This window comes from Lytechinus pictus, chromosome 12, assembly GCF_037042905.1.
Source record: "Lytechinus pictus isolate F3 Inbred chromosome 12, Lp3.0, whole genome shotgun sequence".
NCBI lineage: Eukaryota > Metazoa > Echinodermata > Echinoidea > Temnopleuroida > Toxopneustidae > Lytechinus > Lytechinus pictus.
The window spans coordinates 29,467,501-29,539,589 of record NC_087256.1 but is presented as its reverse complement, the minus strand read 5'-3'; the positions used below and the strand labels follow the sequence as shown (position 1 = coordinate 29,539,589).

General features: G+C 38.0%; 1 protein-coding gene and 1 non-coding gene across 6 annotated transcripts; both read right to left on the bottom strand.

Annotated features, from left to right (window-relative positions):
• Positions 1-11,931: 11,931 nt before the first annotated feature.
• LOC129272712 (ATP-dependent RNA helicase A-like) lies at positions 11,932-58,061 on the bottom strand. Of its 5 annotated transcripts, none has more exons than XM_064107310.1 (32): positions 57,900-58,049; positions 53,684-53,814; positions 52,054-52,194; positions 51,755-51,890; positions 49,764-49,840; positions 49,408-49,547; positions 44,254-44,300; positions 43,222-43,358; positions 40,055-40,156; positions 39,197-39,349; positions 36,101-36,175; positions 35,502-35,693; positions 34,487-34,628; positions 33,982-34,064; positions 33,329-33,485; positions 32,348-32,448; positions 31,004-31,102; positions 29,458-29,572; positions 28,601-28,695; positions 26,961-27,034; positions 26,386-26,538; positions 25,737-25,897; positions 25,148-25,259; positions 23,865-24,026; positions 23,035-23,119; positions 22,131-22,173; positions 21,470-21,693; positions 19,377-19,492; positions 16,735-16,941; positions 14,012-15,450; positions 12,354-13,397; positions 11,932-12,196 (listed from the first exon to the last, which is right to left on the bottom strand). In XM_064107310.1, the coding sequence occupies exons 2-30, from the start codon at positions 53,792-53,794 to the stop codon at positions 14,754-14,756; spliced, it is 4,137 nt and encodes a 1,378-aa protein (XP_063963380.1). In that variant the 5' UTR covers positions 53,795-53,814; positions 57,900-58,049; the 3' UTR covers positions 11,932-12,196; positions 12,354-13,397; positions 14,012-14,753. The 5 variants fall into 5 exon arrangements, with proteins under 5 accessions (XP_063963380.1, XP_063963381.1, XP_063963378.1 ...); XM_064107311.1 differs by having other exon boundaries at positions 57,909-58,049; XM_064107308.1 differs by having other exon boundaries at positions 11,932-13,397; positions 57,900-58,061.
• Positions 41,347-41,418, bottom strand: TRNAH-GUG (transfer RNA histidin (anticodon GUG)). The gene has a single exon. It is a non-coding gene; the product is annotated as a tRNA-His (tRNA).
• Positions 58,062-72,089: the final 14,028 nt, after the last annotated feature.

The window sequence follows — 72,089 nt, the reverse complement described above, 5'->3', positions numbered from 1 at the left end:
GCATATTTTCTTAGAGATATGTTTTTAATTTGGATGGAATAATGGAAGTGATAGTGAAAAGTATTCCTTCAGAGCTTAGAATTAGACAAAAGAGAGCGAGATTATCTATGGAAAATGGGAATGATGAATTGTATACACGCACATGAACTTTCCTTTGCAACCAATATACCTTTAATCACAAAATGTTGTAATGGTAGAACAATGGTCTTTTCTAACAACGTTTTTTTTTTATTTCTTTTGAAACATGGCCATAGTCTCCAGATCATTTGAGCTGCAAAATTACGTGTGCACCACTGAATCGTTTCTTTAAAATTCGCAGCAGGTGGTCCTTTATTCTACCCACGAGAGTTATTAATTACCCACAGAACTATTCAATCGCTAGACCGTACTACCGATATCTCTTCAACTTCATTCATCGTTTTCCGATAGAGTACGCGTTTACCAGATTTCTAATTCCACCACGGTTTGTGACTCACCGATGGGACGTCACGTGATTATAAACACTGGGTAATTTGCCCCAAAAGTGAGTCATTTCGTCACACTCCTATTGTTTGGTATGAAAATATATTTCCAACACACTGCCCTGGAAATTGGAAGAAAAGTGTGATCATATGAAATAATATTTAAATATTTTCATTGAATCACCATGATGACTTCAATATGCGAACTTTGAAAGCAACCTGCGAATTGGATCAAGCTAAATCTGCATCGCTGAAGTGGACTGATTATGTAAAAATAGCTCAAAGTTTTCTGACCTTATTAACTCAACTATCACACCTATGCATTTTTTATGGAGTAATGTACCCATTTCCAACCTTTCGATTTAAGAGTGTACTACTTTCCATGATCTCAGTATACAATAAAACAGTTTTATTGATAAAGATCTGAAATGTGAAAAAACAAACATTCATATTATCACATATTACTATTTACATAATCATCCCACAAGAATACATATTTACTGTCATTGTGAGTCAAACGGCTTTCGCCAAAGAATGTATATCTCTATCAGAGAACGGTCTTCCATTTTACCAGCTCCATTTCCTTAAAAAGAGGCCCCATATATAATCACCATACTTCAAATAGCATGCCGCCATTGTCACCGATTGTATTTTTTCTGATTGACCCCTCCCTTCTTTGACTGCAAGCAATCGTGATCGTACTATGCAGTATACAATCTATGCCCATGGTGATGAAGGGGTTAAATGCCCCAGCAATTTTCGAAAACCAAAATTTTCTTCAGGAAAGTGGTCTTGACAATTTCTTGGGGGGGGGGGGGGCTGAGGGGGGAGCAGGTTCCCTTGCTTTACGCGCAAACTTTCATTCAGAAAAAAAATGTGCACCATAGGAGCACTTCATGAAAGGACTTATCGGAAGTTTTATCCGACAGTTACCATAGTAACAGCGCTTCTTAGCCAATCAAATTCAAGGAAAGTTGTCCAGCTTGTCGGGCGACACAAATGTTGATGAAACGCTCGCCTGGTGGCTACATACGATCCGTATCAGCATGACGCTACTGCTGGACGGATGACGAAAGGGGGGGGGGGGATAAATGGGGAAGCTTTTTTCACTCTCTGTGGAGAGGAAAAATAATGAAAAAGTAGAATAAAATCCATTTATTGCTCATTATTGTACACTCTAAAAACAAATCAGTCAAAAATGACTAGTTAATAGGGTCAGCTGGGTGCAACTGTTATTCTAGTCATATTTGACTATTTTCTAGTCGTATTTTACTAGAACAGTGTTATTTCTAACTAGAATATATGCCAGAAATATGACTAGCAAATCAGTTGCACCCAGCGCTGACCACTTGTCTAGTCAATTTGACTGATTTGTTTTAAGAGTGTAGATGACCAAGCGAGGAGACGAGAAAGTAAATTTTGTTAAAAAATATGACCCCCCTCCATGCTTCTCCCCCCTCTGTTTTCAAATCAGAGAAAATTATGAAGCACCAAACCTCCATTTGTCGTTTACTTGCTAATAATACTAATTTTGTTTGTTTATACTCTTTCCTTAATTTATTGTCCTGAATATTCCTTTACTGCGCTACTTCGACTTAAACTGAACTTAATTATATTTTCAGGTTGCATTTTTGTTGATAACAAAAGGTTAAACTCTTCCATCCTCAAAATATGTTTCTCATGAAATAAAAGCGTTCAATTGTTTCTGGCCTGAAAATGTTCTGTACTTTGAAAGTTGATACCTACATTGAACATTAAAGGAAGCACGAAATGGGAACATTGTCGCTGGTATCACCCTATCATAAATAAACAATGACGCCCTTGAATTAGAAGTGTCTACAAGGGGTATAACAATGTTTATACCTCTCAACGATGAGAAAGAAGACTAAAAATATCAACGATAATAGCAAATAATGTTTGCCCTTTGCCACTTGAGATCGCCCCCATCATGCCATATGTTAGATAAAAAAGACGAAAGTATATTGTAAAACAATTAAACATTTGCCTCTACTTCAAATTACTGATTAACTCATAAGGCCATAATACGTAGGAGTATGTTGAATTATGTATACGTGAATACATATATTAATGAGAGCATATTACTTCAGCGTTCATGTCACAGACATTAATGATCCTTATAAACATAAATTGTTTATATAACGCGAATTTAGTATATTTCCGTTGACACATTTCCCCAAAGATGGGAACATAAAATGCCTATTTTGGTTTTATTTTTTGTTACAATCTGTGCATTCGACTATATAAAAATTTCAGGGAATATGGAAAGCAACTGATAAAACTCCATAAATACATCAAAGCCTAAATGTATATTGTTAGTTCAACTATGTAAAGCTTAACTAATACAATTCGTGCTTGGGAAATTTTGGGAAAAAATTAAGTGAATAAATGGAAAGTTGACATTCATTAATTTTTCGATTCATCAACACAATACCCGCAGTCTATTTGATTATCATTTACCACGAGTACGTACCTCAGTTTCTCATAACTCTATTTATTTTCAAGGACCTATTCTTTGGAATAATTTACCGTATTCTATTAAAACATGCCGAACCCTCAATTCTGTCAAACTTTATTACAAATTACATCTTTTAAGTTTGTATTCTTAATTTGCTTGTATAACTACGCTATATATTTTGAATGTATGTGTTAATATATGTTTTTATGTATGTTATCTGTGTTTGTAATATCTATCGATTTTGTTATATAGTTGTTGGGTCAACGCTCGATAAGGCTATCTGCTCTTTTTTGTTGGCCCCTCATTCTCATAAATATGTTTTTTGTTTGTTGTGATAATGTTTTACTTATGTACCTTATGTATGTTTTTCATGTTTTCATTGAGAGTGTAAATAAATTGAATTGAATTGAAGTAATTGGACAGCCAATAGAATAACTCGAGTGAGTGTAAAACAGATGACCACTATCTATATTTGATTAGGAACAATATAAATCATTTCAATCACTTCTTTATTCAATGTTTCATCTGTCCCTTTATAGCGTAATCCTTTTAGAAAATACTTTGAGTAGGTGATTGTCATAACAATCACCACCACAACAACCACCGTCATCCATTGAATTGAATTGAATTTATTGCAATAGAGAGTAACGAAAACATGCCAATTATAGGTTATCACAATAATTGAGGTGACGTAAAACCCCCATGATTACACTCCGTAATTTGTATCAATCCTCTTTCAGAAATTTAACAGATAAATTTGATTATCTTTAATAAACATATTCACACTTTCTATATACAAAAAATAATTAATTGATTATACGGTCATTTATATATAAAATCATGTTTACGTAAATCATCACCATCCGCCGACAACACCACCACCACTACCACCACCACTATCATCATCATCATCATCATCACCAATATCATCGCCAGTTCGTCACCAACCCCCGCGTCGTTTTCATTAATCAGTTCTCTAAATTTGACTGTCCATATAAATAATAAAATCCTTTAATCTTACAATGCAATTCACTTCGCATTAATCATTCTTGTTTGCCATTAGAATTATGCCGAACTAAAATAGCTCAGTTCAAACTTTCAATTTTTAAGATACTAAACTGCTATTGATACCCATATATTTACGACATCTGAGATTCGAGACAAAAAACAAACGCTTCAAAGTTCGTTCTTGCTCGGTACGACCAAACTAAAAACGTAGTTGACTGTCTCCTAGGGGTGACCATGACGCTTCGGCGCGAGTTCGATCTGTTAGGCTATCAAAATATTGAAAGGAAAAAAAACTTTCAAAACTGAAAAATACCTAAAAAGTTTCAAGGTTTGTTTTTCTCACCTGATCATGTCATCACGTGTCATCGAACTTTCCAAATCACATGTTATAGAGAGGAAATCATCGTCCGGTCCGTCGTCAATAGTCCGACGTCCGTCCATCCGTCGTTCGACCACCAGCTCACCCCAGCCAACCCGTCCACGACTCTATCAATGATGACAAAACTTAACAATGAAAGCTACTACACGTTACTTGTCTGGCCGAGCATACCACGCGTACAAAGTGCCTCATTGGAATTTTACCAGGGTACCATTCTTGTCATGTGTGAATTGTGAAGTTTTTTCCCCTGATACATTGTTATCTATATCTGACTCTTGCATATCGAAATTCTGATCTTGACATCGAGTGTTTTATTTGCAGTTTACTTATGACGCCATCTGTTGAAAAGAGACGCTAAGTATATCGAAGGGGATCACGTACTGAAACAATATATCTCTGGCTGTCGTAAAGTTTACAGAACCCCTCCCCCCATTACCCGGGTGGGAGAGGGAAGGGGCTCAAATATACTCCTGCACTTGAGCGCAACCACGGGAGTTAAAGCCTATATAAAATGGTTCATTTCAACGGTCAGTCTTAACGTATTTTTACATTATTTCTTCACATTCATGGCTCTGCCTGGAAAGCAGGAATGCTGACCAAAATCACCTTGATTTTGGAGCGAAAACCCTTAAGAAAGCGATAGAGAAAACAGCGCCCCTATTAAAAACTCGTTCCCAGTGCCCTATTTAGAATTACATCTACCTCTGAAGTATAACCTTTTTTGCGTTTCCTATAGGTTTGACCTGAATTACCTTCTTAATTCCTGCCTTCCTATTGGTTCAACCTTGATAACCTTCTTCATTCCTGCTTTCCTATTGGTTTAACCTTAATTGTCTTCTTCATTCCTGCTTTCCTATTGGTTCAACCTTAATTACCTTCTTAATTCCTGCCTTCCTATTGGTTCAACCTTAATTACCTTCTTCATTCCTACCTTCCTATTGGTTCAACATTAATTACCTTCTTCATTCCTGCCTTCCTATTGGTTCAAAGATAATTACCTTCTTCATTCCTGCTTTCCTATTGGTTCAACCTTGATAACATTCTTCATTCCTGCTTTCCTATTGGTTCAACATTAATTACCTTCTTCATTCCTGCCTTCCTATTGGTTCAACCTTAATTACCTTCTTCATTCCTACCTTCCTATTGGTTCAACATTAATTACCTTCTTCATTCCTGCCTTCATATTGGTTCAAAGATAATTACCTTCTTCATTCCTGCTTTCCTATTGGTTCAACCTTAATTACCTTCTTCATTCCTGCCTTCCTATTGGTTCAACATTAATTACCTTCTTCATTCCTGCCTTCCTATTGGTTCAACCTTAATTACCTTCTTCATTCCTGCCTTCCTATTGGTTCAACATTAATTACCTTCTTCATTCCTACCTTCATATTGGTTCAACCTTAATTACCTTCTTCATTCCTGCCTTCCTATTGGTTCAAAGATAATTACCTTCTTCATTCCTGCTTTCCTATTGGTTTAACCTTACTTACCTTCTTCATTCCTGCCTTCCTATTGGTTTAACATTAATTACCTTCTTCATTCCTGCTTTCCTATTGGTTTAACCTTAATTACCTTCTTCATTCATGCCTTCCTATTGGTTTAAACTTAATTATCTTCTTCATTCCTGCCTTCCTATTGGTTCAACCTTAATTACCTTCTTCATTCCTGCCTTCCTATTGGTTTAAACTTAATTATCTTCTTCATTCCTGCCTTCCTATTGGTTCAACCTTACTTACCTTCTTCATTCCTACCTTCATATTGGTTTGAACTTACTTACCTTCTTCATTCCTGCCTTCCTATTGGTTTAACATTAATTACCTTCTTCATTCCTGCTTTCCTATTGGTTTAACCTTAATTACCTTCTTCATTCCTGCCTTCCTATTGGTTTAAACTTAATTATCTTCTTCATTCCTGCCTTCCTATTGGTTCAACCTTAATTACCTTCTTAATTCCTGCCTTCCTATTGGTTTAAACTTACTTACCTTCTTCATTCCTGCCTTCCTATTGGTTCAACCTTAATTACCTTCTTCATTCCTGCCTTCCTATTGGTTCAACCTTAATTACCTTCTTCATTACCAACCTGCTTACATACCCATCAAGTATTCGAGTGGATCATAATTCCTGATGACGACTAGAACACGCTGGTCAAAATGTCGATAAGTTCTTTTAAGAGCTATCAAACAACCAAGAAAGATAAACGAACAGTCCTTTTCAGGACTACATACCTGGTGCTTAACGCAAAAACTTCCATTAAGTATAACTCCTTTGAGAAAAAGAGCTAATCAAATTTATATGTTTTACCTTCGTATTGAATTCCAGACCTATGGGGGGCATACCCTAAACACGAAGCGACAAACTCAGTCATAACCCTTTATACTAAAAAAAAAAAAATCTTTTCATGATTTATCTCAGAATCGCTTTATTTTACATGCTTAATGTTATACTGAAACATGTTGTACAGAAAACGGAAAAAACGGAAAGGAGAAAGGGGAAAGGTAAATGCACCGGGAAATGAAGCATTTGAAGATTTAAAAATACCTATGTTTTGCGGAGCTCGGCCGCCTTACCCCCTCACATGAATATTTGTCCTTATAGAATCCCATAAGATGTATCAGAATTTATTTATTCCCAATGCCATTGAAAACTAGGTCTCTCAATCTTTAAGGAAAAAAAAAATGAAAACAAACAAACCAACATGAAACAGTTGATCAATGTCAAATTCGCGCTTTACGGATTAAGATTTTAATAGAGTTCAACGCTTGGTCGCTTAGTCCTTCCGTACGCGATATTTGAGATTCGCTAAGGCCATATCAAACATTACGATTGGTCTGCGACCCGATATTGGAATAAAACATAGTAAATTTTGATGCTGATTTTGAGACATGGAATATCTAGATGTGTAAAGTTCTAAATCATCATACGAATCCCTATGTTCAAATATGTGACTATGCTATCATGCTTCTTAGAATAAAAGCTAATTTAATATCTAGCCATTGGCGGCGATCAGGCTGGGGGGGGGGGGGGGGGGCGGCGTAGCATCACGAAATCGCCGCCTATGCGCCACTGGCCATGCATACTGGTAGGTCTTGAGTCTATCAGTCGAAGCACGTTTAACGCAAAGAGGATAAGGTCTCCTGATTGACTCCTCGACTGGGAGTAGGAATAAGACAGGTGAGAAGAGTTGATGGTATAATGTCGACAGATGAATGTGACAGTTACATATACAGTGCGTCCCAAAAAAAACTATACACTTTTGAAATGGCTGCCAAATAAAAAATAAAGCACTTTGGGGGAAATAACTTATAGATATGGAAAGCCAATAAAGTCAACTTTCAAGTGACACCAAAAAGTTGGAAAACTATTCATGCTTGAGCGAGCACTGCCCACTGAAACAAAGGGTATGAAAATTAGGGTGGGCCGGAATTAGCCTTCCAATTTCTTTCGGGTTTTTTGTTTGGTACTTGCAAAGTTGAGGGTTATTTGGTGAATTAAAGATCAAAATGATCAGTTTGTTGTTTGTGAAAATTTAATGCGTTATTAAATTGATTTTATTACATTGAAATTTAATGCATGAGTGATCGTGAATTGCAATTTTTAGTGCAGCATTTTGTCTTTATCATGTGAATCTCAACAATGTGTTTATAAAAGTCAGAAGAGGGGGTAATATGACTTAAGTAGGTGAAGTACGTTGATGGGATAAAGGTCAACAGAACATTTAGCAACCCCTCCCTCCATCTCAACCCCCCCCCCCCCCCGCTTCTCTCCTCCTCAGACACTAAGCTCGGCTAGGCTGGGCAGGAATTAGCCTTACAGTTTTTTTGAGTGGTTAGTCCTTTGGAACTTGCTAAGCTAAATTAATGAGTGAGATAAGTTTTGGTTTCTTAGGCAAATTTCATGAGTTACTAAATTGAAATTTAATGCATGAGTGAACAGGAATTGAAATTTTAGTGTAGCATATTCATCTTGTGGACCTCAGAAGTGTGTTCGTGAGAGTCAGAGTAATGTGATGGTACCTGTTACAAGCAAGAGGGCGAGATATGCTAAGACTTGGTTAAAAGGGCGTTCCTCTTCTTTTTGTCCTTTTACAAATTAAAAATCATATGTACCCTCCCCTCTCCACCCCCATTTCCCAGCCCCCCTCTCTGTCTCACTTCCTGGATTGTAGCCTATTCAAAACTTAGCTGCCAAGTGACCGGTGGCTGATGATCACTTTTTTATTGAATTATTACCAAGAAATGTAATGATTATGATGATTAATGAAATAATTTATTGAAAAAAAACTGAACGTTTGATCACATTGCACATTGAATGAGTTGATTTACTGATAAATTGTTGATGAAATGATTGATAGGAAAAAGTTGATGCCCCAATTCAGAATTAATCATTAAATCAACATTCCGCTCTGGACTTCACGCGTACGTGACAATAGCCATCAGTCTCTCAACAGGAGGGGAGGGCGAGGAAAGAGGGAGGGGGCGGGGGCTGAATGTTCTGTTGACCCTTATTCCATCAACCTACTTCTCCCACTTAAGTCCTATCTCACCCCCTATTCTCCCGACTCCCATGAACACATTGCTGAGATCCACATGATAAAGTTGAAATGCTGCCCAAAAAGTGTAATTTGTGTTCACTCATGCATTAAAGTTCAATTTAATAATTTATAAAATTTGCATAAGCAACCAAAACTGGTCACGGTTGATCATTAATTTATCACAACGCCCTTAACTTTGCAAGTTCGAAAGGATTTGCCTCTTTAAAACTGACATAAATTGGAAGGCTAATTCCAGCCCACCCTAATTTTCATACCCTTTGTTTCAGTGGGCAGTGCTCGCTCAAGCATGAACAGTTTCCAACTTTTTGGTGTCATTTGAAAGTTGACTTTATTGGCTTTCCATATATGTAAGTTATTTCCCCCAAAATGCTATATTTTTTATTTGGCAGCCATTTCAAAAGTGTATAGTTTTTTTTGGGACGCACTGTATATATAGCAGCATGTATATCCAAGGGGCAGAATAGGTCAAGATATGGGGGAGGGCAGATCGTTGTATAAGCTTGCAGGACATAGATCATATTCTACCGTTTGATGGGGAAAATGGGGGGGGGGGGGTTCTTTCATAGTACCTTAACTTTCATGGGAAGAGGACGCTACTAATAAAAAATGATAAGACTAACAATGATGATGGTGATGGTGGTGGTGGTGGTGATGATGATGATGGTGATAATGATGTTGATGATACTGATGATGATATTGGTGATATAATAGCAAAAATTAGCATGGTGATGGTGATAATGATGTTGATGAGGATGATACTGATGATGATATTGGTGATATAATAGCAAAAATTAGCATTCCATTGGACGAGCAGATTGACTAATACAGTTTTAGTTTTGGTGGCGTTCTGCATTTTAATAGAGTTTTAGTGGAAGGATCTAGTGGGTACTTGGGGTGTAGGATTTTGGAAACTTTTTTGAAAATGCGTTTTGAGAATATCTAGGGGCAACTTTCCTTTGTGAAGGATCACAATCACAATCGCCATAATAAACGACTCAAAATAGGATTGCAACTTGTAATAAAAGTAAACATCTTTTCCCCCACAAGTTCTTCGTGGACCTCCCAGGCATCAAGTCACCTTCTTAGGTGAACAAACAGTCTTCAAACTTTTTACAGCCTTGACAGTTTTATTTTCAATAGTCATGATAATACAGATGAATTTAAAGAAGCACCGCCAAGAAACGCTTATGATATTATTGGATCAATTGTTTAATGCGGTTACCGGGAGTTAGTCAAGAGGTTAGGGGCAATTATGACTACTTCCATTGCTATTGACTAACAATCAAATAGGTCAATTAGGAGAGGGAATCTTCCATAAGAGTGGAGTTTGGTGACGGGCACTTTGGGCTGATAGCCTATTGTATTTTCAAACTCATATAACGAAATATGATCATTGCTTTCATTTCCTTTGAATAATAGAAGAAAATGTAGCTGTAAAATGTTTAGAAAGGGAAAGATTTGTCTATTTTGTTCATTGTAAAATTTTATTTCAGACACCTTTATAAATATGACGAGAATACTGTATTATAGCTCTTCCCATGTATTTTTGGTCATTTGAAAGATAGAAGGGTTGTGATTAGCGTTTCCCTCCACTCCAGACTGATGTGCCCCTTTCTCTCTCCGACATTCTTCTCATATAATTTTTATTCCTTTCAAAGAAATTAATTTCCCATCTCACCATTTCTTCTTCGATTTCTCCTCTTTCCTTTTCTTATTCATCCCTCTCATTCGTCCCTCCATCTCTCTCTTCTCCTTCATTCTTATTTTCTTTTTCCTCTTCTACTTCTCTTCCTTCTTCTCCTCCTCCTTCTCTCCTTCCTTCAATCGTTATCTACCCATTTAATATATCCCTTTATTTCTCTTGCCCACTGACTATCGCTGCCCCCCTTACAGCTTTTCCATCCATTACTCTTCTCCCTCGAAATCTTATTTTGTTTCCTCTCACTTCTCAAAGCATTATCGGGTCATACAGGTGCACAAAGTCATCTTTCTCGAAGATACGTTTCAATTTTCTCGCAAGTGCTACATTCATTTATAACAAAACAATCAATATTCTCATCGAAAATAACAAAAATATGATTCATCGTTGGTTGACAGGGCACTCGACCCAATTAAAACGCGTTGTTTGTCGTCTGTGCGGCGACATAGCACACATTAAAGTCGGTTTTTCAAGAGCGATGTCAACAAAACTCAGATAGTGAGCGAATCAACACACGATCGTATGCATTCACCATTTACACATTCATAATTCTGTCAAATTGATTGCCTTTGAGAAATAAGTTCAAATAGTGCATCAGAAGAAGGGGAGGGGGGGGGGGTAGCAAACATAAGGAAGAGAGGGGAACCGACAAAGATAACAAATAGTGAGGAAATAGAGATGAGGGGCGGGTAAAAGGGAGGTTGAAAGAAGAGCAGAGTGATATTATGAGGACAATGGGAGAAGAAAAAAAAAGATGATAGAGAAGAAAGAAAAAAGAAGAAATATGCAGGAAGAAGAGCAAGAGGAAGAAGGAGAAGAAGAGGAGGAAGAAGAAGAAATAGGAGAAGGAAGAAGAGGAGCACGAGAAGAAGAAGAGGAGGAAGAAGAAATAGAAGAATGAGAAGAAGGAAAAAGAGGAGCACGAGGGGGAGGAAGAGGAAGGAGTAAAGTTGCAGTAACTTACCAACGGGTTTATGAAACACTCATAAGTGTTCAAGTGCAAAATTAATTGCAAGACTTAAAGATTATTTCATGGACATACATCTGACTTGCCAATGGTATCAAGTTTCATGCAATGTTCGCTCGATCATGGCAAAATCATAGCTCAGCAAAATTTTATATTTGTAGTCAAAGGGAGAATAGGCATCCAAATAAAAATTTTGCAGAGGCAAGTAATTTGCATGACAAACTCATGATATCACTCAACACACTCATGATGTAATAGTTAAATTGTTACGACATCAAATATTAGATAAATACAATGATAAATGTTGCCGAGCTTTCTCTGAATGAGGATTTAGTTGCATAGAAAATGTGTTTAGAGACTGCACAATAAGACAACAGTAATAACTCATATTTGTTTTCTACCCTCATTCTTTAATTCACATAATAATCATCATGTTTGAAGCAAATTCCATGAACATGAATGCAAAGCAGACATTTGACTGGAACACTAAGACAACACTATACAGAGGAAGGTCATTATTTCAACGCCATACTGCGCAAGCAATTATCCCAAATCCACACTACCACCATCTCAAGTCAGAGTTTCTGTAACTCATTAGGTGGCTGGATCATGCACCAACTGCCACTGATGTGAAAATTGAGCATTAACAAAGACCTGGGGCCCGTTGCATAAAACTTTTTACCTAAGAAAACTCTGGTAAAAACTGAAAAACTAAGGTTAGTCTGATTTCTGCCATTGACTTTAACACAGGGCAAAAACTCCGGTAAAAACAACCTGAGTTTTCTCAGGTAAAAAGTTTTATGCAACGGGCCCCTTATGTTCCATGTTTTGAAACCCAACACCAGTGTTCAACACCAGGGGGGTGTTCCACAACGATTTAAGTATGAATTAGAGTGGCACTTAAACGTCTAGTTGTGTGCGGTATAAAAAGCATTACCGCAATGGTCAGATCATGCAAAGAGGACGCGCACTACTGCGTATTGATCAATTAGATTGTGCGTTGCATTTCAGATGCGCATTGGCATTTAAGTGCGACTGAAGTCATACTTAAATCTTTGTGAACCCCCCCCCCCAGATTTCCACACTGTACTTGAATATGCATCCTGTATAAAACGAGATTACCAAGCCACATGGAAATGGTCTTTGGATAAAGATTAACAGGTGTACACGGACAATTCACAGGTGAATTTCAAAATACAACTGGTATTTGTTGGCAGTTTCATGTAGAATAGGTTTCAATTAGAAGCCACTACCAAGAAAAAAATGTCAGGTTTTTTTTTTAAAGTGAACTTTCTATAAGGATGCCACATTGCCTTAATAATACATTCTATACAGACAAGAAGAGGACAAGATTCATAAGACATATTCATGAATATAGTTTTTAAGTAACAACTGTCAAACTGATGAAACATTGTTGGATGTGATGGAACAATACTTCACAAATTTATATGCAACAAGGAATATTCTTGGTAGGTGGAGGTGTTTACTGAAATTACACAAGACTTAAACATGAAAAATGGAAATTCATGGAATTCATATTACACCATATATGGAGCAGCTACCCACATATCATATCAAAAATTAAGACATTGACAACAAAAAAATCACACTCTCATTTTTTAATGGGTTTTTACATAAAAACGAAGCCTTGATGGAATATCTCATAAAAATAAAAAATAAAAACCAACTAATCACTGGATAAATCTTCCCTGTAAGTTATGCCACATATACTATTAAAAAAATGGTATGATATTCCTGTCATATGTGATAGATTTTTACATACATGTACATTCAACCAATTTTATACGCAACAGAGAAAATGATTTGGCAATTAAAAATGAATCTTAAAGGGATGGTCCGGGTTGGAAATATTTATATCTTAACACATAAGAGTAGAATTCACTGAGCAAAATGCCGATAATTTCATCAAAATCGGATAACAAATAAAAAAGTTATTGAAGTTTAAAGTTTAGCAATATTTTGTGAAAACAGTCGTAATAAATATTTATTAGGTGGGCTGATGATGTCACATCCCCATTTTCCGTTTTCTTATCTTATTATATAAAATCATAATTTTTTCATTATTTCATACTTGTGTGAATAATATGTCTGCCTTATAATGAAATAAGTTGCAGCAATAAATATCTAATGCACTAAATCAGTTGTCCATCCAATTTTTCTAGTTCTTGGAGGAAAAAATTGGAATAAACCTAATTTCATATAATAAAATACAAAAGAACAAGTGGGGATGTGAAATCATCAGCCCACCTAATGAATATTCATGATGACTGTTTTCACAAAATATTGCTTAACTTTAAAATTCAATAACTTTGTTATTTGTTATCCGATTTTGATGAAATTTTTGGCATTTTGCTCAGTGAATTCTACTCTATTTATTTAGCTATAAATACTTCCAGCCCGGACCATCCCTTTAAAATGTTAAATCTAATTTCTTTAAAAAAGCAGAATGGTTCAAGGTTACAAAAATACATGATATGACTTTTTTATCATTCTTATATGATATTTGGACATGATACTCAAATAGGAAATAATCTGAAGCATATATAAATCCCCATAAATTTAATTGAAATTAATTTCTGATAAACAGCAAATCATATCTTAGAATGCCTCTGGGGCAAAAATAAGCCTATAAAATGTGCAATTTATTGTATTGACTGATAATCTATTCAGTAATAAAAATGCCAACTCCCGGGGAGAACATGGTTAATATTCCACACTGATGGCCAATTCTGTTGGAATCAGTAACCTTATCTTTCTAGAATGTAATAAGTACCATATAACACATTGTTACACTTGAAGTTCATTCAATACACAAATTACATACACAGCCTAAATTCATAGAGGTGAGCCACAGATAGTACAGTCATGGTTGCAGACTTTAACTGTGAAGGCATTTCTGGCGTGTACACAGTACACAAAATCTCATGTTCAATTGGAACACGAGCATTAGAGCTTGATTGCGTGACCTCTTTTTACCGCGTGCAAGCTAGAAATACCTGCACAATAATCCACATTCCCAAGAAGCCTTGAACAGGATATGGCATATCCCATCACCAGATCACAATGAAAGAAACCTCAATAAACATGACTACCAGTACGTATAAAGTCATCTACAATCCCTGTTTACATTACAACAAATGACATCATCATCATCATCATCATCATCGTCTGTAGATGGAATCTGTGTCATTTAGGAGGCACTACCCCAGCCTCCTTCAGCCCCAAAACTTCCGCCATCACCAGAGCCTGATCCTCCCCCACCATTTCCATCATTACCCCCTCCAAACCCACCTCCCCTTCCACCGAATCCTCCTCCACCATTACTTCCTCCAGACCCACCTCCTCTTCCACCAAATCCTCCTCCACCATTTCCATCATTACCCCCTCCAAACCCACCTCCCCTTCCACCAAATCCTCCTCCTCCTCCACCGCGCCCAAAGCCTCCTCGGCCGCCACCTCCGAACCCGCCTCCACTGCCAGCAGAGCCACCTCCTCGGCCAAAATCATTCCCACCATCACCACCGAAGTCACTACCTCTGTCTCTGCCTCCAAAGCCCCCACCGCCGCCGAATCCACCTCCCCTTCCCCCTCCAAAGCCACCGCTGCCGCCTCCTCCATATCCACGTCCTCCCCGGAAGCCACCTCCTCCTCCCTCTCGGTTCCAACTTCGTCTACCACCGCCACCACCGAATCCTCGTCCTCCTCCTCCAAACCCTCTTCCTCCTCTGAAGCCGCCGCCACCGCCGCCGAATCCTCCGCGACCACCACCGCCAAAGCCACCTCGACCACCACCACCGAAGCCACCGCCTCCACGGCCACCTCTGAAACCTCCCTGTCCTCCAGCAGGCGAGGAAAAGGAGAATCGTCCTCTCTTGGCACCACTAGGTCTAGAAAGAGATTCGGAGAAAAAAAAAATCATAATAGTTATTTTGGGGATCCAATATGGAAAAAAACCTTCATGATGCAGTGGTTGTTCAAAGTGCTCATTTACTAAATGCCCTGTAATTACTACGTACAGCAGTGTGAAAATTAAATAAAATATAATACTCAGTTATGCTGAACCATGATTTTCTTTCCTTTAGTCAATGGCTTTCCAACTTCTGTGCATGAAATGCAATATTATTGTTGAGATTTTGTTCTTTTCATTCAAATTTTCTGGACTCTCACTGACAGTTCTACTGATCAATCTCTATTCTTCCCAGCACTTGGGATTCATTGTCCATTTAAAACTTTCATTAACTTCCAAATTATTATGCTTGTCCCGTGCTACCTTGTACCTCTTAGGTGGTTAACCCACAAGCCTTCTGAGGATAATGAAATTTGACAGAGCATGCTTTTGGCTTGTTGTCAATAGTCAGAGCCTTGTCCTTCCCGCAGAAATCCTGCATGTAGCTTTTCATTACAAATCATCACAATTACCATAGACAAACAATGGCGATTGTAGGAAAGCTGAAATGAAAAGACGCATAGCGCCCTCATAGCGGGATTCCTGCCAAAAGACACAGAACAGACTTGGACAAGTTGCCTTGTGAAACACACATATAGACCAGTTCGTAGTTACTTCATGGACAATTTTGGTCAAATGACCTTTCATTTCTTTCATTATAATAGGCAGATTTCAAAGCAAGATATTACGTAAGCATGCCTTACATAGCAGGATGAAGAAAATGAATAGACCAGGTGACTAGAATAGCACATCAATGAACACTCTATGAAGCTATTTGTTGCATTTCTACTTTGAATGCATATTATAGCATGTTTTACAATGTACCTGGCAAACCGTGGTCGTTTGTGGATGCATTGTTGTTTTTTGGTAGATGTAAGTGAAAACAATTCAAAATAAAATATAGACATCAAAGGATCATGTGCAGAGTGGAACTACGAACTGGCTTATTTTAAGAGATCAAGTCACTCTCTGCAGGAGGCGCGATAGCTCAGTCGGTAGAGCGGGGGATTCGTATTCTGGTGACCAGGGTTCGATTCACTCTTGGTGCGCTAGTGCCCTTTGGTAAGGCATTAAATCCTCATTACCAGGTCCTTCGGAGAGGACCTTAAGCCGTCGGTCCTCTGGTTGCTTGCTTACAAGCATTCATGCTTTCTTAGCAATCAGGTAAAAAATCATCACCAATCAATCAAAATCAATCAATCTCAAGATTGAATTCCTCACTCACCCCATGTTGTCCCCAGAGTCGAAGCTTCCGAAGACACCGGCGTTGGGTTTTGAGAGCGCTCTGATGATGTTGATTAGCATCTCATCCTGAGGAGACGGTGTGGTCACCGAGTCTGGGTTGGAGGTCATGTTGAAGATAAGAGACTCGATGGCAGGATGAAGGGCTACTACCTTAGCTGCTGCTTCGTGGTACATCCTCAGTTGGACCCTGGGTCAAATTAACAATAAACATACATAATAAAAATGATAATGATGATAATAACAATAATAATAATAATTACAATAACAAAAATACTAATAATAATAACAAACTGGGCGTATAGTGCACCAAAATCCACTTTAAGGACGTTCCACAGTTAAAGTGAAATCCATGTCATTTTCACCAAACTTTGCACATAGATACTTTAGAACCTTAATATTCAAAATATGCAAAAATTAACATAGGTCCATGTGCTTGATTTTTTGCTATAGAGCTTCAAAGTTCACCCAAATTGATGTTCTTAAGAATTGCGCATTCAAAAGAATTTGGCATTCTTAGACCGCCCAAGATTACTACAATGAGTTTAAACCTCCATTACTCAGTCAAAATACATGAAAAAGTCATCAAATTTCGCAAGAGAGTTAATAATTGTATCGTTAGAATGGAGAATCTATTAATAGTGCTATTTGTTTGCAATTTTAAGTTTAACAGCACTGTCAGTTCTTAAAAATGGCGTAAAAGATAACAAAATCCCAATCTAAAAAATGTAAAATTTCAGTAACAAACTACAAACGTACAATAAATGCTGCACTTTATTCAAAATCCATGTCATTTTCACCAAAATTTGCAGAGTTGTAGAGGAAGGTATACCTAAGAGGTACAAATATTAAAAAATAGGGGTACATGTGCTTGTTTTTAAACTATCAGCATTTTTATTAGAGCAAATGTGCTTTTTAAAACACCAAAAATGGGCCGAATGCTTAGTATCTATGTGAAGAAAAAATCAAAACTACTCTACCATTTATTCAAACTCGGGGTAATATTCGTGATTCTTGGCAGCACTGCAGAGTAAAGTATTTTGAAATTGTAGAGAATATTTTTTTGAATGGTCCATGGAATAATTCAATTGTTTAGCTTTATGAAATAACGCATCGGATCTGCAGTTAAAGTGCAGAAGATGAGAAAAATCAGCTCATACCCGCAGCTAATTAATCACCTGTTCATCCATTGTGACGTCAGCGCGCAGAGTGTAAACTATGCGCAGATCATAATGCGCACAAATATAACTGTGGAACGTCCTTAAATAGATGGATTCTCAACTGCAGTAAAAATATGTACATGTATCTGCAACTGCCCGATCAAGAATACATTACATATCTAACTTCTGACATTTCCTAATAATGACCAATGCGACCTTTGATATTTTGATTTCATCTATTTATTGTTCTTCTACATAACAATATAATATGGTCACATAAATTTAAAAAAAGACATTTTGACAATAAATCAGAAATATATAACATTGCACATAAAATCACTTGCAAAATATGGATTGTCACTGCAAGCAAAAATGATGGAAAATATGACAAACCGAAACCTGTATTAAATATACTACCATATTACTGAACAGAATGGATGACTACGAATTATGAAAATATCAACTAAGACAGTAGAAAGAAGAAAAAAACGCTTGCTATAATATATAATCATGAAGAAAAACAACGATGGTGATGATGATGATAATGGAGATGATGATGAAAATGATGATGGTGGTGGTGGTAAAGCAATAGGAAAAGATCAAGGCACAGAAAGTTTACCTTGCATATTCTAATAGTAACATGACCTTAACTTTCGCTTTAAATGAATGTAGGGAACCCCAAATCTAATAAGATATTGTGACCACTGAATTTAGGAAGATCATTATCAATTGCATTTCTCCAAACACGAACACTTTCAAAATTTCTATCCAATAATACATAAAAGTTTTCACAGGAAAAGGAACGCATGGGTTAAAATGCCAAGTTTCCTTTTCCCGAAATGGGAATATTCCAATTTAATGGGAAAACAGTTAGCAGGTTTGCAAAGGTCATGAAGCAAACTGCTGTGCAGGGCCCCATCTTACAAAGAGTTGCGATCAATCCGATCAACCACAACTATGGACGGCCAGCAACGTCAACATCTCAATTGCATGTTTTGTTCAAAATATTTTCTAGATATGATGTATATTCATACATTCCTTGTTCTCTTTGTTTACCAAGGAGACTGTTTGAATTTCCTTGTAGAAAAAAAAATGGTATGGATGGATTTCCATACAGTTGAAATTGATTGTATCAATCGTAACTCTTTGTAAGACGGGGGACCAGGGCCGTCTTACAAAGAGTTGCGATTGATCCAATCAACTGTAACTCTATGGAAATCCATCACTGTCATGATTTTTTTCTATAGGAAATTGGCACAATGTCCTTTGTAAACAAAGAGAAGCACAGTGAATTTTAAGGAAAACAATGAATGCGTGAGTACACGTCATAGTAAGAAAATATTTTGAACAAATGTGCACTTTACATGTTGATGTTGCTGGCCGTCCATAGTTGCGATTGATTGTATCAATCGTAACTCTTTGTAAGACGGGGGACCTGATGTACAAGCTATCTGAAATGACTTACCAGTCATCCAGCTTGATGATACCATCACAAGATTCCACCTTGCGTGCTCCAAACAGAAGGAGATGGAGAGGAGTTACCATCGTCATACCCTTAGCTGATACAGCTCGGGTTCGGATCTGCACAAAAACAAATAGGAGAGGAACCACAAAGAAGGAGAATTTTGTCAGTCAATCGGTAAACTAAGGTTTAAATACTCTATTGTATTCATCATCCTTACCCCCCTCCCCCGAACTTTGCATAATTTAGTGCACCCTCCATCCTCACTTGAACCTTCCTACGCTCCTCCTCCGAGTCTTCTTTCCCCACTTCCTCCTCAAACTGTCCGCCTGTAATTCAAATCCCTTCTTGTTACATGCATATCTTCCCACCGCAGCATGTGTCCATGCAATCGTACCCCTTCTGCCTCCGCTAACTGGTCCACCACTCCAGTCACAGCTGCCTCACATACACCCACACTTACCACCCCCTCCCCCCCGATATGAGAACTACTTCACCGATTCTATCCCGTCACACACCTGTCCATCTGATCCACCATCCCTCCTTCTACAATGTGGTATCTTCCACACACAAAAAATAATTTCCAAGCCTAGGGTTACCCCCATCGTATTTGTCACCCTTTTTCAAGAAATGACATTACTAAAGGCCACCGCACACCTTATGACCCGACTGGTCTACAACTGGCTTGCGGCTGACTGAGTGGAGATGAATCGCAAGGTAGTCATAAGCCTCGATACCGCACATCTTGCGATCCGACTTACATCAAATCTGCGACTCACGCATGCGTTTTTTGCTTTTTGCCATAGCAACTGAGAAAATGACACTTACTACTGGGTATGCATGTTGCATATCATGTATGCGTGGCGACTCTGCTGTCTGACTGGCTGGAAGTTGGATTGAGCTTGCGATCCAGTTGTAAGGATTCGACATGTCAAATCCTTATGCAAAACAAGTGGAACGCCTCTGGCAGTCTCGCCTGCATTACGCGATTCGATATAGCAGCAGTGCTGACTTTGAAAACAACTATTAAATAATTATTCACAAAAGAATACTATGTCCATTGACCCAACATGACCTTTGACCATGATCATGTGACCTAAGACATGTGCAAAACAATCATTCATACTTGATTACCCTTATGTCTTTGTCTCATGAACTACATTTGTAGATCCATACACTTTCTAAGTTATGATGCAAATTAAACAAATACTCCAAACATGACCAAAGTTCATTGACCCTACATGACCTTTGATTTTTGGTCATGTGACCAGAAACAAGCACAAGATATTCTGGGATACATGGTTAATCTTATGTCCCAAGTTTCATGAACTAGATCTATAAACTTTAAAGTTATGATAATTCCACCAATACCCCCAACATTATCAAAGTTTGTTGACCCTAAATGACCTTTGACCTAGATCATGTGACATGAAACTTGCGCAAGATGTTCAGGGATACTTAATTGCTCTTATGTCTAAGTTTCATGAACTAGATCCATAAAATGTCAAAGTTATGATGACAATTCCATAAATACCCCCAACATGGTCAAAGTTCGTTGACCCTAAGTGACCTTTGACCTTGGTCATGTGACCTGAAACTAAGGCAGGATGTCCAGTAATACTTAATTACCCTTATGTCCAAGTTTCATGAATGAGGTCCATATACTTTCTAAGTTATGATGACATTCCAAAACTTTAACCTTGGTTAAGATTTCAATGTTGACGCCGCCGCCGTCGGAAAAGCGGCGACTATAGTCTCGCTCTGCTATGCAGACAAGACAAAACAAACGCAAGCCAGTCGTACACCAGTCGGGTCATAAGGTGTGCGGTGGCCTTAAGTATCATAATGAAAATAAATGAGGAATGATGAAAAGCCTTTGGAAACCTGGCATAAAAGAATGAGAACAGCAAACCAGAGATTGGGTGCATGTATACATATAAAATGACAATGAACAAAATTATAAGTAACTACAGCTACGGATAAGACAGAAGAAACACAGGAAGTCGGGGGGGGGGGGGTGGGTGGGGGAGATAATGCAAGTTCAACAGTACCGATATCAGAATGCAAATGTACCCCTATAAAAAACAAAACCCCACCTTTTCACCAAAGACAAAGAACGGAGAAGGGAAGTTCTGTTCAAACTTGGAGTAGTTGACCGATGACTTGTGGATGAGAGCAGCCTTGTTCTCTGTGGTCAGAAGCTTCCTCTTCTCCTTGTGAAAGCAGACGTTTGGCCAGAGTCCCATGGTTAGCAAAGACACTACAATGTCCAGCTTTGGGTCAGGGGCTTGGAAATTGAAGATCTGAGGGGCGAGGCATTCTGTAATTGAGGGAAAATATGTCCCAATAAGAAATGAATAATTACAGAATGAATGTTTTCTATCAAATGAAATGTTTCATATTTCCGCTTTACAAATGTAAAACACGATTTGATTCCTCAAGGTGAATACATTAGTACTTTAGTATAGCAATTCAATTAAATACAATCAAGATACATCCAGGAAAATTGAAATAATATATATTTTTTCATACAATAAACTACAAAAGACTAACATTACTGGCTTTTTATTTGCAAATTACAACTTGTATATGCATAAAGCTTTTCCCCCCAAAATATTGTAAAACCATGCAATTTTGATAAAATTTGTATTGTTTTACTCATTTTGATATTGCTTTTTTTTATTCAATTTATTTCATTTAAAAGTGAAGTACCCCTTCCTATAACATCAATGTCCTTTATATAATGAATCATCATACCTTCTGGGAATCCTTCCATCACCAGGATGTCTTTAAGCTGATTCTGTTGAGAAGGAAAAAAAAGAAACAACTTAAGTCATGCAATTTTAGGAAATCCTTCAAATCAGGAAATTTGATTAACTTTTGCAAATAGACCTCCACCATGATCACTATCCTTATAAGCATGTCAATCAGTTTGATTATTACCACCATCATATCGCCTTCATCATACTCCTCCTTATCATGTTAAATATTATCACATTCACTGTTATCATCATGCCATCACCACTGTCCTACACATCATCACAACTGCCACCAACGCCAACAGCCAAACCACCACCATTTACATTGACATCATCATCACTGACACCACTGCCACAGTGCAACTGCATCATCATTTTCACCATCCAACCAACAGCATCAATATTCTAATGTCACCTTCACCATCATCATCATCCTCCTCATCACCATCCTCCTCATGACCTTCATCATCATGACCATCATCATCATCATCATCGCCATCATCATGACCATCATCATCATGACCATCATGACCATCATCATCATCATCATCATGACCATCATCATCATGACCATCATCATGACCATCATCATCATCATCATCGCCATCATCATGACCATCATCATCATGACCATCATGACCATCATCATCATCATCATCATGACCATCATCATCATGACCATCATCATCATGACCATCATCATCATGACCATCATCATCATCATCATCAACACCATCATCATCACCACCATCATTATCATGACTTCATCATCATCATCACCTTCATCATCATCATCACCATCATCATCATCACCATCATTATCATGACCTTCATCATCATCAACATCATCAACATCACCAAGACAATCATCATCATCGTCAACATCACTGACATTGTCTTACCCTTGCTTCATAGATCATCCTCAGAGTCATCATCTGCAATCCTTTATGATCACAGTAGTTCATGGCAGTATCCTCTCCAGATTGCCTGTTACCATGACAATAGAGTAATTATTACATAAACGATATTTGTACGACACAATATTGCATATAAAAATATATAATTAATCAGAGGGTCATGCCTTCAAATGCCAGCAATGAAATTACTACCTTCAACTAGAATTCAATCCACATTGTGATGCACTCGACCGAGGTGTAGTAACACCTGGAAGTTGACTGACTAAACTAATGGTAACAATGACAATCAGTACCTCACTCACTCTGCATAAGGGGTATGATCACTTTATAAGTTGCATTATCATTATTAACTCTTATTGAAATACTAAATGAAAAAAAAAAATCACTGATCGAGTTCGATTCCAAACAGTCATTAACACTGAATGATATAGCTGAACAAAAAAAATTGAATATAATGCATTAAGTCCAACTTTCTGTTATTCTATTCCTTGATGACTTTATTAATTTCCATTGCAATGAATTTGTTGCTGTGACAGTTTCACTTTATTTTTATTACAAAAACACATAAATAAGAGGGATTTTGTTGTGACTTCTTTTGCCTATCCTTCCAAAGAAAGTTTAGGAAAATGGGCAAAGTAAAACATGCAACACAGCTTCTGTGACACTTATAATTTGCCCCCCCCCCCCAAAGTTTTGTTATGAAGCCTGTATCGCAAAAGACGACATAATCACACATTTGCCAAATAATTGTGTCACAGTAGTTGCGGCCCAAATCAAAATCTGCCTGAATATCCAAACATCAAAGTGAAACTTACAACTGTTCCTCCCACTCCTGGAATGCAGCAAGCGTTGCTATGTGATCACTGTGTCTCATACGGCAGTAGTTACGATGGACGTTACTGACCTTGCCTGCGAACGTGATGAAGATCTCCGGGAAGCACATGCTACTGGCAATGATCGTCATCGCATCACCAACACTGAAAAATAAACATAACAATGCAAAGAGCTGATAAAAAATGTCTAAACTTATTCAGAAAATGTCCCTAGATTGGAGACTGGTTGATTATGCTGTAACACATTTTCCCTAAATCCCAGCCTGTGAATATGCAGGCTTAGACTTCAACGTGTACACCTCAAAATAGATAAGTGCCAGGAGGCAAAATTTATTTACACAGTTAATAAGTATATATGGCAAAAATAAATAATACATTATCCTGATATTTGTATTAATCAATTATTAAAATTCATATCAACCTCAGATAATTCATTTTTTTTCCTTTCACTTGGTTCTATAATACAATTAATATGAAATTTCTTGAATCATTTACAAAAGAAAAGAAAAGAAAAAAAAACAATGGAGGGGCCAGTCTTCACAAAACTTTGTTGAAACAAAATTCCTGCAGTTGAAATAAGATACAAAATATATCATCACTGGAGTGTTTTGCAGACCTGCCAACCTCTGGGAATGAAAAACTGTATTCTGTGATAAAAAAAACGGTATTTTTCCCCAAAAAAGTGTATTTCATAATAAAATGCTTGGCGCACTTGCTCATCGCGGCGCTCAAGCTGCATGCAAGCTAAAATGCGCACTGCTCTTGCAGATGAAAAAAAAACACATTAAAACATGTGTATATCTTCACCCTGGTTTGAACAAAATGATTGAAAAAAAAAACAAGTTACCTGAAATTACATTGATCTAATAACCATATTTGTGCACGTTTTATGAAATAGAGATTATTTTTCTCAATAAATTACGATTTAGTTTAGTTTTTACAAAAAACGTATTTTTCAAAGAAAAAACTGCCGTATTTTGGTTGCAAAAACGTACTAAATACGGCTAAAACGTACTGGTTGGCAGGCCTGGTTTTGGCCTCGTAAATACATGTACATTTTTGTGATCACTTTTGCATTGGCTAGATAATCAATAAATTGATATTCTGTTCAAACTTTCAATCTTAAATAAAATGAATCCCATGCATCATTTCCAATAGGAAACCATTCCCTTTCAATTCATTGTTATTGCAGCGCCTTATGCACTTCCCCTGAATATTTGAGATACAAGGGCTCGTCACCCAAGCAGCGAAAAGATTCTACTTACAAAAGAACACAGCCAAGGATTATCATTTTTCCAAGACGTGGTTCGATGGGCATCTTAGCCAAGATACGCCCTACTGGAGTGAGCTCTTCCTGATGGTCTAATGCATGCATCTCTGTTAGAATAAAAGCACATGTCAAACATTTTAATCAAGGTGATTGTGATTTTCATCAATGACAATGCTTAATAAAAGGTCCTGCGTGCGCCGAGTGCGCTTTTCAATCCTTGCATGCGTGATTACAATGCCAGGTGCCCTATCACCGTGCGGAAACCACCACGTTATTATGCGTTTTGCTACAAGAGAAACTTGTTCCACCCTTATTTTATTATTTTCCTCTATTCGGCCCCGAATTCATACTTTTTAGATGACCTTTCATACTTTTGTGTTCCTGTCATATTTTGCATTAAATACATTTTCTTTTAACATAGAGCAGCCCTTTATGGTACATAACAAGAAAGAGAGATAGACAGAGATTACATCTTGAAGATACATCACAATGCTTCCAACAGCTCCATTAAAGTATCCCAGCACAAATCATCCACCTCCCTATTCACAGAATGGTACGGTCTGATCTATATTCGACATGCATACCCTTCAGAGCTGCTACCGCTTCTACCACCGAGTCAAGCGGGGGTGGTTCAATGGCTTTGCCCAAGAACTCTGCAATGGTACCCAGTCGGAGGAGTTTGATGGTGAGGGCCAGTTCATGAAGGGGTGTCCGGAAGATCTCTGGAACGGTGTGCTGCTCCAACCTAGAGGAGCAATAGAAGAGGATGAGGTGGCATTGTCGAGAACAAACAAACTAAACAAATCAATCTTTGCAATTTTAACAATAAAACATTTCACATCCTTTGAAAATGGAACTATATCATCACATCATTAACTCGAAATGTAAGAAAAAAACATAAAAATAAAACAGGACTTTACTCCCCTTGAGCAGAAAATGGTAAAAGGCCAAGTGAATTGATAAATTGTGAAAACTGAGCAGATATAGATAAGGGGTCCTGTTTCATAAAGACTTTTTATAATAACATATGCAAAAATTGCCATCAACCAATCAGATTGAAGGATTGCATAATTGTTATTATAACAAGTTTTATGAATCAGGGCCCAGAAGCGAGAACCTTTCCCGGTCTCTTACATTTCTAGTGTGAAAAGGGTATAACTCTGCAATATCTAATTGCCCCTACAGACTATAAATGATTAAGAGACATAGTGAAAACATTTCCCACTCTCTTACTTTTCAAACCTTGGACGACTGACGAGATGGAAGCAGAAGCCTGGCCGAACTCTTCCAGCTCGACCTCTTCGCTGTTCAAGGTTGGTCTTGGATGCCCAGACAATGGCATAGTTAGTCATGTTGTTATGGGATGTGAACAGCTTCATCTTGGCTCTGAACAGAAGGAAAAGTAATTTAAAGAGGAAACGAACTCCAAGAGTTATAAGCAAACAGTGTATCTCTTGCAATAGGGTCATGTGCTGAATTATCAATATGATACCAACATTTTATTCATTTATCAGTCATCTTCCTATGATATTATTTTCAATCGAAGTATTCTCAAATATTTTCATTCCGTCCTTATAATTATCTACATGCATGTAAGCAATTTGTTCATTATTGTGAAGGCTTGAAATGAAAATGATTAAATTGAAATTGAGAATTAGGATAGTCTTGATACATATAACCTTTCACATAACAATCAGAAAACTATTGTGAATTTTGGTTTCAAATTCAGACATGAAATGTCATCTTTATTGGAAACTTAGAAAGAATCTGACCTACTCGAAAGAGAGAGTGTATGGAGACAGACTTACTTGCAGATATCCACCACATAGACGACATCATTGATGGTGATACTGGTCTCGGCAATGTTGGTTGATAGGATGATCTGTAGGAACACAATAATATAAATATATATCAATGCGGAGTTCATAATGAGTTTAACAAAATGTGTGAATTTAAGTTTGGTGTTGACAACAGGTAATGGGGCTATTATCAACTACACCATCCAAAGCATCAAGAAAACAGATGAGACCAGGCGCCCGTTGCAATCAATCGTAACTCTAAAAATCATGCTTTTCAACCAATCAACAGCGCGCATTTAGGACTTGCGATTGATTTTTTGGCTTGCGTTTAAACGCAACTCTTTCTGCAACGGGCCCCAGGGCCCCGTCTTACAAAGAGTTACGATTGATCCAATCAATCTCAACTGTATGGAAATCCATCCATACCATAATATTTTCTACAAGAAATTGCACGAACACTTTAGTAGACAAAGAGACTCACATTGAATCTTCAAGAGAATGATGAATGAATGAATATACATTATTTTCTAGAAAATATTTTGAACAAATGTGCATTTTAGATGTTGACGTTGCTGGCCGTCCATAGTTGTGATTGATCGGATCAATCGTAACTCTTTGTAAGACGGGGCCCTGAGCTGCCAACCTTAATTGTGAAAAAATCCTATTCTTTATTTCTTTATATCCTATTACCCTAATTTTCTTTAAAATTTTGAAAAAAATAATCATCATTCTTACAAGTTAAAAAAATCCTCTTTCTAAAGGGAAAATCCTATATTTTTCTCAATTCCCCTTTAAAATCCTAATAAATATATAGCATGAAATCCTACCAATTGGCAGCCCTGTGAGGCCAATGCTGGGACTAGCCCCGCTAGATGCCGAGTTACTAATAATGTGATCAGTGTCATGTATCTACACCATCATTTGGTGTTAGAGCGAGGTTAGGGAACCCAATTCACACTCTCTACACCAACACTAAACCTTGTCATCACTCAATGGACAGGCCCTGTATGTTCTCACTGATCAACCAGGGTAGCACAGGGGCCTGCAGCTACGCATCGATTAAAAAGACGAAACGTTACAAGAAAAATTTACGGGTCAACCACCATTTCCCAAGACACAAAAGATAGCGCAGGCCCCATGTAAAGATTGAAAATTCAAGAAATAATTAACTGAACATTAAATCCGAAGCTTAGGGATAAATATGGATCGATTACTGGACCTATTTGTGAGATCCCAGGAAAACTGAAGTGTTAAAAAAGGTTAGTCATCACTTTGAAAGAGAATCACTGTGATCTATGCACGTCTTGAGTACAATGTGGATGACCTATCTAAGATAATTGGCGTGAATGAGTGATGTCACATGTATAATGATACGCATGAATCGTTATCACTCTTCAGTAGCGCACGCAGGGGGGGGGGGGGTTACAGGTTTTCAAACCCCCTTTAATTTTTTTGAAACCCAAAACCCCCTAAGAATTCAATACCCCCCTACAATTTAGTTGAAGACCTTTTTTTTTTGGGGGGGGGGGGGTAGGAAACGACATAAAATTTGTGGTGAACCCAGACTTATTATTTAAATTTGTCAACATTTCATTCAGCTTTAACCCACCCCCTTTCAAAAATCCTGCATACGCTGCTGTCACTCTTACCTTGGTTACTCCCTCTGGCATGGTATCAAAGACTCGATGCTGTTCTTCCTTTGGAATCTGAGAGTGGAGTGGAAGGATGCAGAAATCACGCCCACCTAAAATTTAAAGAAGACGAAGAAAAGATTTCATGCAGAAATGTCAAGAATATCCTATAAATGACCAACTTTGGCCCTCTTCGATGACTAAATAGGTATCCTTTCACCACAGATCCTTACAACCAACCAGTAGGCACTTATTTCACTTTGGAAAGAGATCAAACTGAAAGGTTGACACATCAACACAACCATAAGAATGATAATAATAGGCATTTGTAGAGCGCCTTCTATCTAGAAACAATCTATTCCAAGGAGCATTTTATTATTATTACCCCGGCTTTAGCTCGAGCTGTAATTAATCCTGCCAGGTACCCATTCACCTCACCTGGGTCGATTGCAGGACAGTGTGGATAAATTTCTTGCTGAAGGAAAACACGCCATGGCTAGGATTCGAACCTACGACCTTCTGTTTGAAAGGCGAGAGTTCAGAACCACTAGACTACGACGCGCTTCCATGAATATCAATTGCTTTCAAAGCATATTTATGAAATGTTTCATGCAAAGAAAGTAGTGGTACTGGTCTGAGAATTTTTTTGAAGAGGGAAATGCCTTGAAGCAGTATGAGAGATCCCTAGTACGTGGATCCTTCCCGAAATGATCTGTTTCTGTTGCATCATTCATATGTTGTAATGCTCTTAAATCAGTCTGACATGAGCAGTTTAAGTGGAGTGGAAACTGGGAGTCAGAAGTCCAAAAGGGTTTATTATTTCATGGAATTGCCCATTATGTCTTCTTCTTCAGAAGTTGAGTGTGATTACTCACCAAATTTAGGATGTTCTTGGAGATGTCTCATGAGGGCAAAGATCCAGTTCCAGCCAGGCAGAAAGAAGAGAATAGCTCCAGGAACACCCAACGTACCAATGTAGGTTAGAAGGTTCTGAAAGGAGAAATTAAGATATATAATAGAGTGAATGGCAGTGCACATATTTTGTACCAATATGCATTGCAGATTCCATGATGAAAGCTTGAAGACTAGAGTTAGGTCCCTATTTGAAAAAAAATGTATGTTTGCTGTACTGGAGGGAAAAAGTGAGGGCCGGTCAGTAGGTGCTATATCAAAGCTCTTAGATCTATTTTCATATCTTAGAGGCATGAGGCATGGGTGCGCACAGAACATGTAAAATTGAGATCAAGGGTCAGCGAGTAGCAAGCATTCTCTGTTCAGAGGGCAACATATCATGTGCACTGTGAAAATCAGTACATGCGCAAGAGTAAAACAAACAAAAAAGGAGGAAGACAATCCAACAAAGAACTTCCCTCTTCTCTAAACTTAGTTATAGAACTTATTGTTTATGTTTCCTTGGCTCAAATAACATTGGAGGGGGCTTGTTCAGACTTGAGCTATTACATAAGTAATGGGAACTGGATGTACCATTGCCAATCAAGCAAATGGAAACATATCCCCTATTTAGCATCATTTGTGAGTAAGAGAGAATTCAATTAAATTCATTTCAAGCTATTGGGTCAGATGCATAAAAAGTAGCAATCACTGGCAAGCAACAGCTAGCTAAGAAAAAGATCATGCTTCATCAATTGCTTTATTTCATATGCATAATCCTTTGCTAGTGCCTGAACCCTTTCCTTGCCTTCAGAAAGCAATCGCTAGCGGTTTGAAAAATAGCTGGTGCGAACACGACTCAAAGAAAAGGCAGAACTCGAACGCAAAGGTGTGGCAGTGCAAATTACCGCTTCTTTCATATAACATCTTTTCCTGAGACATGGCTTCAAACTAACTTGTTTCTTTTTGATAAATTTATATATTTGGGATTTGGTTTTCACTTACTAAGAAGAACACATATACATGTAGGCTACTGTACACCTTGGGGTTCTCTCTCAGGTGCATAAACATGTTTAACAAACTCGAACGTCCTGATCAAGCAAATGCTCAAGCTGCTATGACGGAGGTTAAAAAAACCCAAGCAAGCGTTTACACGCACTAGCAAAATGTTTGCTTTATGCATATGCTTTTTAACAATACCTTAATTGTCAAGGAAATGCTAGCAGTCAGTTAGCGATTGCTTGAACTTAGTAGCAAAAGCATTTGCTCTCTCATTTCTATGCATACGGAATCAGGCAAAAGCCAGGCAAAAGCAATTGCTACTTTTTATCCATCTGACCCATTTTCTACAGTGGGAATTTGTTTTGTTTACAGGTCAATAAAGAAATGTAAATAGATTACATACATGAAAATGTTTGTAAATAGAAAATGGATAGATATACAAGCATCGATAAAATGATACCACAATTTGGTAACTAAAATTCAGTTCATTCACTGATGATTAACAGAATATAAATGATTTTATCTTACCTCAATGAGGTCAAAGTTCATCTCTTTCTCACTCATCTGCATGAGGGCTCGTCTAGTCTGCTCTGAATACTCGTTGCTAATAGTCTTGTTCATATTCTCCTTTAAAAACCAATGAATGAAATTGATTACGATTGTAGTGGACTGATGTTGCTCTTTAACAGAAATAAGAAACTAAAATGCACACATGGATTAATCAGCCCCTTAAATACCATCCATATGAGATTACACAGCAGCACAACAATTGTAGATAATTTGAGAAAAAAAAATATTTTTTAGAATTTCATCCTCCTCCATGCATTGCACTACTGGCCTTGAAAAAGACACTAACTTTAGAGTAAATGTCTGTTTATGTTTTTATGACATGGCAAAGGATTAAAACGTTGTACCCAACAGACTGGCCGGTAATCAGAATAGGGTTAAACATTACAGATCACATCATCTCCATATTGATAATTCTGCATGAAACAAAGCAAAGTCTATGAAATCCTTAATCTACAAAATCCATTCTTCCATATTTTGTATTTTCTGACTACATGCATGTACACAACAATTTTGTTTGCATTTATTCTAGATATGGTTGCATAATTGAAATTGAATCTTACTGAACTGGAATAAGCCAGTTCGTAGTTCCACTCTGCGCATGATCAGAGGAAGATCATTGGTACTAAAAAGACACGGTGGTTTAAAATTTAATGAGATAAGCACCAACTCTGATGTCTTGATTATTCATCAATTCTTTTGAATTGTGGTTTTCATTTACATCCATAACAAGCAACAATGCACCCACGAACGACCAGTATTTCAGTTTGCCAGTACATTGTACAACATGCTATAATATGCATTCAAAGTAGAAATGCAACAAATACATTCACAGAGTGTTCATTCATCATTGGTGTGCTATTCTAGTCACCCGGTCTATTCAATTTCTGCATCCTGCTATGTAAGGCATGCTTACATAATACCTTGCTTTGAAGTCTGTCTATCATAATGAAATAAATGGAAGGACATTTGACCAAAATTGTCCTTGAAGTAACTACGACATGGGCCCTGTCTTACAAAGAGTTACGATTGATCCGATCAATCGTAACTCTATAGAAATCCATCTGAGCCATAATTTTTTCTACGAAAAATATGCACAATGTCCTTTGTATGCAAAGAGAAGCGCAGTGAATTTTCCAGAAAACAATGATTGCATGAATATACATTCATATCTAGAAAATATTTTGAACAAACATGCATAATAGATGTTGATGTTGCTGGCCGTCCATAGTTGCGACGATCGTATCAATGGTAACTATTTGTAAGACGGGGCCCTGGTCTATAAAAGGTCTCTATCTAACTCACCTCCCCTTCTCCATCATCATCCTCCTCGTCCCTCCTCTTTCTTCTGTTATCAAGCCTGGGAACAAAGCCTAGCATCTGAACAACATCCTCTAGGTAGTACTCTGAAGAAAAGCAACAGAAACAGGACAAATCAACATGAGAACTACAATCAACTAACATCAGAATTACAGTCAGGGGTGTGAGTGGTCACAAATAAAAAGATCTGAAAAAAAGCTGTTGATATAATCTGAAATAGAAAGAGCTCCCATTCTTGTTGTACAGAGGAAAGTAAAAAATAAGCTGAAATTAAACCGAAAATGAAAACAAAAAAAATCTGAAATCAGCTAAAAATCTGAACTCTCACACCCCTGTAGAGTAAATATAAAGTTTTTAGTACAAAATGGCAAAATCCTCGAATTAAATTGCTTTAAACAACAGGATTTCAAAAATTGCTCCCACAAAGTGTCAATACCAATGTTATATAAATCAGGCACATGAATTCTAAAAAAATTGGGTTATAAAATCACACTGTTCTCTAATAATTGTCCACAAGCTCAATGGCCATCTTGAGTGACACCTTACATACCTAATACCGTCACTTCTCTCATTTTATGTATTACAGAGGAATCATACATAAATACCTCCATTACTCATTCTATTTACAGTGTCCCAAATGCAAGCTCCATTTAATAGTTGCTTACCCTACTTGATGCAAGAAAAAGGATGTTGGATTGATATGAATAAATATGTACATGTATAGGTGTTACATAATGCTGTTTGCAAGTTACAAGGGATTTTACTAACAACTTTACAAATGACTGGTGATCCTTTCTTGTGGTACATGATACGCTCCAGATTTTCATGAGAAGTATATTTCCTGAGAATGACCACCAGTCGTTCACAAAGTTGCTCATAACTTAAAAACAGCTTTATGAGACACCCACCAGGTTCAGGAAAAAATCACAAAGAATAAGGCAAGAATGGTCAATGAACCGTATTCACCTTGAACAGGGTGAGCTCTCCCAAAGACCTCTATGACGGGGCAGTCCATGAAGTAATGACTGAACATGGTGGTGTCGATGGTAGCAGACATGAGAATGATCCTCATCCCAGGGTTGGCTTTCAACATGTCTCTCAGTACCACCAACAGGAAATCCGTCTGGTGGGTGGAGAAAGAGAGGATAAATTTGGACTTAACTCAAGAAATCTCAGTGATTTACCAGATTGTTCAATCAATTTAACTTGTCTTTGGGAGCAGAACTTTTTTAAAAAATATACAAAAGCATTCAGTATGTGAATGAAATAAGAATGATATTATTGCAACATTTATACAGAGCTTTCATACTAAGTTTCAAAGGACTGCATACAAATAACCCAGCTTTAGCATGGCTACTCAATATGTGCAACATTCAAGGAATTTCTTCCTACCGATTACAGTACAAGATAAAAATCTATTGGGTGGGGGTTCCCGTCAATTCCATTATTTATGCCATTATCTACAAATCAGAGATATGACTTAAAACGGTTATGAACACCTAAAATTATACAGAATGAGCTATTTTGTACACTAAAGTTTTTTTATGGCATGAAAAAGTGGAATTACAGTATAAGGAGTTAGCAATTATTTCAATCAAAATTCAAATGTGATTACTTACATTGAGATCTCTCTCGTGAATTTCATCAACAACAACATGAGAAATACCACGTAGACCTGCTTCCAGCTTCCTCAATAATGTGCCTGCAAGAAGAAGTGCCAAATATTAATTATTTAAGTAAACCAAAATTATTGCTGGGGTGCCAAAACTTGTATCTCTTGATTGATGGCCTCTCTACAATCAATTTCCATTTCATTGAAAATGAAGCCATGATGCTGCATTAATAAGTTGCAAAAATCAGGAATTTCCTGATGTAGTTAAATGAAGGTGATCGATACCCTCGCAGTGCCAGGATGATATGTCTGGCATGTCTTCACCCCAAAACAAATGTCTGTGTCAAGTATCATGAGCATTGGACAAAAACTGAGGAAGTACTTCGATCTGCAACATTTGCAAATGACCGACCAACCGCCTGTCTGACCACCCATCCAACTACAGATTCCTATGTATCCCTTTTAAACTGTATCTGTGCAGTATAATGAAAATAATTATAATGCCCACTTGCCTACAGTCATGAAGAGCATGGCTCCAAGGGGGCGGGGCCTCACAGTGTCGAAACGAACAGAGTATCCAGCACTGACACCCAGAGGCTCGTTACGTTCATATGCAACACGCTCAGCGATGGAGATGGCGCTGATACGGCGAGGCTGCAATAAAGAAAACAGGAAACATGATAGGAGTTTGTACATATTTACCAGGAGGAAGTTTTTATACAAGTGTGCTAAAATCTTAAATAATGAGAAATGATATTATCTGTAACCAGTCCAATTAAAGCCAACCTGCCTCAGCCACATTGAAAGAATGGCATCAGCTCGAGTCCTAAAATAGTCAAACAGTTCCCGGTTCCTTACCCACAATGCAATGCTTATATCATGTAGTCTTATAATACACAGAATGTGAAAAAAAATGTCTACTTTACTCTTTCTAACAGATATATGTTGCTGAGGATAAAAACTATTACAGGTTATCTCCACGATCCAAACTTTCCAAGATGTAATGGCCAAATTCATTTACACACTTCCCTCAGGCAAGGTGCTTATGGGAAATTGCCAATTGGCCTACAACCACTTGGTCAGTTTGGAAGAACTCTTCACCAATGTTCTCGTCACCATCTCTTCAACTGGTTTCCAGACACACTTTGACTAAACACGTCTTGTTGCTATTTGGGTGCATGTTTAACGTGAAATTTGAAACTATAGCGTAACCATAATCATCAGTATTCTGCACACCTTGTGTACCGAGTAGTTTGCTCAACATGCACACACTATCATACTTTCAGGCAAAGATTGCTTCTTGCCGGTTGTAACCTCTGCAATGCTTATACCAGTTTAACAAGGCAAAGCGCTCTTGAAAACCACATCGCGAGGTGAATACCCCTTACACGTAAAATCCCTTCCAAGGCCACTTTGAACGTTACTGATTAATGGAAGCATGAGACATACCCATTACACGCAAAACTGGTTTAAGAATGTAGATGAGCATACATGTAGGGTCATTAACGATGGTCTATGCAAACGTACCTGAGTGATAGCTATATTGCACTCTGCTCCTCTTCCTGAGCGGATGTAGCTGTCAAGGATGAACTGTGGCACCTGAGTGGTCTTACCGCATCCTGTATTCCCTCGGATGACCACTACAGAGTTGTGGTCTATGGCATTCAAGATCTCCCTCTCCGATTGGAAGATGGGTAGAGACTGCCGGTCATCTTGGATCTGGAGAGGAAAATTGGGGTGAAGTGTCAGGTTTTTATTTTTTATAAACAACGGATTGTTAACTTTGAGTGGACAGACCAAAAGGGACATGGAGGACAAATAAGTTTAACAGGAAAGGAAGCCAACAAACCAAACATGAAATGGGCCGGGAATGCTTGCTCAGAACAGAAGAAACTGGTGCTCAGCTGTGGGGGCCTCATTGCACTGACAAGTGTGAAGAGGATTAAGTTTAAGTACGTCATAAACAATGAATTGCTTAAAATGAGTACAATCTCCAAAAAATATAATTTACTTTCATAGATCTCTAAAATCATCAACTGTGTTTGGTTGCATAATCACAGGAAGAATAGAAGAATAGACTCAAGAAGTTGTTTATTAAGCATTGACAAGATAAAGTTGTGTCTTACCTTTCTAAATTCAGGATTCTGTTGCTGGCCTTGATGTTCTCGTTCAAGCTCTGCACCTATCTGCTCAAGAGACATCTATGTAAATGATATAAATGAGGGAAAGGAGACAATCATTACCATCATCAATTAACTCATCATCACTATGATCACCCCACCATCATCAATATATTATTCATCATCATCCGCAGCATATTCATGTTCACCTTCTTCTTCATTATCATCACCACCACCGCCACTGCCACCGCCACCATTATTATGAATATCATCATGATCTCACCCTAATTATTACCATCTCCAGCTAATCATCGTCGTTGTCATCACTTCATCATCATCATCGTCAACAATTGTCATCAAATCATCATCATCATTATCATCATCATCATAATTATCAACATTTACACAAGTTATTTTCAATACCATGGTTGAGCGAGTACACATTGAACATATTTAAAACCTACAATGTGTTGCCCAAATTGTCTAAGTGTTTTTTTCACAACATATGTATTATTAATTTTTTTTTTTTGCAACTGATACAAATATTTATTTTTATATATTGTATACAATTTGTTTTGGTTTGACGGAAGTGAAATAAATAAATTTGAATTGAATTGAATTGAACAAAATGCAGGGAAAGGCCAAAAAAACACTTCTTCAATGGTTCAAATATTGCCACATATGAACAATAAATTATAATATTGCCTAAAATGTGTTGCTGCTCATGCCAATCGTGATTAGTCAAATCCATCTTAATACCACAGATATCGTCTATTACAACAAAGTTTCAGAACAGCAGCGTTGAGGTCTGGAATTCATTAAGGAGACAATCTTCCCATAGACTATCAACCCTACTTGGTGGTGATTTTTTCCCTGACTGCTAAGAAAGCAAGAATGCTTGTAAGCAAGCAACCAGAGGATCAACGGCTTAAAGGAGAATGAAACCTTTGGAACAAGATAGCGTGTCTGATAATAGAACAAGTGGAATGCCTCTGGCCGTCTCACCTGCATCACGCGATTCAATATAGCAGCAGTGCTGATTTTGAAAACTACTATAACTCGCACAAGATGTTCAGTGATACTTGGTTACTCTTATTTCCACGTTTTATGAACTAGACCAATACACTTATAGAGATATGATGGCAATTCAAAAAATACCCCCAACGTGGCCAAAGTTCTTTGACCTTACATGACCTTTGACCTTGATCATGTGACCTGAAACTCGCACAGGATGTTCAGTGATACTTGATTACTATTATGTCCAAGTTTTATGAACTAGACCAACACACTTTCAAATTTATGGCTGTAATTCAACAAATACCCCAATTTGGCCAAAGTTCATTGACCCTAAATGACCTTTGACCTTGATCATGTGACCTGAAACTTGCACAGGATGTTCAGTAATACTTGATTACTATTATGTCCAAGTTTCATGAATCAGATCCATAAACTTTCAAGTTATGATGGTAATTCAACAGATACCCCCAATTCGGCCAAAGTTCATTGACCCTAAATGACCTTTGACCTTGGTCATGTGACGTGAAACTCATGCAGGATGTTCAGTGATACTTGATTAACCTTATGTATAAGTTTCATGAACTAGGTCCATATATTTTCTAAGTTATGATGACATTTCAAAAACTTAACCTTAGGTTAAGATTTTGATGTTGATTCCCCCAACATGGTCTAAGTTCATTGACCCTAAATGACCTTTGACCTTAGTCATGTGACATGAAACTCAGGCAGGATGTTCAGTAATACTTGATTAACCTTATGGCCAAGTTTCATGAACTAGGTCCATATACTTTCTAAGTTATGCTGTCATTTCAAAAACTTAACCTCAGGTTAAGATTTGGTGTTGACGCCGCCGTCGCCGCCGCCGCCGTCGCCGTCGGAAAAGCGGCGCCTATAGTCTCACTCTGCTATGCAGGTGAGACAAAAATCAAAGAAACAGATCAACGAAAGTTTGAGAAAAATCAGACAAATAATGAGAAAGTTATGAGCATTTGAATATTGCGATCACTAATGCTATGGAGATCCTCAAATTGGCAATGCGACAAAGATGTGTGATGTCACTTGTGAACAAATCTCCCCATTACTTAAGTATATATTTCACTTAAATTTCCTCTTCTATCACATCTTTCAGTAGATCATGTGTTCTTTCTATAGGAGGGCATGTAATACAGATTTTTAAAGAATACATCATGGATAAAGAGTTTGTATCACCATAAGAAAAAAGCAAAAAGAGACATTTTGAGGGTATTTTATAGTCCATCAAAGGGAAAGTTGTTCACATGTGACATCACACATCCTTGTCGCATTGCCAATAGAGGATCTCCATAGCATTAGTGATTGCAATATTCAAATGCTCATAACTTTCTCATTATTTGTCCGATTTTTCTCAAACTTCCTTTATTCTTATTCTTTGATTTTTCTGTTTCAAAACAAGCCTACTTGTTCCAAAGGTTTCATTCCCCTTTAAAGGGGAATCCAGCCTTGGCCATAAAATGTTGTGTTGGGAAGGAGAAAAATAAATTAAACAGAATGGTGAAAGTTTGAAAGAAATCGGACAAGCAATAAGAAAGTTATAGCTGCTTTAAAATTGAGATCACTAATGGTATGTAGATTTCAAATTGGCAACCGGGTAAGTAAATTATGACAAGGGGCAAGGACAACTTTCCCATAGGCCATGTACTTTATTATCAGGGATTTGTGGTTTTTTCCTAAGTACCCATTCCCCTGGGGCAGTAATCTAAATATAACCCAGGTAGTATATATTTTTATGTCCTCATGAAAGAAAAATATAATTTGAAATAAAACTTTTGGGAAAAATAACATTTTAGCCATAATATGTATTGGAGTACATAGAAGAGTAGTCCTTGCCTTACATCACTATGAAATCCCATATGCGGCCAATTTGAAGTCTCCATGGGTATAGTGATTACCAATATTTACAACTCTTAAAAATTCATAACTTTCTTGTTGTTTGTCCAATATTGTTCAAACTTTCACCTATCAACTTGTCTGATTTTTCTCTTTCTTATAAAAACAAGTTTTTATTTGGGTTGGATTCAATTTTAAGGTCCTCTCTGAGGGACTTACATGAGCAATGGGCCCTTCATCGATATTGCAGTTAAGCCATGGGTTCCAGTTGTTCATGGGAGGAGACCAGGAGACTCCAGAACAACCTCTTGGTCCTTCAGGATTGTCAAAAACTTGGTTGGCAGTATCCCCGCTGATCGACACGACCTCTTCCTGACAAGAGAACAGATTAGATTAACCGTTATTTCATTTGAATACGTCCATCAGTACACAACAGTTGTGTTAAGAAATTTGATTGTATACTAAAAAGCATGAATGCTTGTCCATATTTTCATCACTTTAATCCTAATAAGACTCTGAATTTTTCACAATAAAGCTGTAATGAAAAAAAAATACCTAAGAAAATTGTATTATTATTTTATTAAAGTACATTTGATCAGAATCCTACAAATAGTCTATGAGTAAAAAAAATAACAGTTTGGGGTCCTTACTTTACTTAATTAGATTTCACACATAAATTAGCATCATTAATTAGTAAAGAGATTTTAGCATAAATTTGACCTTACAGTTTTGTAGATTATGTCATAGGTAACATGCATGCCAGTTTTTGTGACTATTCCGCTGTCGATGACCGAGATCATGGGGGGGGGGTGTGGGTGGGCTGAATCAGCCCCCTAGTGTTCTTAGGCATCCAGTCCTTTCAGGGATAATTAACAGATTTTCCACTGATTCATGGTTTGTTTTATTAGATTTCGCTTATATTTTCATAACTGTTCACTGCATTTTTTATGATTCAGATATTTTTTTTTCTTTCTGCATTTTGGAAAACTGAAGATTCAACTGTATCACCATGCCGACCTTCAACCATGCTGATCTTCAGATATGTGTGAGATTGCAAACTTGCTACGTATTACGTACAGGATTGGGTGAGGGTGGGACTGTGCTAAGATTCAGTTCAAACAGGACATTGGTCAGCCTTTCTTCAACATCTTTGTTCAGCAACACATCATAAGGTTCCAGCTGGAAAAGATTAAGAGAGATCACAAAAGCTTATAAGAAATCATATTTGAAGACAAAGCAAACAGTAAAGTACTGTCAACTTACTGAAGATCTTTATAAAGTACATGCATAATGAAATGGAAGTTTCATCTGAACACAAGAGAATTTCAAATAATATTATTGTCCTTAAAACTTTCCACACATGACCTTGACCCTTGATCTCTGTTCCCCCAAACTAATGAGATCATTGTCACTCCAGTAAGCATGCATCTTCCAATTTTGAAATTGATACGTCAAATGGTTATCAAAGGAGCAATCACAAGTACAAGGCATTTTAAGGGATATATTGGTCTCTGTGACCTTGAGTATTTGACCTTGTGACCTGCGAAACTTCTCAGAGCACCATCGCTACATCATGCATACATGACACAAATACGAGATTGATCCATCAAAGTGGATTTTAAGGTGTAAAATGACCTGTGTGACCTTGAATCTTTGACCTCATACCCTCAAAACTAAACAAATAATTGTCAGTCACATATGCATACATGATCCAAATACGAAGTTCACCCATCAAAGAGTTCTTGAATTATCTGACTTATCACAAGAACAGTGCTTTTTAAGGTGCATCATGACCTCTGTGACCTTGAACCTCTGACCTCCATACCCCCAAATAATCAAATCATTGTCACCCCCATAGGCATACATGATTTAAATACAAAGTTGATCCATCAAAGGGTTCTTGCATCATCGCAAGGTGCATAATGATCTCTGTGACCTTGAAGCTTTTAACTCCATACCCCCCCCACACACACACTATAAAGCAGTTCATTGTCACTCCCATAGGCATACATGATCAAAATATTAAATTGATCCATCAAACGATTCTTGAGTCATTGCGAGAACAGAACAGGACTGACAGACAACCTGAAAACACAATGCCTCCAGCATCACCAATGGTGAGTGGAGGAATAAAAATGATGTCCCCCTATGAATTGTCTTAACCCCCCCCCCCTGAAATAAAAATCGAAACAACCCGACGCTGCCCCTGGTTAGCATTAGGTTTCATTGTATCATGTGTTCATTGCCGACAATGTTCTTATGATAAAGCCAATAGAAAATTGATAAGGATGATACTACGGTTAGCAGACAAACAATATTAAGCTACATCTTCCATGGTTTGAAAAATGAGATGGAAAAAAAATGGTGGTTGCAGTGACCAGGATTCGAACCTGGGTCTTTACATTCACAATGTAATGTCTTAACCTCTAGACTATCACGGCCTCACCACAAATCAACCTCAAATTTAACGTTCAATAGTTGAACTTTTTGTAATGCAGCTAATACTATGCACGGTAGAGGCTTATGTGGGAATACCATTTCATGGGGAATTCCACAAACCCCCGGCTAGTTCTATTTTTAGCATCCTTTTGTTTGCAACCTGTACAGTCATGCACAATAGTGTTATCAGTATATGAAGGTGCGATGAAAAGGCATGTGGGTAATGTATTTCAGTCTTATTATCATAAATCAATAATTAAGGTTTCCTACAGGACATTATTTTTTAAATGCAATTCTATGATATTCAGAATAGCATTATCTTGAGTATGTGTTTTAAAGGTAAATGCTAGTTTTGGTAACGATATCAAAATGAGTTTGTACAGAATCCAATGAAATGACCACCAAAGTGTCTGTTTGTATAAATAAAACGCATGTGCCAAAGGATTCTGGAAAAAATTGTGTAATTGCTGAGAAATCAGCAAATAAGCACAGGATTCGGGCAGAGCGTCGGGCCCGACGCTCAAAGCACTAATTATACACAGTCCCACGTGCGCTTATCTGTGTTGGGGAAGTTCAGTATGAACATTTTTCAGCGTAGATTTCAAGATTTCACAAAGTTCAGTTTATGTAACTGTACCAGATCTAGATCCTCGATGATATACTGACAATTAAGCCTGGTTTTACAGACTTTCTCATGAAATCAGTGTTTACTGCAACTACTGGAATTTCTCTTTAAGTGTTTGCATCATAATATTGAAAAGAAGTTATTAGATGTGATTTAAGTAGTGCAGAAATACGTTCTCTCAACAGAGGCATGAACAACTTGAAAACATATATCTGCACTACCTACTAACAATGTATTTAACTGATAATAAAACTGATAATAAAATAATCATAGCATTACCAGCAGCTTTCCCTCATTATTTTCTTCTTTAATTTTTTTTTCTAACATGCATTGAGACCTTGTGAAATGTATAATGCACTATATAAGAACTGTTTTATTATCATTAAATTAACAATGATTGCAAACATGACGGCATCTAGTGTGAATGTCCAGCAGTAAACAGATATACTGAAGCAAGTGTCTTGTACATGTACTTCTCCCTTTGAATTGGGGATACAACCTTTTGCAGGTTCATCAAACACTTCTCTTGTACATGTATGTTCTACTTGTCTGAATAAATGCACAAAAAAAAACCCAAACAAACTACAAATACCAATGTCCCCACTGCAATCATTCTTATCAAAGATTTGAAAAATTTTACCCCAGTATTTTTACTTAATGGAGCACAATGTGGAATCAAAGGATTTGACATTTTACATAGCAATATGCAATATCATTATTTCATGTTATGTAATTGGAAAAATTTTGTTTTAACTAAATGCTTTATTTTCACCTGAATACATATGTAAGGTCTATTTTTGCATTTTAAAAATATAATTAGCTAGCTGTTACATTGTATTTGCATTATATATTTTTTTTAACATGTATATATTCAATGATGTTAATATAAAGGGGAAAAAAGTTGATTTAAATGGAAAGGAGTGAAATTGAACAAGCATGCAACAAACATTTAAAAGAAATCAGATATAAAATAAACAATATGATTATTGCATAGTTACCACATAGCAAGGAGGCTTTGGAATGCTGAGATGATGCCATAATCTTACTCTTTTTCTATAATGTATTATATGGGATTAAAAGTATTATTTTTTGCTTTAATCATGCAAACCATCAAATTTGATGTCAAAATAAAAACTACACTGATATCCCCTTCGATATCCAATAAAAAATGCATTTTTACCGAGTCAGCTTTCTTTGCTTTACGTTCTCCAGTGAATGCTTCAATCTCCTTTAGATGGTAGAGCTGTCGAGTCAATGAGAGAGCGCAGGACACCGATGCCGTCTTCTTATTAGAACCTTGCTCTCGGGCATGGATTGCTGTAAAATACACAACAAATGAGCACGTTTGTGAATTCAAAGTTTTGTTCTAAGTACAGTGGAAAAATTCATAATAACATATTTATACTACAATGCAATTTGGGGAAGGTATAGTGGGTACCTGCGCTGTAAAAGGCTGCAGGGCTAAAGCCAAGGTAATAATATCCAATGAAGCGCATAGGGACGCATTTGGCAGTGATATGCGCTATATAAGCAAGTTGGTATTATTATTATTATTTTAACAAGTCAAGTAAAGGCATCCATTAAAGGAGAATGAAACTCTTGGAGCAAGTTAGCTTTTGCGAAAGCCGAAAAATCAAAGAATAAGATCAACAAAAGTTTGAGTAAAATAGGACTAGCAATAGAAGAGTTATGAGCATTTGAATGTCGATATCACTAATGCTATGGAGATCCTCCCATTGGCAATGCGACCAAGATCTATGATGTCACAGATGAACAACTCTCCCCTTTTGGACACTGAAAATATACCCCAAAACATATCTTTTTGCTCATTCTAATCATATGACAAACGATTCATCAATGATATAATGTTGTGAAACCTCTGTACTTGTCCTCTCATAAAGAGAACACCTCACCTTGTGATAGACTCTATAAAAGTGAGAATATAAGTGAAATAAGTACTAAAGTAATGAGGGAGTTGTACGTGTGTGACATCACAGATCTTGGTCGCATTGCCAATAGGAGGATCTGCATGGCATTAGTGATCTCAATATTCAAATGCTCATAACTTTCTTATTATTCATTCAATCTTCCTCAAACTTTCAACAATATGTTTCTTTGATTTTTCTCTTTGATATGGATTCAGCTGGTTTCAAGGGTTTCATTCTCCTTTAAAAATGATATGTATTACAGGAAGAAGCATTATTGTACTTACTGCGTCGCTTTGATGCAAGATAGATGGACATTTCAGCATAAAAGGACCTACAGGATGACAATCCATTTAATTGATTAACAAATATTTCACTGTGCAATGTACATCCAAATCATGAAACTAAACTTAGATTTCAAGAAAGCCTCTTTACGACACAATAGTGGCATACATGTAAGAAATACAGAATATATATGTACTATAATATGTTAGATATTTGCACTTTTAAAATACCATGATAAAAACAAATATGTAATATCAGACAAATGTTCATTACATCCCTTCGTTCAAAGCCTTACCATGAAATAGAAAAAAATTCTAAAAGTGATAAACTCATATGTAAAACTTTATAGTTTATTCATAATTCCTATGAATAGGTTACTGAAAGAACAAACAATCGAAAGATACCATTTCATTTAGTATAATTGAAATCAAAATTCATATTTAATCATTTTTTACAATTTTGCATTCAGCTATAGGTTTCATTCAAAGTCGCACAAAAAGAAGATGCAACAGTTGAGAAAAAAGCAGGGATTTAGCTTTCTTAAATCCTTTGTTTATTTTTTTGTCACACCTTCACTTATATGCCTCTTTAGATTTTCTGCTCTTGTTTGAATAAAATATCAATAAAAAGTCTGAACTTAAAATCTACATCAAGGTCACCGGATTATGAAAAATAGAAATATATATGTACATGTAAAAAAGATAGCATGCTTAGATATTGCAGAAAAATTTGAAAAGTTGAAATAAAATGGAATAGCTTCGAGAGTTTGGATTTCTCTTTAATTTTCCTATTTTCCATTTTGATGGAACTTAAGTATTTACATGCGAGCTTCTTGAAACACCCCTTATTCTACACGGTACTAACCATATTCCTCAAAGCGTCTGGTCCGAGGCCCCTCCACCTCATTCAAGCCACCAGAAGAAAAGCCAGCAGCCAACTCTTGATGTGTCCCTTTAAACCACTGTGAAGGGTTCAGTGAGCAACCAGACTAGATGATTAAGATCTTAATATTCAGTGGCATTCTGGGTAATGCAGCATATCACCTCAATTTCCGCCCCTTTCATTCTTATAGGGACAACTCCCATTGGCTTTACTAAACCTTGTGTCACCACAATCACAGGCTTTACATGACAGTACAAACCTTGATCCCATATTTCAGTCTACCTACATGTATAGTGTCAATGTTTGTTAATACGTGTATCATGTTGAACCTTATGTTCATTTCTGTACAAATTTTAGAAAAAATATTGCCAAGTATCACAAGGATATAAAAAAAAATGCACATATTAAAGGCAATGTTTTCCCGAAGAACCCTTAGACAGTGAACTCCTCATTTTCACTTTAGATGAAATCATCAAAAGAAAATAAAATATGGTATGGTTATCCTTCATACTGAATTTTGCTCTTGCGTGAAATGAAATCAAGTATTGCACTTTCAAAAGCAGGTCTTTACTGTTATGAACATATTAGCTATTCTGGGTAATATTCTCTTTCCTCCTCAGAGCATACAATTACATGTAGTTGTAGTTAAAACACAATATGTATTATTTCATTTTCATCATTATCATGTTTAAGGATGCAATTTATATCCAGCTGTCAAAATCCTATGACTATGGTGACCCATTTTGCCTCGTAAAAGGTGATACGCCACATTTAGCCACTGTTTTTTCCCCACAAAATGTGTGGTTCCTCACTGACTCCTCCAGGTGGTTCAAAGAACAGCCATCAAGTGATCATGAGCCCTGTTGCATTCAACTTACATTTGATTGCATTTCCTGCAATCATCTTGCTTCTACGTGTAATCTCTTACAATTAACTGCTCTTTATTGCAACTATCTGCCAAGTTTAATACTGCATTCAACTGCTTTCCTTTAATATTTTACCAAGTTTGTTCACTCAGTTACGTGTCCTGTTATCCAGGTCTTGCAATCAACTTTTAGCCATCCATTGCAATCGCATCCATTGATCAAGTCTCAACATTTCTTTTGGTTTGTAAATGTTCCCATGCAATAAATATCATTTGTTCAATATGATTACATTTTAAAAGCCAACTGCAAGAACTTGTATTGGACCAAAAAAATAAAGAGCAAGTTAAACACATCAGGGCTCTCTTCAAACATGAGGATCCTGGACAACTCTGACTTTTGGACAACAAACCCTCAATTAAATTTGACCACTTCTTGAATTTACAAATTCCCAAGTCCAATAATCCTAGTTGTCCAGGACCCATGCACATAATTTTTAAGTACATACTTCCCACCATGAAGATCATGTGATTACAGATCATGTGATCCAGATTTTAGCACCTGATTACGTGATGAGTATCACATGACTTCTTGTTTCTTTGATTTCATTATCATCTGCTGATCTACAGCAGAAGTTTGATATACTTAGCTTCAGAAAGACAAAAGTTCTCCATGTTACCTCCCCTAAGGTTGCCAAATTTTAATGTTCATTTTAATTGGAATATTGGATTTACTAATATAAAAGTTCCAAATGGTTATACTTATTCATAATGATGCAAAAAGAAGCATAAACTGTAACATGCTTTGGATTATCTCTTTTCTTTCAAAGTGTGAAATTTCAAACAATCCCAGAATGCATTTTTTTCCCTTCAAAAATAATCTTCACTCTCTTGTTTCACTATACAATGGGGAAGACACTCTAGATATATCATGTGATCAAAGACCATGTGATCATGGTTATGTCACCTGATCATATGGCCAATATCACATGACATATCTTCTATTCTTACACTGGCTGCTGCTTTTCTTCTGGTTCAGTGGCTTTCTTAAACTCTAACTTTCTATCAACGCATATTACTTTTAAATCAATAGCATGTTGATCTTTGTTAATCACAAATACATATAAGAAATGTCATGTGATCAAAGACCATGTGATCTAAGGTCTGTCACCTGATCACTAATATTAATGTTCCTGATCACATGGCCAATATCACATGACATATCTTCTATTTATATACTGCCGTTCTAAATTCTTCAACAATCAATAATGCACAACATTTTCTAAATCTATTATAGCATCTTAGTTCTTCATTATTTTTTAAAATTACATACAAGAAATATCATGTGATCAAAGACCATGTGATCTTAGGTCTGTCACATGATCACATGGCCAATATCACATGACATTTCTTTTATTCAATACACCGTTGCTTTTCTTCTGGTTCAGTGGATCTAACTTTAACAACCAATGTAGAATATTTCTGAATTAATAGCTTTTCATGACTTAGGAGTTACATATAAGAAATGTCATGTGATTACAAAGCAATATGATCAAGTCACCTGATCATATATGCTTTAGATCACATGATATCTCTTCATTCTACATGTACATTATTGGGTGAAAGCATCTCTGGTTTGGTAGCATCAAAATTCCACAAATTTGTATCATCAGCAGTTCTCTGCCTCTTTATCATAAATGGTAAAGCGCTAATTTATATCATAAAAAAATATTATAATCAAGGTCATAGAAAATCAAGATTGAAGACAAATCCTGCAAATGTAACATTGTGGTTATGAAATAAAAGGGTCTTTCAAAAGGAAGAAATAATATTCAAATATATTTCAGCTGATCTCCAAACCTTTTTAACTGAATGTAGGAAAAATCTTGCTGAGAAGTAGAAAAGAAACAGCAGTTTCCAAGATATATGATGAACATTTTCAAGAATATGAAAATTATATAGATAAAAAAAGTTTAGAATGGTAAAAATCCATAAGATTTACTCTTAAAGCAAATCGTTCAGATGCTTGATAAAGAATACATGTAGCTAATTTTGTACACTTTTGAATTCTTCATACAAGTTCATTTGACATGATTAATCACTTTGCATACTATCTTTATAGAAATGTAAATCAATCTGAAGTCCCAAATGAATCACATACGAGCAGGTGTGATATCTGATTAAATGCTAATCCATTTCTACAATCAGAGTATCAAATTTCACATTCTGGGACCTGTAACATGCAAACGATCATTAGGTGAATTCTAATATTTAGCGACCATAAACAAATTACAATGAATTATAAATACCGTAAGTAACGGTGTATTAACCGCACCTTTTTCTCGGCGGGATATAAGCAAAAGTCGGGGGTGCGGTTTATACACGGTGACGGGTCTGAGCCCGCCCGCGTAGCCCCTCCCGAACATGTAAGAAGTCTGCCAGTTCACAACACATCGAGTGGCCGGCCGTAGCCGCCCAGTGCAATGTCGTTTAGAGGGGTATGAGCCGCGGGTAATGGGTAGCGATTATTATGATCTTATGATCAAATACTGTCGTAACAAATGCACCCACCTTCATGACACTAATTTCGACTTTATTCTCGATTCAAAGCAGCGAAGTTCCCTGGCTAAGTTCATAGAGACGCCAAGCATTCTCGGTAATAATTTGTCACAGCTGAGCGCGGCGAGAGCCAAGAGCTAGCTCGCGTTGTATTTTGGTTTTAGTGCGACTTAAGCTGGCGCTATTCATTTAATTTAACCCCTCAAAGTCCCGTTTCGCGCCAGCTTATTTTTTTCTTTCCCGTTTGCTTTTCATAAGATACCATGTACACCGTGCACCACGCACGATAGAGACGGCACGAAGCCGTCAAACAACTGGAAAAAATACAAATTTCTTTGTTTCTTGAACCTTCCTGTAATCCCGTATCCAAAATTCATGCTAAGACATCGAATGCTAGACAAATTCTGAAAGTGATTGTGAGGTTGTGATGCAAGAAATGTGAAAGACACAGATCACAATTTGATAAGATGTACTGGTAGTGGTACCGTATCGAAGTTTGAAATGTACATGTACAAGAAAGGCAGTGCTGTGTGTGTGTACACTGTGACTGTGAGGTGAGTGAGTGTGTAAATTGCCAATATTGGCGGGACCTTTCTTTCTTGCTAACATTTGTAGATGAATTGATCAAGAACAGCAGATTTCTGCATACTTGGTAATCTCTTTGAATACTTTGAAATCTTTAAAACTTAGTTTTTGTTTCTTCGTACCTCAAATATGCATGTAAATGTGAGGATTTTTTTTTTTTTTTTTTTTTTTTTTTTTTTTTTTTTTAGTCCAAAGTTGGGGGTGCGGTTTATACACGGGTGCGGTTAATACACCGTTACTTACGGTATTGATTGTATGTTTCACTTACCTGTTGTGATCCTGACCTACAGGTGTATACTTATAATCAGCTTGTATGCGATTGGTCTGAAGGAACTGATGGAGGCGGGACTTAGCGTTGCTAATTGTCCAGTTGCCATGGATACCTGCATTCATGTCTGCTCCCTCAGCCTTGAAACGAAACATACATCCAAGCATAAAATTGAATAAAATGAGTTCCTAACAAATATTTCATATTGCTCAAAATGTTACCAAACATGCGATAATTGGCTATTTTTTTTCCCAAATAGGAATGGTGCCCAATTTTTGCTAAATTTAATCTGCATAAAGATGGTAAATCATGATGTGATATGAGTTAAAAAAGAACTGCTTATTTTATTAAATTACCTCTTCTAGTTTTCGTTTGTCACCTTGCCTCTCGAAGAAACTCCTCTGATATGAAGGCATACTCCCATCGTGACTATCTGTGGATATCAAAATATACAAACAAGTTAATATAATCAATAAAAGGAGAATTCCACAAGTAAAATCAAGACAAAACAATCAACTCACTTAAAATTATTAGTAAAGCGAGCACAACATTCCTGAATCACAATTCAGTCACTGAGGACAGCATGCATGTCTAGAGTAACTGCGGTGTAAAACCCAAATTTACATACAAGCTATGAGCTATAAATTTGACCAGAAACGTGCTAGGAATACAAGCAAGCAATATCAACTTCGACCGAGGAGCAAGAAGTCAGAAATTGCCGTGAAAACTGCAACCAAAATGGCGTCGGTCTCAACACCAACGCAGAACCAGAAGCTGGATATACACCACGCCGGAACCACCCCGTCCGTGAAGGGAAAGCATGTCGCTATCAGAACTGAATCAGGAAGTGCCACGCCCTTTCCAGCGAATTCCAACATAGCAGCTCAGGGGGCTATACCACGCTCGAATGCATGCATGAGACAGCAAGGAGAAGTGGTTTTGGCCAGTATGCTTACTGCGATATCGCAAGCAGTTAAAAGTGCCATAGTGGAATCAAATTCTGAGATATACCAGAAATTAGATAAAGTTCTACGGAATATCGCATATTTTAGATCAGAGTTGGATGCTACTAATAAAGCGGTAACTGAGATACAGGTTTCCGTCAATGATACATCGGAAAGGATCTCTGTCGTCAAAACTACCACCATTCCAGATGCCATCGCTGTAAGCAGACAAATGGTTGCAGATCTCGAAGAAAAGTTGCTTAAACAGGAAATTCACCTTAGGCAAATGAAACTCCTGTTTTATGGTGTAAGTCAGAAAAAAGATGAAGACCTCTATGAAGAATCTACTGAAGTGATCGCAGAACTTCTAAACATATCATATGATGATGTTGAGAAATTTCCAATTTCTAACACACACCGCCTTCCGATCCTAGAAGCGCCCCTAATTCTCCAGATCCTATAATCATAAGATTTTCCAGGATGGCCAATCGAGACGACGTCCTGAAGGCATTCGAGCACCCTGATTACACTCGCCGTCGACAACAAGTAAGCGACCAGGAAAGTGCTGGAGCTCGACGACATATCACGGTGCCGTCAGATCTCCCACCATCGATGAAGCGCGAAAGAGGTCGACTGTCCTCCATTGCCTACACGCTTAGGAAAGAAAGATCATGTTGGTAATAGAATCACAGCACTGCTCCTCCTCCCATATCTCCGGGGCCTCAACCCATTCCTAGAGCCTGATGAGGGGCCGACATCCTCGACAATAAAATCTTTATCTTTCCTCCCATGTTCCCCTCCTCCTCCCATAATTCCTGGACCTCCATCGATTCCTAGAGCCTGATGAGCTAACAACATTCTGATAAGTGGCTGACATCCATGATAATAAGCCCCAATCACTTCCCCCTCCTCCCATGTCTCCTGGGCCTCCACCAATTCCTAGAATCTGATGATGAGCTAACATCCTTGATAAAAGACCTAAACTATTAATACCTCTCCCTCAATGTACCCCTCTTCCACCTCCAACTCCCATGTCTCCTGGTCCTCCACCCATTCCTAGAGCCTGATGACAGGCTGGCATCCCTGATAAGCCTCAATCACTTACATGTACCTCCCCTCCTTGTCCCCCCCCCCCTCCTGCCATGTCTTCTGTTTCTCCACCCATGCCTAAAACCTGATGAGGGACCGACATCCTTAATAATAAGCCTCAATCACTTCCCCCTCCTCCCATGTCTCCTGGTCCTCCACCCATTCCTAGAACCTGATGAGGAACTGACCTCCTTGATAATAAGCCTCAATCACTTTAAACCTCTCCCTACATGTCCCCCCCGCCATGTATTTTGTTTCTCCACCCATTCCTAGAACCTGATGAGGAACTGACATCCTTGATAAATAACACTTACCTCTCCCTCCATGTTCCCCACCTCCTCCTCCTCCCATGTCTCCTGGGCCTCCACCCATTCCAAAAGCCTGATGAGGGGCTGACATCCCAGGTGGCAATGATGAAGGTCCTTCGTTAGACATGGATGCAACAGGAGCCTGGAAACAGATTCAGAGATGGGCATCCCATTAAATAATCGATTCATTTCAAAGAAGCATCATTCAACGAAACAGTGCTTACCATTTTCCACAGAAGTAAGGCAATTTAGAAAGCCTGTAACATTACACGCTAAAATAAGAGAATCCGATATTGCATACTTACATCCAAGAGTGGGACATCTTTGCTATTCAGCTCCCCACTCCGGACCAGGAAATTGAGAAAGTCCTTTGCGGCATTTGCCTGAGAGTCTTTCTTGCTGGTAGAGTTGCCGATGCCAACGTAAGAATACGTCGGAACACGAACCTGATCAAATAACAAAAAAAGAAAGTATCACAGCAATGTTCACAATGTCCTAGCGTGATACAGACTTGTGGAAGCTAGAATTAAATGCTGAATTTTCATATTTTTGGCATATACTCGTGTTCACATACATACAGAATCAAGAATCTGAAAGTTTCAAAGTGAATGACATCATTATTAATAGGCCATAAACCACGACCTGCAAAATGGACTGACAAACTTGATAAAGCCTAAAAGATCTTTACGACCGAGGAATGTCATTTATGAACAAGTATATCTTGACCCGAAGACCTGTATTCTCAGTCTGGCTAGCTTCCAACCATGGTGTAAATCTGGGCTAAAATTATACAGTCTCAGAAGTTTGTTTACAAAATTCTTCTTGTACAGGGATCTTTCCCATGTTTTTAATAGTGAAGAAAACAATTGTTATAATTTCAAGACAATATGCAATGATTTAAGGACGTTCCACAGTTATGTTTGTGCGCATTATGATCTGCGCATATTTTACACTCTGCGCGCTGACGTCACAATGGATGAACAGGTGATTAATTAGCTGTGGGCATGAGCTGATTTTTCTCATCATCTGCACTCTAACTGCAGATCCGACGCATTATTTTATGAAGCTAAAAAACTGAAATTATTCCATGGACCATTTAAAAAAATATCTCTACAATTTCAAAACTGTGGAACGTCCTTAAATGCCAAATATAATGAGAAATTTTTCATCTTATTGATATTATAGAGATTGATGTCACATTTGGCTACCCATTGTTAAACCAGACCAAAGATACTACAAGGGGAAGATTGGACAGTACATAGACCGCGTAATGAAACGCTCGGGAAGAGCGCCCTACAGCGTTGAGTAAGTAACGACCTTTTTTTAACTTTGCGCATCGCGAAATGGTTGTGTACAAAACATATGAGAGAAATGGTGAAGGGTTGATGGGATAGACTATTTTTACATTTCAATTTTTTTTTCTTCAGTTTTCCCCCCTTACATTTGAGATGAATATATTTTAGAGGTTTCTTGGTAATGAAACGTGGAAATATTTCCATGCGCCACCCTTGAGCCCTCTCCAAACTCCCTTCTCTCATTTTCCCCATATGTTTTATACACAGTCGCGTGCCGATGTGAGGTTTACTTACTCAACGCTGTTGGGCGCCCTTCCCCATAAGCATTTATCGAGCGTTTAAAAAATCGTCGAAGTGTCCGATCTTCCCCAAGTGTAGTATCTTTGACCAGACTAAGACTGCCAGGGCCAGGCCTAGAGTTTCAACAGATCTTGAGCGTCTATGCATGATTGAACTCCAAACTTCTAAGACAGTTTTCTCCTTTTTCTATTCTCACTCTGATTCAGGTTTTATTTGATCAAACCCAAAATATTTTAAAGTATAGGATCTGTTTCAACAATTAAAAATTTGTATTTAGCCTCTTATTGTGGGTTTCAATTTGGATGATCACATATAAACAAAATTATACACATGTGCTTACCTCACAGAGAAATCTCTGGCGATGTTTTGGACCAGAGTTGCGAATGTCATAATCGGGAGTTAACTTCTTCTTCCCTAGGAAGCTGTAGAGAAATGATTTCAGCTCACTCATGGTGCCATACAAACACTGCCCTAAAAAAAAGAGAAAAAATGGACATGCCTCATACATGAAGACGGTCTCTCGTTGGAACCACGTACCGGCTCTTTGGAATTTAATTTTTTGATATCAAATCGCAGTTTTAGATTCTATTTCAAATTGGTAAGCTGATTGTTTTCTTAAGTTATAATAGATCTAGGCCTATTAATTTTCATTCAAACGCTTTGTTTTCTCCGTCAAACCTCAAGCATTACAAGCCCAATGGCCGTCATCGGTCTAACTTTATTGACACTGGCAGAGGGGATACTGCGGCGCCGAGCCAAACAAAGTCTCGCTCGGTGCACTCTCACTCTCAGCAGCAGAGCATATCTAATGTTGTAAATCGGATCAAAAATCAGATCGGCAGTTGAGCTTCTAAAATTGAAATCGAATTGAAAATCGAATCGGCGATGTTTAAAAACAAAGGAATACATCAAAATTTTGTTCGCAGTCGCGCGCATCTTCCTGACAAAGTCACAAAGACGAATGCATTGGAATGGAAGTCGCCAACATGCGTGATCGTTTGGAACATGTTTAAGGTTTTGAGGTGTTACTGCTTTAAAATAAACTGAGTGATTTTTATTAGAAAGATAAACGAATGCTGCATCTTCCGAGCAAAGTCGCAAAGGAAAATAAAATGAAAATAATTCTCATAGATCACAGGTCAATGAACAATCGGCGGGACATATCCCTCGCCTAACAGAAAATAGACTTCTAACTATAATCACACAATATTAGTCTTAATCTAACTACTTGTATGATGGTGGTCCCCAAGTCTGTGCACCTAACGATTTGAATTAGGATTTAACATGAATTCATTTTTATTTCACAAAATCTTCATTATCTTTCAGTTGATAATGTTCCTTATATTATTATGATGAGTAAGTGTATGGTTGGAACTACCCTTATCGACCAACTAATTTTCTAAGCATCGTATCTGCAAAAATATTTATTACTTTCACCTAGATTTCCTCTAATTTGTGTAGAAAATTGAGCAGATCAGATTCCCACATTTCGATCGACGACTCAGATTCTATTCGCGTATATATCGGCGAACAACGAATGTGACGATTTTACATTTGCTCATTCGCACCCGTCTTTTGAAACCGACCACCCGCGATACACTAAGTTTACGGCTGATTCTTGTCGCGTTGGCGAAATATTTTGACTCTTCCAAATCAGTTCTATGATGTCAACATGCTAAATGATTGTCTCACTACTTCCACTGCGAGCTCAAGCACATGATTCGACGATTGACGACGGATTTTGTTCTAAAGCCGTTTACTATCAGATTTTTTGGTATGAACAACTGTTTTTCGGCGGGGTTCGGGTCTGGTCAATGCAATTTTGATGAATTCTACTAAATTTTTACATTTTTTGTTGTAAATCGATTCTTACCGTTCCTACGGACACTGCGCCTACTCCCCCTTGCGTATCGTTTGTAATATGCAATAATTTTAATGCGCGCAAGGTGGTCGGTTTCAAAAGAGGTGGTCGATATGTGGTGGTCTCACTCTACCAAATATCTCATAAAATTTTAAAGAAAAATACAGGCGCAGGCGATTCCATTTATTTTGGATCTGTGGAAACACTGTAATGTCACTTGTTCACTGCAACCATCCTGCCTGTGGGGAATCTACAGGTAGGACTATGGTATGCCAATGTTGTACAGAGCACACACTTTAAAAAAATCATTAAAATATCACTTTTGTGACCAAAATTACTAATTTCCATACAGTTGCAATTTATTCTTCATTAGTAACTTGGGAATAATTTTTGTATTCACCAGAGCGCTCAAAAACTTGATTTTTGGGCATATTTTTGTGTACGTCCTCTATTGGTGGAAAGTAGGCAAGAAAATTTTCATTTTTGATCTCTATTTTTAATTAAGAAAAAAATAATTTAAAGAATCAAATTTACTTAAGAGCCAAGTTGTATGAAAAATAGGTGTAATGGAAACTGTCAGTGTAAAAAAATCAAGCATTTGTCCCAAAGAAAAAGAGAAAATAAGCCAAACATTGCCACCCTTATTTTGCCACACATGGAGTAGGGAGTTCGGTGACTTTGAAATCTTGAAGAATCCCAACAAATTTCATATCATTGGAAAGCTTGTAAAATAAGAAAAATATTGGTGCTTCATTCAACTCATTGTCTGATATATTGACGGAGATTATTCTAATTTACAGGGGAAAATATGCAGATTTTGTTCTGTCAAAAAAAATATTAAAGGCTTGGGTGGGGCACTCCTAGTACCAATGAGGTCCAACATTACATGTATGGACCTCATAGGCGACATCAGTAGTATTTTTGGTTAGAAATCTCTGAGAACAGGATATTTAAACATTATATCACAAGTACAAGCTATAATTCCTTTCTCTTATTTAAATTATAATTTTATAGTGTAAATGCATCGTTAGCAACAACAAAAAATGAAAGAAATGAAGGGGAACTTACATTTTCACAGCTTTTTCCTGATTTTCTGGGCAGCTGCTCTTCTCTTCTGACTCGCGATCGAAGCTGATATGAAGATCACGTGATTCGCGTTCTCGTCAGCTGATCGGTTGGTTATTCTTTTCGTCAGACGTTAATAATATATATTTTATAATGCTAGCATTCATCGCTAATTTAGGTGAAAGAGATTGAAGTTAAACAGCGCCAGGTCGGAATCATAATTATTTTGGAAGAGTGTATTTATACACTCGATCTCATACCTGACGTAGACGGCGCTATTCAACAAATGCACAATCTTCAATATAAAAAATAAAACAGAAAGAACGCCTTGAACACAGGCCAAAATGCCTAACGATTTCTCCGCGGCATTAACAACTATCGTAAAGGGCGCTCCATTTATCAATAAAGATGGACGCTAAGCTGTCTATGGCGACAAAATTTGCCGCAAATATTTACGAAGAATTGTGAGAAATGGTCTGAAAATGCAACAAAAGAACCGGTGAGTACCGATTAAACATTATTAAATTTGTAAATAGATTATACATACCTTGTAGATTTAGTTTTTAAGGTGATATTAGTGCTTAGTTCTAAGCTAGGGAGGCCCAAACGCGCGTGAGTGGAGTCCCAGTTTATTAGCACGGGTAAGTATTGGGGTGTCGCCTAGAGTGGGGTGGGGGAGACAGTTTCTTTTTGAAATCTTGAAGGAATCCCAACAAATTTGGTACCATTGGAAAGCTTGTCAAATAAATCAATTCATGTCAAATATTGACAGAGATATGTCTGTTTAAACGGGAGAATGTGCAGATTTTTTTACAGCAAAAAGTAGATTTTCATAACTTACACAAAATGCAATGAATGGGACTGTGTAGGCCTAATACTTTTTTTAAAAGTGCAATGCGCTGCTATGCGGGGCAAGGCATGCCCTTGAACTATACATCATTTTATTCATAGAACTTCAAAGTTTCTCATGGTATACTATAGGTTTCTATAGGGTTTTTCCTCCTCCTTTAATGGCTTCATATTTGTTTTATACATGGGTGCACAGACAGATACAAATTCTGAAAGTCAAAGTGGCATTTCCACCGAACTCCCTAACGTTACATGGAGATATAACCGAGAACAAGGTTATATCATATTCATAACCTTGTTCATTGAATGAGTGTGTAATGTTATTGTTAGAGTCTACACCCCATTCGCTTAGACTTTGCAAAATGCAAGTGATTCACTTCAGCATTTCAGGGATTTTGATGAAAAAGGATGCATTGTTTGTGAGGCTCCACGCCTCCAGTCTCAGTCTCACATGAAATGCCCAAAATTCATTATGTGCAGACTTGGGGAACTTTGCCATACATGTAGTCTACACACTTTCTTTCATTGCACCCAAAGCCAAGGCAAGGCAAAGAAATAAGCACAACATCATACATGTACAACTGCAGCCGGCTTACACTACGCGCAAGCCGTACCCCCATCCATCACATGGCCATGCCAGCCAGCCACGCCGGCGAAACGGAGATCTTGTCATATGGACGCCGCTTGTTTGTCGGAGCCTGGTGCGAAAGTGCATTAGCGCCATTAAAAATTAGACAACATTTTTATTGAATAGAAATCTATAAAAATAATTATTAAATACCGAACTCACGAATCAGCAACTCAAGAAAAGTATAAAGTCTCTAGAGTAGTCCAAATAAGAGTACTTTCACAGATTATGTCTTGATTTGTGATGTTTTCTCTCTTCGAGATCTAGTTCAGTGGCCTCGACCTCCAATCGCCATGTAAGGTCACGTCGTTAGAGGGCGTTTTATGTTTCATGACGAGATATATGGAGGTGCCGTGGCCGAGTGGTCTAAGGCGCCTGGCTATACAAGGAAAGTCCGGGGTTCGATCCCCGGCTACGACACCTATGCTCTTTTATCCTGCATTCAAATAGACGGAAATGCTTTACGCGTTATTTGTAACTAGGTGTGCACTTGTTAAAAAAAAAAAAAAATATATATATATATATATATATATACCGTATATATATATATATATATCCACAAAAGTGGAGGTGCCGTGGCCGAGTGAGTCCGGGGTTCGAACCCCGACCGCGGCACCTATGCCTGTGAGCAAGGTATTTAATGTGTAATGCTCTTTTATCCTGCTTTAAAATAAATGGAAATGCTATAGGCATTATTGGTAACTTGGTGTGCACTTGTTTTTAAAAAATATATCCACCTCTTGATATATTACATATCTATTCTATATATCATAGCTCTTTTATACTGCATTCAAATAAATGGAAATGCTATACGCATTATTGGTAACTAGTTTACTTGTTTAAAAAAAATATATATGATCGATATCTCCATGGACCATTCTGACGAGATTGGCGACAAATCAGCGCTTTGCGTATCACGAAGGCATTTTTTTGTTTTATTAAGTTGTTATTTATTGAATTCATTCAATACACCCATTCAATACAATATCGCTTTTTTTCTTAGTAACATAAGAAAAAAATAAATAATATATATACATAGTTGTTTTATCCTTCATTTGACTTGTCTTCAGGGGCGGTATATTCTAAGAGCACAATAGCGCTCACATATGCGATCCGGCCGGTGCGACGCGATTTTTCAAAAAAAAAAACGCGATTAAAAAAAAAAAAAAAAAACACGCATATATGCATCAAATATGAAAGTTCCAAGAAGTAAAATTACTTTAAATAAAGTTTTGCATATCGTTAGGAAAACTAAAATCACTGTTTTACTTTGCGGCAAGCCCTTTGGTCGGAGTAAAGTCCAAATCGGCTTCAAGTCACAGCCAATGATGACGTCATTATACGATTTGGAATTGAATTTCATTCATTCAGGGATCGCGTCGAGGCTCTAACTGGACTGAATTTCGATTTCAGAAGCCACTACTGTGAAGTCTGATCCGTAATATTAGTTGGAATATCCATATCAATTGTTGGTTATCACAATCAATTTCGGATCGTGTGAGACGAGCTTTAGCGGTCAATTAGCATTTTGGTGTGTCCCTCGGCTTTTTTATATTTGGCAAGGGTGACAATGACCGAAACAATGACAATAACATTTATTCCCACGGTCACCAATAGAGTGGGTACTGATTGGAGAAACAATCATAAAAATGTACAAAATCATCAATGTCATTTCATCAAGTAATTTGCCAATCATTTAGAGTAAATTTAAAAAAAGATCAATAAAAAATACAAATTTTAGCATTAAAAATTATAGTAACAAATGATATAGTACCCTGAAGCTTCAAAAACATATGATTAAAAAAAGAAAGAAAAATTCCAAATAACGACATCATCACATCGTTGGCTATTAAACCACAGTCAAAAAGCTCAAAATATCATATTTCGAGCGTAGCAAAGTTTAGAAAATTTGATAATTAGGCCTACATGAGATAATGGATTAATGCCTTGAAGCTTAAAAACCCAGCTTTTTAAAATTGTAATTAGCATATGCATCTGTCTAATAAAAGGCAAGTAATGGCATCAGCATATTATTGGCTCCAATATTCAATTAACAGCTCAAAATATTGAATTTGGAGCGTAACTTATTGAGAAACGAAGCATAATTTTCCTGCAATTTTTTCAAGGTTGGAACGGATTTCTGGTTTTTCACAATTAAAATGGCTGATTCATTTTTACAGTATTCGGTCTTTCAGTGTAATATTTTTTTAAGATGAAACTTTCTTTCTTTAGCAAAAGAAGGACATTAAACGAATAGATAGTGAAATTCATCACCAATTGATTGAAGGTTGCATAATGTACAAAACCTTAATATGTTCCTTTGACGATTTTCATATCTTCCTGAGGCAAAAGGGTGTCGATGATTTCCAAAACGAAATCTACAAAAACGCGATTCTATCTTTTTTTATTCATATTGATGAGGTAACTTTCTAGACGAAGATTTTCTTTGAATATATAGTAGTTAACACACTGAGAGTTTTCGGTTATGAACGTAAACCAATTATGCAACTGTGAATCCTATATTCGTAGATCTACAGCTTGTTTTACCCAATATCTGCTCGAGGAATCAGAAATGTCAAATAAATTCGTCATGCCCAATCTATTAAGAGTTTGCTTTGGCGTTAACCAACTTGACTGATATATACCTTGATCAGAAAGTATTTTTACAGTCTCGAAAATCATATACTAGACATTTTTGTTTTCCTATTGTGAACTAATCCATACCGTTCATCATTCTTTTCTCAATATATTATTTTATCTAATTTGAATATTTCAAGTTCGCCTAAAACCATGCATGCAGTTTGCCGTTAATATCTGCTTGCAAAATTTCATGTGAAACACTTCTAGATCTCTAATCACATCAAAACCCCATATTTCTGACCCATAGAGGAGTATCGGTAAAACAAGTTGATCAATTCAATTTGGATATCCACTGATAAATCAAGATGATAAATTTTATTCAACGTGCTATACATTGCTCTTCTTGCTTGATTCAGTTGTTTAGCTTGAACTTTCCGAAATCAATTACTATAATTGAAGGTAATTCCAAGATATACATAGTCATCTACTACTTCAAGAGCCTGGTTATTAAAATGTAAAAGAACCCGTTTTTTCTCACTTTGCCACGGGAGAATATAACAATTTTCGTCTTGTCTATATATTCACATTTAAATATCATCTTTTACAATAATCTGATACTGCATTGAGCGCACATTGAAGTTCTTGTTCAGATTTGGCAAGGAGCGTTGTGGCCCAGTGGATTAGTCTCCGGACTTTGAAACAGAGGGTTGCGGGTTCGAATCCCAGCCATGGCGCAATTTCCTTCGGCAAGAAATTTATCCACATAGTGCTGCACTCAACCCAGGTAAGGTAAATGGGTACCTTGCAGGAATTTATTCCTTGAAATATCGAGCGCTGGAAAGGCTGCTTGAACTACACCCAGGGTAATAATATCCAAGTCCTTTGGAAGCGCATAGAGACGTTATTCATAATTGTGATATGCGCTATACAAGAACTGTTTATTATTATAATTATTATTTGGCAAGGACAATGGTATCATACTGCATAAAGTAATGTAAACAACTCCATGTACATATCAATTCCATGATCAAGTAATAATGACTGAAGTTTCTCAGGTAAAACATCAAGACCATCATATCGTTCTCTGATAAATTCTTTAAAATCGTTCATCAACATAGCAAACAGTAAAGGTGATACATTTTCTCCTTGACGCACTCCTATATTACAGTCAAATAGGCCTGATTTTCACCATCTTTGATAATACACGATTTACCTATTATTATTGACCACTTTGAAAAAGTTTCCATTTATATCACTTAAAAGTAATTTGTTCCAAAGTGATGTCCTATCAACAATATCAAATGCCTTGCGATAATCGATGAACGCACTGCCAAACAGGTATAATTCAAGTAACAAAATGTAAAGTAAAAATATGATCTAGCGTTGAATGATTATTCCTAAATCCAGCTTGTTCATTTCTAAGAACACAGTCTTCTTGATATAGATTCAGCCGATGATTTAAAACAGCTGTGAAAAGTTTACCCAGACAACTCAATAAAGTGATACCTCTATATTATTGTTTGGATCTTCGGGTTTCCCCTTTTTCTTGTAAATTGGCCGTATTAAACCAATAGTTAAATCTGTTAGTACAATTCAACTTTCAAACACACTATTGAATAATTCAAGAAGAAAAGGAAGCAGAGAATTAGTTGAGTTCTTAAAAAATTAATTAGGTAGCAAATCTTCACCATTGCGCCTTACCGTTTTTATTTTTTTTTAACTGAGTGATTACCTCATCTCTGTCAATTGGTCTGTTTAAAACTGCATTACTTGTTGGCGATTCAATGATTATTTCACCATTTCTTTCTTTGTGATCTTGATTCAAGTTCCTGAAATGTTCACAAAATGCTTCAATCTCAATATTTCCAAGCGCTCCTTGAGTACGCTTTATGACCATGGCCATGACCGCGCGAAGAGTATATAGTTACGAGACTTTTGGTATTTTGAAAAGTCCGAGTCATAGCCGCTCTCAAACAGTGGCGTAACAGGCGGGGGGGGGGGGGGGGTGCAGGGAGGGCAAGCTGCCCCCCTGGCGGATTTAACCGGGAAAATAATTTTTAAAAAAGGGAAAAAGAGAAAGGGAGGGAAAAGGAAAGGGGAAGGAAAGGGGAAAAGGAAAGGAGGAAAGGGAAAAGTGAAAAGAAAACGAAGAAAAATATTTTTTTTTATGAAAAAGGAAGGAAAGCAGGAAGAGGAACAAAAGAAGAACATTTGAGAGAGAACAAATCATTCTGAAATAGGCCTATGTAATGCAATAGCATGATGGGAAATTAATCAAAAGATGAGAAAGTGAAAAACGATAGCGGGAAACGAAGGTAATATGGAATTAGTCAAAAGCTTAATTGGAAAACAAAGAAAAGGGACAAGAAAAAAAAACTTAACACGACCGGGCTGCCGAGGATCGAAAGTAAAGAGCGGGAAGAAAGATGGACAGCATACAACATTGTGCTATAAGCTTGCTAAATTTTATGCAAATAAGCTACAGGGGCTTTGCCCCAGACCCCACGCAGTAGGGGCTCTTCATCTATAACCTTCAAATGGCTCTATAACGCCCCCCCCCCCCACCCCCTGTAGGGAGAAATTATAGGAGACAACGTATGATGAACTTAATGGAAACAATGAAATGGAAAAATCTATCACATAATTAGAATTTAATTTCAATAGGCACTTTTTTGGCAGCTCGCTTTGCTCGCTGGCGACTTGTTACAAGTTATCCCACATTGCTATTTTTGCCCCCTCGAAATATTTTGTTCATCACGCAACTGGGTTGAATAAATGTGTTGTGTAAAAGCTATATTCTGTATATACCCGCGATTTGATTAAAAATAGCGGCAATCTGCGAGGTATAAATGGCTTTGATATCAAGACCCCAACCGCATTGCACTGCCGTATATGAGTATGGAAGGGTTGGGCCATGGCTCCCAAAAGTTCTACAACCAAGTGCAAAAAAAAGGAGGAAAGAAAAGCAAAGGAAAAGTGTAGGACATGATTTTATTTACTGAATATCATGTCAAAAAAATATCTCAAAGTTAGATTCTCATGAAAAGGTGATTTTTTTTCTCGCTCGCAACTTTTTTTTTCAAAGATAAATTCTGCCCGATACGCAATATCTGGCCCTCTCAAAATCGTCACCTCATTACACCATTACGCCTGTTCATATAATGATATGATCGGGAATTGTTTTTGCTCTTGCCCCCCCCCCCCCCCCCCCCCCCTGGCCACCGACCCCTGTTACGCCGCTCCTCTCAATTAGCGGACTTTCTAATGAGGAAAGATAGTGGTGATAAAAGGACCATTAAGTCTCATCATCTCTTGCTAATTGTGGCTTTCATTTATTACAAAGGGAAAGATTTCTTCTGCATTCTGTATATAATAAAATGTATATTTTGTATAATCATGTTATTATATTTTGTTATATATTTTGTTATATATTTTGTGAAGTATGAAAAATTAAAGTCAAATTCGGTTTACTACTGTGACTTAAAGAAGTGTAGTATTTTCCAAATTTCATCCTTTTTCATTTCTCAACTTTGCCTTCTATTACTCATCATCTTCGAGAGGACATTACCCTTGGATACCAGTTACTTCCACTCCTTAGCAATAAACATGCCAACAAGTGGTCAATAATTACCCTCACACAGCACACTCACCTGTGACTCACTATAAATTCTCTGAATTGGTACCTCTCTCTCCCCTCTCTCTTTGTTTACATCCTACATCACATTTGGGATGAAAACTACTACTTTCTTTTCTGAACACACTTCTCAAAGTTTTCTTCTTCAGTAAACACGTGTCTTGAGAACGTCGTCAAATAACTTAATACATTTGTGGATTCCATCATCTCACTTGGAGCAAATTCATCCATTGCATCTTCCACAGCATACCATTTCAAATTTGCGTACTACCCTTTTTTCTCCGTTATTTTCACTAAGAGAAAATCCAAATACCGCTTGTGCTAGCCAAGTTATTTTTTGTGATATAATCTTGTGTGATTTTGTGTCATTGGGATTGTGCAATAATTGGAACACTTAGTTATATTGGAGGATTGTCTGTCGGATCTCTACACGCATAAAGTCGGTAAGTGGAGATTGGCTTATTACCATTTCATCTTAAAAACCAACCCCCGCTTCACTGGTGACCCCGACGTGATTAAAACCCGACCAACGTGATGAGAACAGTCATCCTTCGTCATATAATGTTCTAATTATTATCTCCCTTCTTCTCATTTCATTGTCGACTCACTTACATTCTTCAATATGTCGACTTGCAATCAAAAGCACCCTTTCTCGCAACCAGCTACTAGTACTGGTACTTCTATTCAAGATTTAAGAGCAGAACTATCAAAACTCACAATTGCTATCGACGCTTATCGTCAACGTCAAGCTCGTCACAATAATCATTCTCCCTCACATCAACATGCCGGAGATTATTGTTATTATCATTGGCGCTTTGGTACAAAATCTCACAAATGTGTACCACCTTGCAAATTCAAAAAGGCTTCAAACAAACAGGACACCAACAAACCAAAGCTAGCAACAACTAACCAATCTTCCTCAAAATCAAAAAGTCGCCTTTTCTACATCACTGATAGGAAAACTGGAATTCGTTTTTTGGTCGACACAGGAGCTGAAGTTAGCGTTCTTCCTCCATCAAAAGCCGAAAAACATCATCCTTCATCAAAATTCTATCTACAAGCAGTTAATCGCTCAAGCATTACGACTTATGGAGAGCGAAGCCTGACTCTCGACGTCGGCCTGCGTCGAGCTTGCAGATGGATTTTCATCATTGCTGATATTCCCATTCCTATCATCGGGGCAGACTTCCTTCATCACTTTGGTTTTCTTGTTGATGTGCGCAATCTCAAGCTCATCGACTCTTCTACAAATCTATCTATTACTGGCATCCTTTCTTCATCTCCTTCTATTAGCCCTATGTTTCTGAAGCCAGAAAATCAAGCTGCCTACAAATCTATCCTCGAAAAATTTCCTGATATCACACGCCCTGTGTATAAGGAGGCTGAGATCAAGCACTCCGTCACCCATCACATTGTGACGAAAGGCCCTCCTGTTTCATCCCGTCCTCGTCGCCTAGCAACCGACAGGTACAATATCGCGAAGGCGGAATTCGATCACATGCTGGAACTAGGCATCATTCAACCGTCTAGCAGCAACTGGGCATCCCCACTTCATATGGTGCCCAAGAAAACACCCGGAGACTGGAGACCGTGTGGAGACTATCGTGCACTAAATAGGAATACAGTGCCCGACAAATATCCCATTCCCCATCTTCAAGACTTTACATCTGCCCTAGCAGGCAAGCGAGTTTTCTCAAAACTCGATCTCGTTCGAGCATATCACCAGATCCCTGTCGAGCAGATGTACACAAAACTGCCATCACCACACCCTTTGGGTTATTTGAGTTTGTACGCATGCCTTTTGGGCTACGCAATGCCGCACAAACTTTTCAACGATTCATTGATGAAGTAACCCGTGGTCTTCCATTTGTGTACGCCTACATCGACGATCTGCTCATCGCTAGCGAAAATGAAGAGGAGCACAAGCAACATCTCCAGCTACTTTTCGCTCGACTCTCAAAATATGGCGTCGTCATCAACCCAGCCAAGTGTGAATTCGGCGCATCTTCTCTCACCTTTCTCGGACACATTGTTGATGAGAACGGCATCCGCCCTCTGCTCGAGAAAGTCAAAGTCATCAACGATTTCCCTGTTCCTGATTCTCTTCGCAAACTCAGAGAATTTCTAGGACTAGTCAATTTCTACCGTCGCTTCATTCCTGATTGTGCAACTATCACTCAACCACTCACCGATCTATTGGCATGCAAGCAGAAAAACAAAGCAATCCATCTCGATGATACAGCCCTAAATGCATTCAACTCAGTGAAAACAGCTCTCGCTCAAGCTACTCTCCTTTCACACCCAAAACCTAATGCCCCACTCTGCATTATGGTTGATGCATCAGATTTTGCTGTTGGAGGTGTGTTGCAGCAACACATTGACGATGACTGGCAACCCATCGCCTTCTTCTCAAAACGCCTGCAGCCAGCTGAGACAAGATATAGCACATTCGGACGTGAACTTCTCTCTGTGTATCTCACTATTCGTCACTTCAGACATGCACTTGAAGGACGACAATTCTTCATCTATACTGATCACAAACCTCTCACTCATGCCTTTAATGCTAGACCTGACAGGTATTCACCACGTGAAGTCAGACACCTAGACTACATATCTCAATTCAGCACAGATATAAGGCATATTAGTGGAAAACACAATGTAGTGGCAGACACTCTATCTCGCATGGAAATCAACTCCCTCACTTCAACTCCTACCATTGATTTCAATGCCATCGCCGCTGCCCAGGAGGTTGACGAGGAACTCAAACAACTCACTTCAACCTCGCTCAAACTCGAACCTCTACCTCTTCCTATCTTTGACTCTACTATCCTATGCGATACTTCAACTACCAATCCTCGACCTTACATCCCATCTAAATTCAGACGAGTTGTATTTGATGCTCTTCACAACCTATCTCACCCTGGCATCAATGCTACCCAAAAACTCATCACAGACAGATTTGTTTGGCCGGGAATTAACAAAGATGTTCGAAATTGGACCAAAACTTGCATACAGTGTCAACGTTGTAAAGTACACCGTCACACCAAGACACCGATAGGTACTTTTTCAACACCTGATGCTAGATTCGATCACATTCATATCGATCTCGTGGGACCACTTCCTCCTTCAAATGGCAATACATATTTTCTCACATGTGTTTACCGTTTCACCCGATGGCCTGAGGCAATACCAATTCCCGACATATCAGCTGAGACTGTTGCCCGAGCATTCATTTCACACTGGGTATCTCGCTTCGGTGCTCCCTCAACCATCACTACCGATAGAGGTCGACAATTCGAATCTTCACTCTTTCAAGCTCTAACTCATCTTCTTGGTAGCTCTAGAATTCGAACTACATCTTATCATCCTGCATCAAATGGACTGGTTGAGCGCTTTCATCGGCAACTTAAAGCGTCACTCAAAACTACACCTTCTTCACGATGGACTGAAACTCTCCCTCTCGTCATGCTTGGAATTCGAACTGCAGTCAAATCTGATTTGGGATGTTGCGCTGCTGAGCTGGTATATGGAACAACTTTAAGATTGCCAGGTCAGTTTGTAGCACCTAATCAGAAAGATTGTGATTTGGACCCTAGCAACTATATCCATCGACTGAGAAAACAAATGGAGAACCTCAAACCTCAGCCCACTCGTATTCAGCATCGCAAACCACAGGTCCACCCTGATCTCACATCATGCACCCATGTCTTTGTGCGTCATGATGCTGTCAAGAAACCCCTTCAACCACCCTACGATGGCCCATATCAAGTCATCAAGCGAGCTGATAAGTTTTTCACCATCCTACTCAAAGGAAAACATGAAACTATCAGTCTCGACCGTCTGAAACCAGCATATTTGGAATCACTCATTTCACCAACCGTTCCAACCACTGTTCAACCAAGCCTATCTACTCATGACAATCCTAAACCTTCTCAAGTGACTACTACACCAACCACTAAGCCTCCGCCTCCCTCCATCACTCCTTCTTCATCATCTACCGAGCCTGAAATCAGACAAACTCGTTCAGGTCGAAAAGTGCATTTTCCAAAGCGTTTTGTTCAAGTTTTTCATTTTAATTGAGAAATTATTTTCTTCATTTGGACTATTACTATTTTCTTTGTTATCGACCGTTTCATTTTATTCAACGATCTAGGAGGGGGCTGATGTAGTATTTTCCAAATTTCATCCTTTTTCATTTCTCAACTTTGCCTTCTATTACTCATCATCTTCGAGAGGACATTACCCTTGGATACCAGTTACTTCCACTCCTTAGCAATAAACATGCCAACAAGTGGTCAATAATTACCCTCACACAGCACACTCACCTGTGACTCACTATAAATTCTCTGAATTGGTACCTCTCTCTCCCCTCTCTCTTTGTTTACATCCTACATCACATTTGGGATGAAAACTACTACTTTCTTTTCTGAACACACTTCTCAAAGTTTTCTTCTTCAGTAAACACGTGTCTTGAGAACGTCGTCAAATAACTTAATACATTTGTGGATTCCATCATCTCACTTGGAGCAAATTCATCCATTGCATCTTCCACAGCATACCATTTCAAATTTGCGTACTACCCTTTTTTCTCCGTTATTTTCACTAAGAGAAAATCCAAATACCGCTTGTGCTAGCCAAGTTATTTTTTGTGATATAATCTTGTGTGATTTTGTGTCATTGGGATTGTGCAATAATTGGAACACTTTGTTATATTGGAGGATTGTCTGTCGGATCTCTACACGCATAAAGTCGGTAAGTGGAGATTGGCTTATTACCATTTCATCTTATAAACCAACCCCCGCTTCAGAAGCATTATTGAAGAGAATGTAGGAGAAAGATATAAAAAGAGAATAGAATAGAGGAAAAGAAGGTGTATAGGTGACAGCCCGCGAGAACGAGGGCCCGCGAGACCGATGGCCCACAAGGCCGAAGGTCCGCGAGACCGACTTTTTTCCCCCTTTATCGGGTGCCGCGGTCGAGTGGTTTAAGGCGCCTCGTTGCAGCGGCGTAACAGGTGCCAGTTATCAGAAGGGGGAGGGGGCAGAGCCAAATATTTCTCAGTAATTCCGTCTAGAATTAGTGGCATAACTAGGATTTCAGTTTAGGGGGCAGTAGTGACTACGAGAAGCGCGTTCCGGGGGGGGGGGTGCAGGGAGGGGAGTGTACCCCCCCCCCCCGGCGAGAAGCGCGGAAGGTCCGACGTTCCTTTGAATCTGCTCTCGCTCATCTTAATACGTCCTCTGTCTGTTATTGGAGGGAGGGGGGGGGGGGGGCCAGAGCAAAAAAAATCCCGGTAAAATAAGTCCAGAATCAGTGGCTTTGCTAGGATTTCATTTTAGGGGCGGTAGTGAGCACGCGAAGTGTGCGAAACACTTAATAATGAGCGCGCGAAAGGCGCTCATATAATAAGGGGAGTTTTCTCCCTCCCACGCGAAGCACGGAAGCTCCGACGTTTTCTTCGAATCCTTGCCCGCTACTGCTCTACGTTCTCTGCCTGTTAACGGAGAGGGGGGGGGGGGAGAGAAAAAAATCAAATTGCGGAAGCTCCGACGTTTCTTTGAATCGTTCCTTGTCTGCATCCGCTCTAATTCTTACGTTTTCTGCCTGAAATGGGGAGGGGCACAGCCAAAAATTTCCCGTTTATAAGTCTAATATTAGTGGTGGGGCTAGGATTTAATTCAAAGGGGCGGTAGTCAGCACGCGAAGCGTGTGAATCACTTACTGAGCGCGCAAAACACGTCTGGGGGGGGGGGGGGGTGCATGGAGGGAGAAGCTGTGATCATCCCTTGAACTATTCCTTGTCTGCTCTCGCTCTAATCAATATTTTATTAATAAATATCATTGTTCATTTATTTATTTATTTATTTATTTATTCATTCAACTATTCATTAATAGATTCCTTTTTTAATATAATTTTTTAGATAACATTTCAGCTTCTGCTGGAGCATTATTAGACTGGGAATAGTTTGCAAAAATGCTTTTCATAATACTACGAAATCAGACACCGGTACCCATCCCCTCTCTCACTTCATCGTCTAACGAAAATTAATCATACCATAGTCTCTGAAGAAATCTACACAACCGAGGTGAAACAAAAAAATGTTACAATTAGGCTAACGAACCCAAATACAGTGGTGCCGCATCAGAAGTGGGCTGTTGAAAATTTTAAGAATTTTTTTCAGAAATACCCTAACCATACTTTGCATAGAAACGCACACACTCATCCCACACACTGATAGACACAGAGCACATTCAAGTGAATCGGATATTTATCCAAGTTCTTTTCCTCCGTACTTTTCTCACAGCTCTTTTTACTTTCAATTTCTCCTATCGTCCCTTCTCTCTCTCCTTCTCTGTTCTCTTTCATTATGTTAACATTTAATATTCCTACATAATTTTGCTTTGTTTTTCTTCGTGATTTTTGTCTACGTCTTTTCTCTATGCTCTAGGTTAACTCGGCGCTTCTATTAGTATATTTTCCTTCCCTTTTACGGCCATTTTTATTATCATTTACGTCATGTACCATTTTTTTCTTCATCTGGATTTCTCTTTTCCTCTTTCCTCTCTATCTAATATGTCCTTCCTCTTTCACGCTTCCTCTACATTAATAATATCAATAAAAATATCAATGATCGTATGATGATAATGATAATAATGGTGAATAATAACGACAATAGAAACAAATATTATAGGTTTATCATGTTTTATTGCTTTAAAAAGAGTTTTCATTTTTACTCTATATCAGACAATCTTCATGTTCCAGTGCTAAGAACTTTGCAACTGAAAACCATTATACTCTCACTGGCCGAGGGGTACCCCTCCCAGAAGAAGGACCCCCACTCTATCAAGAACCTCCAAAAGATTCCCATTTTCCCATGAGAAATGCCCCTTTACAAACGGGTTCAGTGCTCTTTTCTGTCTATCTTACAAATACAACGACCCGTTTTTTTTTACACTGCTTTTGTTCATCTAGGCTATTGATAAGCCCCATCATTTTTAATGATTAAGTAGTGTCAGTGAAATTGGGCAACGTAAGTTTATACTGTAAGTAGTGGAAACACCCCCTCCCTGCACCCCCTCCCCCCCCCCCGACAGCCCTTTCGTGCGCGCAGTAAGTGTTTCGCACGATTCGCGTTCTCACCTGGCCCCCTAAAATGAAATCCTTGCAACGCCACTGATTACCGGGAATTATTTGCCCCCCCCCCGATAACAGGCAGAGAATGTAAGAGGAGCGGGAGCAGACAAGGAACAGTTCGAAGAAAACGTCGGAGCTTCCGTGCTTTGCGCGAGAGGGGGAAAACTCCCCCTTATAAGGAGCGCCTTTCGCGCGCTCAGTATTAAGTGTTTCGCCACTTCGCGTGCTCACTACCGCCCCCTAAAATGAAATCCTTCAGGACTTAGTTACCGGGAAATACTTTGGCTCTACCCCCCCCCCCCCCGAAAACAGGCAGAGGACGTATTACGATGACAGGAACGTCGGATCGAGCTTGCACGCTTCTCGCGGTGGACACTCCCCCTCCCTGCACCCCCAGGGAGCGCGCTTCCTGTGCTCAGTACCGCCCCTAAACTGAAATCATAGCTATGTCACTAATTCTAGACGGAGTTACCGGGGAAAATTTGGCTCTGCCCCCCCCCCTCTGATAACAGGCATACGCCGCTGCAACGAGGCGCCTTAAACCACTCGACACCTGATGAAGGAAAAAAAAGTCGGTCTCGCGGGCCTTTGGCCTCGTGGGCCTTCGGTCTCGCGGACCTTCGGCCTCGCGGGCCTTCGGTCAAGTGGTCGGACCCCTATAGAAACAAGTAAAAGGAATTTGGTAACAAAGAAATGAGAAAAGAGGGAAAAAGGAAACAGACATTGTGTGCATAGAGAAAATATGACTTTTATTTTCTATATTTTCTTTTATTATAAGCATGATACAGTTTTTATTTTTATTTTACACAATTAACATAAAGAGACTACCAAATCACGGTATAGGTGCGGCAATATTCACTGATGAATCAATCTTTGTTTCAGACAATAAAAAACAAGAATAGTATTTTAAATTATTTTCTTATAGAATAAAATAACCCCCCCCAAAAAAAATTAAAAAAAATAGTGAGTGATGTCATCGTTTCCCCACCTATAA

Excerpts from the sequence above, each read along its gene's own strand:
- LOC129272712 (XM_064107308.1), bottom strand. The coding sequence starts at position 53,794 with ATGAGTGAGCTGAAATCATTTCTCTACAGCTTCCTAGGGAAGAAGAAG. Across the intron at positions 49,548-49,763 it reads ACAAACGAAAACTAGAAGAG|GCTGAGGGAGCAGACATGAA; the intron begins GTAATTTAATAA and ends TTTCGTTTCAAG. Across the intron at positions 32,449-33,328 it reads GAGAGCTCACCCTGTTCAAG|AGTACTACCTAGAGGATGTT; the intron begins GTGAATACGGTT and ends GCTTTTCTTCAG.